The sequence below is a fragment of the Adiantum capillus-veneris genome, chromosome 24 (assembly GCF_014529385.1).
Source record: "Adiantum capillus-veneris isolate H3 chromosome 24, ASM1452938v2, whole genome shotgun sequence".
Lineage (NCBI taxonomy): Eukaryota > Viridiplantae > Streptophyta > Polypodiopsida > Polypodiales > Pteridaceae > Adiantum > Adiantum capillus-veneris.
Window position 1 is genome coordinate 93,550,443 of NC_140954.1, and position 72,089 is coordinate 93,622,531.

Consider the following 72,089-nt stretch of genomic DNA (forward strand, 5'->3'; position numbering starts at 1 on the left):
CAACATTTACTTGCTCTGCATGCTTGAAAATGACTTTGCCTTTTTGTCTAAGCGGCAAGTTTCCTCCTTATACAAATGCAAAATGGAAATACTAGTGAAATTTTTAAATTTGCAAAATATTTGAACTATTTTTCAATATATTTTATCGGGTTTTTTCTCCTTTGCTATCCTTTGCAACCGACTAATCTCGATTTTCAATCGGCTTAAGCCTAAGCTCAGACATCTTTCTCAAACACTGAGATATTGATAAACGATTCTCTCATTTGAGGATTTCCAAAAAAAAAATCACTTCACTAAATTGTTTAATTATTTTCTTTGCTTATTTGAAAGCATTAAAATATTCTTTTGTTTTGATTTTTAATGTGTCTTTTTATTTTACTTTCTTTTTGTTTTATTTTGTTTCAAAATACTAATGTGCAATGTGCATCATTTATCTTATTATTGGGGCCCTTTCATAATATGAGACTTACCTTAAATGTTATTTAAATTTTATTTGTTTTCTCTCACATAGCCTTATGTAGACCATAATGAACTTTCACATTGTTTTTTTGGGACTCCATAAGGCCATTGTAAAAGGGTTACATTTTGGGTGAAATTGTGGACCAATGGTTACAAAGCTTGTTGATTAGTGATACACTAGTATGTGACCCGCCCGTTGCTGCGGCCAAAGAAACATCGCTTCTATTCTTGTAGGGATATCTTCTCTTCCACATGAAACACTATCAATACTCTATTCCTACATGTATATTCTATTGCATTTCTAAAAGTAATGCATTACACAACCTCTTGAAGATTCTAACAAACATAAATATATGTAAGATTATACAAAGCATTCTTTGATACCAAGCTTGGGAGCTTCTCATAGACATTGTTTTTCATAAGATGCTAGTCCTTGTTCAAAAAACTTAGGAGTGCTCTACTTCTATTGTGGTAGAGAGAGAGAGAGAGAGAGAGAGAGAGAGAGAGAGAGAGAGAGAGATAGATAGTTCTATTATCGTCCTCGGAGGTCAAATATGACCTATGGGACCAAATGAACATGTCACGTGGTGTGAGTGGACGTCATAAGTGACTCTCGATGCTCAAAAATGGCTGAAATGAGCGTCGCAATAGAGAGTCCACATCATGGTTGGGAGAGGAAGGTATGTAGGGAGAGCTCATGGCTGAGTATATGGGAAAGAGAGGACCTAATGTGGTCAAAAGCTGAGCACTCAAGTAGTGTGTGGTACTCACTCTCTCGCACTTGACAAGGGCATAAGGTGCAAAGTCGATGACACTCCTCGCCAGTGCCCCAACGTCCTGTCTCGCAGCGTAGAGAATTGGAGCTAAGACGAATGGAGGCAATGGTGCGGATCGCACTCAACGGGATGGGCTCAAGGATGTAGGGATGGGTTCGGTTACCTCGTTCGGAGAAGAAGAGTGATTTGTAGTTTGGGGCAACGTGTGTGGTGTAATGGCTGAAGCGAGAACCTCCGGATTTCTCCCAAGCTGTGATACATTGGCGTTGTAAGAAGGCCTCATTAACTTGAGAGTCGATCGACGCATCATTGACCAAGTGACATACATCCCATCTTCCAAACCATTTCTTGATGTCAAGCATCCACCCCAAACTTAGTATTTTGCTCTTGCATGTCTTTTGAACCTTTTGACTTGCTTCATATGCGATTCTAGGAAGTCGATGCAAAGGGCTACGTTGTGTCTTATGCATGTACTCCACAACCCTTTGCATGCCCAAAACCTCAATGGGAAGCAAGCCAGACTCAAGAAGTAAGAGCATGTAGGGTGTTTGTGTCTTGACTTGGAGAAAGTTGGTGAGAAAACGCCTTTGGACATTCTCAAACTCTTTCCAAGTAGACTTCCCGATGCTTCCACCCCACACCTCCACTCCATAAAGAAGCACCAGTGTCACCAATGTGTCAAAGAGGTACTTTTTGAGAGCCCAACACTTGATCTCTCCAGCATTGCACATGTTCTCAAATGCATAATAAGCCCTCTTCCCGGCTTCCAAGCGCGCATTGCACAATCCTTCCATTTATGATTGGATGGAACCTCAAGGCCAAGGTACTCGAAGTGATCTACCACTTCAAGTTGCTCATTGTTGTATACAATGCATGGATTTTTGTCATTGAAGGTCTTTACAAGCATAACCTTGGTTTTGGATCCATTCACGATCAGCCCGCTATGTAGGCAAAAGCGTTCCAAGATACTCATAAGCATTTGTGCATCTTCTAAGGTATGTGCAAAGAGCACTACATCATCGGCATAAAGCAAAAGCATGATCATCGTATTTCCGATCTTAACCTCTTCTATGCCTTCCTCCTGCATAAAATCAAGAACCATGCATTCCAATTCATCAATGAGTAGCCCAAAGAGGGTTGGGGAAAGTGGGCATCCTTGTTTGACACCAATGGTGCTTGCAAAAGATTCTGAAATTCCATCTCCTATACGTAATTGACATATCACTTTTTGGTAGATGCGAAAGACTGCATGCATAAATTCTCTCGGCACTTGAAGGCTTTGCATACGTCTCCAAAGGTTTCCTCGCGGTACCATGTCAAAAGCTTTCTTGAAATCCAAAGCAACAATACAGCTTTTTTCCTTTCAATCGAGACGCTTCCATAAGAACTCGAAGAGTGATAAGGATATAAATAGTGCTATGATGCTTTCGAAAACCTGCTTGGCCAAGCGCATGTTTGCCATTATTTTCAGCCCATTCACTTATCTTCATCTCCATGATACATCCAAATAAGTTTGTCATCAAAGAACCAACCATTATAGTGCGATAGTTGTTCACATTGTTTACATCTCCTCCTTTGTGCAAAGGTTTGATCCAATTTGCACTCCAATAATGAGGCATGCCATATTGAAGTGCAAGGTTAAACATGTTGCATATCCAATATCATGTTTTCTTGCTTGTCCATTTAATCATTTCAGCCTTGACACCTTGAAGGTCACTTGCCTTGCGGGTAGCAAGTTTCTCAAGCGCGCGGCATACATCTTCAATGGTAAAGAAGGGAGACATATACGGAAGGGAGCTACAACACTCCATCTTATCAAAATTGGGTTTCTCATAGAGGTTCTTGCAATGCATATACATATCCTCAAGAGTCAAGTCACCAAAGCTCTCAACGCGCTTGCCCTTTTAGATTTTGCCAAAACTTGCCACATACATGTGCTTTCTCTTGCACTAAAAGAAGTTGTTTTTTGACTTCCCACCTTCTCCTCTTCTTTTGAACAAGTGCTTTGTATGTGTGTGAACATTCCAAGTAAACTTCCTTGTCTTTGATTGCATCCAATCTTAGCAAGTGTTTTCGGGGTTGACTACATTCCATGTCAAACCATTTCTTCTTGGTGCTACCCTTCTTAGACCTTTTGCAAGACATGTGTTTCACCAAAAAGCATTCCTTCGCACAAGATCAAATTTCTTCTTTGAAAACTTTTCACTTGCATTCTAATGTTGGACTCTCTTGATGCTCTATCATGCTTAACATTTGGTCCACCATATCAGCATATATAAGTGCTCGTTTGAAGTCTAGACGTAGGTACGAATGATTCACATCATGATTGGAGGCTACATGCTCGGGCCGTTTACCACACTTGAGGTCAATACATAACATCCTATGATCCGATTCCGGATTTCATTCACCAAGTGTAAAGCTTTGTATGCATTCTAGAGTGGCTTCCAAGAATAACATATAGTCAATCACGCTATCACCATTGTGCTTTCTACATGTAATGTCATTGGTGCCTTGCCATAGAGATACACCATTTGCAATAAGCATTCCGATACTATTGCACATATGTAGAAGTGACTTTCCATAGTGATCCACTTCTTTTGCATCATTAGAACTTCGATTATACATGTATGAGTCATCCATTCTTCTTGAGACATGCGGCATGTCGACTTGTTGTGTGTCGTGTTGTAACATATTTGTGCGAGCATTCATGTCTCCAAAAACAATGACTTCACCTTGATCCTTGTAAAAATGAGCAATGTCTTCCTCTAGTTCAACAAAGGGCTGATCTCTATCCATATTCAAGCGAGCATAAAAGTTGGAGTCATAGTGAGGAGTGTAGCAACCAGCCACAAAAATGACTTGACCATTTGGTGGGCTGATTTTCAGCCATAAGTAGTGTTTATACTTATCTTCTTTGAAAACGGAAACATCTTTCAAACCCTTTTTGGTCATACATGCTACTCTTCCTTGGCCTCTTCTTTGCTTTGCATTTTTGGCCCACATCAAAGAATGCACATCGTATTTGTCAAATCCAAGAATTCGTTGCGCATCATGCTCCCGGGAATGTCTCAACAAGAAGTATCACATTGGAGTCATTGGTAAGCTCATCAATGCCAATTCCCTCATTCCATGGATACCCGTTACAATTCCAAAAGCTTATTCGCAAGCGTGAGTTGGTCTCATAGAACATGTGTCCCTATTTTTTGGGTGGACTTGCATCCTACTCAAGTGGCTTTTCTTCTTGAGATGATACCTTAACCTTCTTGCTTCTTTCCTCATATGCGTTGCGAGAGAGAGAGAGAGAGAGAGAGAGAGAGAGAGAGAGAGAGAGAGAGAGAGAGAGTCTCCTCCTTCTAATGTATCTTGGTTTAGCAATGCTACCAATGTTGATTATATAGATTAGGTAAGTGTAGACGTCTGCCGCACGTGTCGGAGCTAGGGACTTGCCGAGCACCGTGTGCGAGCCACGAAGGCTGCCAGCACACAACTAGTAGTCCTAGCAAGCTCACAGAGAGCAGGGGTGTGTCACTCACCTCCCTGCGCTTGTCGTCGTGAAGGATTCCTCGTCGCGAAGAAGAGGGAGCCGCCGCCGTACTGCGCTCAACCGCCTCGCCACCGCAGGTGCCGTTGAAATGCTCGATCAAACACACACTCTCTCCCTCTCTTCCTCAAGCACAGACACACACACACACACACACACACACACACACACACACACACACACACACACACACACACACACACCTGTGAGCACACAATGGAGATGGGGATGGAGATAGGGCAAGAGCACTTCTTCTATTGCACACTGAAAGAATAGGTCAATTTTAGGTTTAGGTGGCTTTTATATGAGCTCGCCCCATTCACATTTGAGAGCCCATGCTTAGCCAACTAACCCTTGCGTGTTCCAGTTAGAGTGCGCCTCTCATCGGAGATCACTCTACCCTTTTCCTATTGGACCGACAAGCCCGGTGCCCGACTCTACTAAATAAATAATACGGCGTCCGTCATAGGCGATAGGGTGTCCGTGAGCCACGAGGGTTAACATGCCCCCCTTCGTGATGTAGATTCCGTCCTCGGAAGCTATTGAGTTGAAGATTGTTATGTCCATGTTGTAGAGCATCTGGATTTGAATCTGCAAGGCAAAGTCACTGTTTCAGCAACGGAATTATATGGCCATAAATCATGAGGGGAATGTAAAGTACATGTGGAAATGAGTAAATGCAAGATTTATGAAATGTTAGACTACCATTAAGGACAAATAAATCGCACTTTGAGTAAATTAATTAATCAAGAGTTTTGGGCTTATGGGTGAGTCTATCAATTAGTTAGCTATGACTAAGGTTAAAACAACTACTCTAGTACTAGCTAAGCTAAGAAGATTATCTAAATGCAAGATTCCCTAATTGTGCTTTTTAGCTTTGATTAGCCAACTAGCTCTCACAACTGCAAACAAAAGCTTGAAATGTTAACTGTAAGCTCGATGGAAGTCTTTTAAATGTGATTCATTTTTTTTATTTTTTTATTTTTTACTTTGGTTCACAATCATTTGACGTGTGTGCTTATTTTGTATGTCCGGGGCTTTTTGCTTCTCAAAGAAAAGCGCCCACACTGGGAACCTCTAGGGCTCTAGTACCATAGACAATACATGTGAGTGAAGTACCAAATCAAGCCAGGATTTCTCTTCCAGCATTAGCTTTTTCATTTGTGGTACTTATGTTTTTTGCTTCCATTTCCTTTGTATTCTCACTAGTGTTTTTGTTGTTTAAGTGAGCAAGCTTCTCTATGTCTTAAACATTCCTAAGGTCTCAAATACTCAGATAATTTTATCAGCTAGGCCTAGTGGTCAAGTAAATGAGTTAACCTAAAGTCACGGTCTCCTAATCTCAAGGCTCATCCATAAGATTAAACTCTAGTTCCATCAACTTAAGCAAAGACAAATTTATACATCTATAATGGCAGATAACAAACATAACTATTGCACTCAAACAAACCATGAAAAATCATTATTAGCAATTATACATATCCCCCAACATAAATCATGGAAAGTAGTACACCTGGAGGTATGGAGTTGCTCATTTCGTCGAAGCAGATGTTGTCAGCCATGTGGATGGAAATCCATATAATTCCTACCTAACACATCCAAAACACAAGCACTATATCTCTAGGAGGCATGTCAGTGTCAAAAAATTAAAACTCCTAGAAAACAAACTCAAAACACAATCTAGACCCCTAACCTACCTATCTGTCATCCCTTTTAGAATCAAGGAAAGAGGATATTATATAAACCGGGTGGCCACCCTAAGGCTAGGCCTCTATCCTCATCATCTAGATAAACGAAATCATTTTCCGTGAGGCCATAGTCTTCCTCGGTCTCTATTATTTCTTCTTCATCATCCTCTTCCACAAGCGTGTTAATCAAGAACCTCGCGATGCGTGGATACTCATCTTGTGCAAAAGAATAAGCATGTGCCATCGGAGAAACATTCGCTACTGGGTAGGAATCACTAGTTATCCATAGACGTATCACCCATTCTAACTCCTCAAAATTTCGCTCACGCGCAAGTCTCTCTACCAAATCCCATTTGCAAGAAAGTACAGGGTAGCAGATGTGAAACACTTGAGAAAAAGAAAAAGGGTACCTTTCATAAAAAATAGAAGCACATGCCTCTGGTGAACTAGCCATCTCTGAGAATACAGATAGATTTGGTTAGGTCTTTAAAACATGAGTTGTTTTTGTGTGCTTCTTGATGTGACATGGTGAATTTAGACTTATGTGTAGGATCTGATAGGGTGATCTCTCGTTGCTAGTCGCTCTTGCTCTTTTACTTTTTTTTTTGTATATAATCTTTTTTTTGTTTGTTTGCTAGAACTAGTGTAAGGCTTTATATGTACATTCCCTAGGATTGGAGATTGAGAGGTTAGGGAGGAAGGTTGAGAGGGAAGCAAGTGAATGATGGCTGTCAGCAAAATACTCCCCCCTTCCTTGGGTAGATCATACCTTTTGGAATGATGTCCTTACCTTTTGAAACCAATTGTTCCAAGTTGTTATGGGTGAAGGCTTTAACCAATAGTTTTCGATCGCCCTATGTGTTTCATCTAGTTGCAAGGGTGATAAGGTACTCTCCCATGACTTTATTTGCAACATTGTTGTAGGTGGTGAACCTACAACGGGAGGTGCAAACTCTTTCTTGCTTGTATGGATATGTACAATGGTAGGTGGAGGTTGTGTCAAGGCTTCTATTTGCGCATAGGAACTACATGAAGAGCAAGAAGCTTCATTTGATTTTCCTGTTCCTGAGCTAAGTGGAACAAATCATTCTTTCTTTGGTACCCAAACTAGCTCTAGAGCGGGTGTGTAACATTCCGTGATTTTTTCCTTTCCACGATTTTCAATTTGTTTTGGAGCCACAGGATTGGGTTTACATGGGCCAGGTGACAGGTAAGAGTACAATTTACGTTTGGGCACCCAGATTTGATCATTTCCTTCATAGTATCCTTGGGCTTCCAATAGTCGTTTAAGAATCCAACACAATGTTTCTTTACATTTCTTGGAGTGAGTGGGACGTTTCTTACGAGGCTTCCGTTTTTTAGCATCAGCCATGGTCACTAAAGAAGCTTTAGGGACCCACTTGTATGTTTTCTTTGTTATATTAGGATGGTTCTTGTGTGTCTCAAGCTTTCTTTCAACTACATCAGTTGAAGCTCTAGAGAGTTGGGCTATGGGGACGTATGGTTTAACCTCTTGGACATGCAATGTCTTGGGGTTTTATTTCCTTAGGCAATATCTCAGGGACTATGGCTTGAGTGGTAGGGATAAGAGTTGGTTTTTGCGTTGTGACACCCCCAGTTCCCCAATCAATAGTGCATTTGGTGGCTATCATCCGCGTGCGTCCTAGGTTTATATTACCCTCCGTAGTTCCAGTAGGCATGACCAAAAAGTCTTGAGCTACAACCCCATTGTCATAACTGACAGAAGTCTGCTAGATTCCAAAAACTGTAGTTTTTTTCTTGTTGACACCCTTGACTTGGATAATACTCTCAGATAGAGGTGGCTTCCCTAACTAACACCACACCCCATATGATAGCAGATTATATTTAGCACCCGTGTCCAATAAGGCGTTATATAGCACTTTTCCATAGGCACTATTTAACTCAATAGGGTATCGTAGAGGCGTGTCAGAGTCCAACCAATCATCCTCTGTTTCAACGTGGAATGCATGTGTAACTCCAAGGTTAGCCTCTTGCTGACGTCTTATGCGTTGTTGGCGCTCTTTCACCTCAGCTTGAGCTTGTATCTTTTTCAATTCTGTTTGAGCCTTGGATGTCTTTTTCGTATGGATGGCACATAGCTCCTCTTGGCTTAAAGGATCATAGTATCTTTTAAATTTGCTCCAATTGAGGAATCCAATGGTTTCAACTCCATCTAGAGTATCCACACAAATGATTCCTTGTGGGGTGATCTCACATACTCTATATGGTCCTTTTCCCGCATATTTCAACTTTTTCTTTTCATAACGCACTCCATACATAAGGAATTTATCACCAACATTGATAGCTTTGTTCTTTAGATGATGGTCAAACCATTTCTTCCTCCTATCTTTCTCCACAAGTGCATTTTGCACAGCTAATTTCCACTCTTCATCTAGCCTTTCAAGGATATATAATCGCTCAACTAAAGGGTTACCATCCCAACCTTCATGGAAAGCTACTCGAAGACTAGGAACGACAAACTCCTATGGCATAACCGCTTCTTGGCCATACACCATCTTAAACGGTGTGCAATTAATGGCAACTTTGTACGCAGTACGATAAGCCCATAAAGCTGAAGTTAACTTTAAATCCCAATCTGTGCGATGAGCTTCCACCGTTTGGTCAAGATAAAGATTAAGGTTTTATTGGTGCTCTCAGCTTGGCCATTTGCTTGCGGATAATAAGGTGTGGACTTATGGTGAGCTATCATGAAGTTAGTAGTGAGTTCTTTGATTACTCCATTTATAAAATGAGTACCATTGTCACTCACAATCTCAAAGGGACAACCAAATCTTGTAATAATGTTCTCAAAGAGAAACTTGGCAGTTGACCTCGCATCAGCCTTTCGTGTCGCCCTGGCTTCCGCCCACTTTGTTACATAGTCAGTGGCAACGATAATATATCGAGATTGAGTGCTACGAGTTGTCGGACTAATTGGGCCTACAAAGTCCAAACCCCATTTTTCAAATGGTTGAGTCACTTTAATAGGATGTAAGGGCATCCTATCCTTTCGTTGAGTGATCTTGTAACGTTGGCATTCATCACAGCCTTTTGCAAAAAGTGATGCATCCTTAATTAAGGTTGGCCACCAATAGCCTGATTGCAACACCTTCCTAGCTATTAGTCCCCCCGAGAAATGTCCTCCGGCTATACCCATGTGGGCTTCTTGCAGTATGTACAAATACTCATCCTCATGGGCACAACGTCTCAGAATATCGTCCTTCCCTAGCCTGTAGAGAGTTCGTGCAATGAGAGAGTAAGGTTCACATTCTTTTAACAGTTTTTGAGCTATGTCCTTACGAATCTCTTTGGGTGGAAAACCATTAATTAGAAAGTTCACAATCTTCTCACTCCATTCAGGTATGGTTTCGACTAGGAATAGAGAAGTATCGGGTAATTCATCATCGACTCCAGTAGGGGCTTTACCATTGGGTATGCGAGACAAATGATCCGCCATGACATGTCTTTTACCAGGTCTCACCACAATGGTAAAATCAAACTCAAGGAGAATTAGCAACCATCGTGTAATTCTTCCCATAGAACAAGGTTTATTTACGAGATACAACAAGGCTTGATGATCAACATAGAAAACAAACTTGTTGGCCAGAAGGTAGTAGCGAAATTTCTTCACTGCATAAATCATACCTAAACCTTCTTGCTCTGTAGTGGTGTAGTTTCTCTCGGCATCATTCAATTGATGACTTGCAAAGCTGATGAGGTAGTCCAATTTATGTTCTCCTGGTTGAGCTAGAACACACCCAATAGCAAAGTTTGATGCATCAATATGCACATGGAAAATTACATTCCAATCGGGAACTCGTAGAATAGGAGCGCTAGTCAAGGTCTTTTTCAATGACTCATAAGCATAGTCACACTCCGCAGTCCAGTGGAACTCAATAAGAAGATTGTACAAAGGACGAGCTATCTCAACCAAGTTAAAATAAACCGTCGGTAATAACCAACATGGCCCATGAATCTTTGAACTCACTTATAGTTTGTAGGTGGTGGCAATTCAGCAATGGCTTTAATTTTGCTCTCATCTGTGGAAATCCCATTTTTGGACACTATATGTCCTAAAATGACTCCATGTTTAACCCAAAATTGGCATTTGAAAGGATTTAAGGAGATGTGATACAATCTGCACTTCTCAAACACTTTTTGTAAGCATGATAGATGTTCTTTCCAAGAGGAATAAACACAAAGGTTTATTAATCTTTGAAAGGTAGCAGGGGAATTGGTTAAGCCAAAGGCCATAACACGGAATGCAAACACTCCAAATTTGGTTATAAAGGCTGTTTTAGCTTGGTCCTCTAGCGCAATTGTGATTTGATTGTAGCCAGAGTACCCATCCAAAAAGCTATAAGCTTCCTTCCCTGCAACTCTTTCAAGCATATGTTCCCAATATGGCAAGGGATAATGGTCCCTCCTAGTGGCGGCATTGACCTTCTTGAGATCTACGCACACTCTGAGTTTCCCATTCTTTTTTGGGACAAGCACTATTGGAGACACCCATTCTGAGTGCTCAATAGGGTATATGAATCCGCATTCCACAAGATTTTCAATCTCTTCTTGAACGATCTTTGCATATTTAGGATTCATTTGGTAGGGTCGTTGCTGAACTGGTTTAGCCATGCTATTCATGGGGATTGTGTGTTGCACCACGGAAGGTGGAACACCTTTCATATCATGATATGTCCAAGAAAATATATCCCTGAATTCCTTGAGAAGTTCTTTAAGTAAACACTCCTCAGTCGCGCTGTCAGATCTTGGGCAATGAAGACAAGTTTAGACTCTTCTCCTGGGTCTGCTAACTCTATTTCCTTAACTATCGCTGGACCATCATAGACTTCATTGCTGCCATCGATAGGTTTTCTTTGGGCCTTTGTATACACAACATTACATTCCTCTGTGGTATAGGATTTGAAATGTTCAGGTGCAGGGTGTAAGTCCGTGGGGTCCTGTTGTTCTGTGGACTGTGATTTAACTTTTGATTCTTTTGTTTGTTAAGCTAACTCTAGATTTTGTCGTCTCCTTACGGTACAGCTCAACCTTGGCTTCTCTGTAGCCTCTAGTTGTGCGATGTCAATGGGTTGTGGACTACACCACATAACGCTTTGAAGGTATTCACCCCAGTTATCTACCAACTTTCGATGAGCATCACTTGCCCCTATATAATTAAGCCATTCTGTGGTAGATTTCTGTTCATTTATTCTAGCACGCACATTTGCTCGATATCGTCGCCTCTTATATCTCTTACTCTTCTTGTTTAATTCTCGATTATGGTCGATTTCTAATGAAGACTTACTAGATGAATCACTACTTGTGTCTTCTGCTCCCTTGGATAGATTATCATCTAGGTTACCAGTGGGCCCTGAATGGTTTGTCCCCACATTTGCACTAAGATTTAACTCAGATTCTTCGTCCTCAGATTCAATTTCAACTGATGATTCTGACCCCAAATCATGTGGGCTATAGTCTTGTGAGGCGCTACTAGTTTCAATGCCAGTCAAACTTTCATCTTGTAGATCATCAGAAGCTATATGCCTTGCTTCTAGCATGTTTAAGGGTACAAGTGGTGGTATTTCATCCCCCTCAGGTGTTACCCAGGTCGTCCCCCTATTTCCCCAAGTGTCTATGGTTGCTGCTAGGTGGACCCAATCCACATTGTCCGACTTAGTCATCCCAGGTAGTACATCCATATAAGGAGAATCTTCCCCAACATGAGTGTCCGATTTACACGTGTAACAATAATGCAATGGGGCCGAGTGAACTGTGGTGTCAGATCTATGATCAATTATAAACCTGTTTCCTAGAGGATGTGCTCGATCCGTCACAAGATCCACTCGAATGACAGAATCTTGGAACTGCTAGTAGACATGGTTTTTAGAATAGTCATGCACCATTTTTGCTTCCCTCATGAAAGGACGTCCTAAGATCATCTCCGATGCCATAGTGTGTTTGGAGAAATCCATAACAATAAAGGTAATCCTTATTTTATGTCCAAAGACCTTGATCTTGAGATCTTCTAGCATCCCAATAGGTTTAACAACAGACCCATTGGCCATCTTCACTACTATGGTTGTGGTCGCAAGGTGAGGTCTTCCCATAGTTTCCCATCAATTTTTAGTCACAATGCCAACCCCAGTGCCACCATCAAGGATTCCCTTCACAGTTAATCCCTTAGTAGTGATTGGTATGGTCGCATTGGATTCATCACCCTCAAAGTATTGTCCCAACTTGTTAACAGGTATTTCTATAACAAGGTTCTCATCTAGGTTGGGTTGTGGATCTAAGTGTTCCTCCTCTATTGGAATCTCCCCAGCTCCATCCATGTAAGAAACTAGGCAACTAGGCTTTGGTAGATTCTCCTCCCAACCTCCCTTTATAGGGTGGGCTCCTAGCCCCTTGCCCTAGACGGATCCCCTGTCCACACTGCCTAGCCCGGCCCTTGGCCGTAGTCCTTGCCTAGCCTAGTTCTTAGGGTACAGGACCCGTGTCCTGACATTACTTCCCCCTTAAGGAAGAGTTTTCGTCCTCGAAAAAATAAGTAGTAACATCTTCTTAAGAATACTGGTGTTCTCTTTATTGACGTCCCATAAGTGAGCCAGTTTGTCTGTATGACCGATAATTGGTGCAGTGAGGAGGTTCAATGAAACCAAGATGAATATCTTGATTTTCAGCATTGTTGTCCGTTTGCAACCACTTGGTTCTAAAGGGTAACTCCATTTATAACTCACTTGAGTGCTGTAAAGGAGTAACCACAACTAAGAGTCACTTGGGTTTAAATGGTGACTCCATTTATAACTCACTTGAGTACTGTAAAGGAGTAACCACAACTAAGAGTTGTCCCAAGGCATAACTAGTTTTCAAATCTTCTGAAGGTACTGGAATAATGCAAGGAAACCTTGGCGTAACTTTCCATGCAGTTGTGAGCCAGATTTTCTACTCGCCTGAGTATCTTGAACAGTCTGTTACATGTTCATCCCTAATGAAGGTTACTTGCCAACATGCTCTGTCGGCACACCTGGTAAGTCCTTGACGTATAAAAGTATTGACACAATCTCCAACCCCACCACAAGAGGTGTTCAAAGTCGAAAATCGTACTTAAGCAAATTCTAGAATAGGGAGAAACTCATCTATTTAGAAATGCGTCTTGTCAACGTATGCTCTTAGCAGATCCTTTAGCCCAAGATTACTCTTTGGAATCTTTGTAATCTGCCAATCCCCTTGGATAACTGACAGTACTGAGGTGTGTTTTCCTCACGGTTTACAGACAGTCCTCCCAGATGACTGGTAAATGGGAAATCACAGTAGTGTTTAACATTGGTGAAGAATCAACAATGTCCGAAATAACCATCGTGGTTAACTTGAAAAAAATCCACAAATGCCCAAACCGAGCCATGACCTCTATTGGTGATTTATAGACTCAAAGGTGATCTCATAGTGATAGTGCACATAAAGTGCAAAATGTTTCATAAGCAACAACTTGAGGAATATGCATGCCATTCCAAATCAGCCTTTGCTAAACACTAGGGCCCATAACACCTACTGTGCATGCATTTAGCAAAAAGCAGATCTGAACCTGTATTTTCATGGTAATTCTTGCCAATACTTATGGAAAATGTGATGCACCTAGCACACATTAACAGGAATGTAAATAGTTCTGAAAAGAAACTAAATACTTTCATTTGCAATCTTTTGCAAGCTTTGCTTAAACGTTTGAATCATAATAGAAGGTGAAGCAGTGATCACTTCTAGATACAAACAATGAAACTTTTTCATTAACAGCTTATAGCCTTGCTATATGTATAAACAACCATCTGTAATGTTGTTTAGCAGTACTTGTATCTTAACAAGTCATTCTAAGTATCTGACAATTTCTGGCCACGAAATTTCTCCTGATACATGGTGCTAAAAATGGTCTAGAAAACAGATGTGACCAGCACTTAGGGACTTTGTCGTGACACATATTTGAAATAGGGGTGCCAGTGTCAGTCCCAGAGACTCATATTCGCCACATGTGGAATATGTCTCAACTAAGGATGTCTGAAAAAGAACATCCTACAAGTACAAGGTGTACTTGTGTGTGGAGGTAGCTCTAAACGCTTTACGACATGAGTGAGAGGGACCCTCATTCATTGCTCCACACTGGCCAAACCGAACTCCTTGAGTTCCTAGACCATGTTGTTCCCATGTGACAACATGTGCCAAATTGAACCTTACAAGTAGGTTCGTAACAGCATAAGGCTGCAAGATAGATTGGACACTTGGCCCAAAAGACGTTTTGCCGACATGCCCTTGGCATGGCTCTGTAACATTCAAGCGTACTGATACGTCGTGAAAAACCAAGCAAAGCATACTAAAAATGGAATAACACCAAATCAATAGATGCATACCTGGAGATTTGAACGTAATGTTCACTTACCCGTATGCAAACAGAGAGGAGCACGTCTCCTACCTGAAAAAACAACATCATTGTAGTGGGAACCATGGGTGTTGCCCTCGCAATCCAACCCCTTTGGTTAAAATCTACATAGTCAAACCCTTTGGTAAGACCCGTTGTAGAAACTGCTCAACTAGCAGGTAACATTAACCAATATAGTCAACCGTGTAGGTTGATTGGAATCAACTTGCAAACTGTGTTCATTTATTACCGTGTAGTAGATTGTGGAATTCTTTCCTTGAAAGTATAACTGGGAGAGATCAACTGTGATCCTCAATGCAGATCGAACTGTGATCCTTAATGCCTATGGGGTGATGTAGCACTCACCTGTCGGGTCTTACCCCAAAACAGTATGTCCATAGACACTCCGTAGTGCTATAGAGAGAGCAGGAGACCCACACAAGTGAACTACCGATCTCTTATGGACAGCCATGCTGTCACAAATGATTGCTGTGTCTATACTCCGTGGTAAAGAGCAGCTGGTGTGAGTTTAAGATTTATCAAAAACTCAACTTGAGTGTCGCACTGAAAACATGTAGGGGAAAAATTGACATTGTAAACATCCATAATGACAAGACTCGTGCTTGTCCATTAACGTCGATGTGTACTTCCATGGGTATATCTTAAAAACAATCATGCAAAGAATGCCAATAGTTGGGTCTTACCCGTATCCGAACATCGGCTCGTAGCCCTTATGCAAAATAGTGTTCAATCAACAAACCGATGAAGACTAATTTGAGTAGCATCCTAGCCACATGTTAGCTGAGAGTTAGAACACCTTGGCTCAGGCTTACTCACGAGCAAAACATGTATCAAAAGCTGCTTAGAAGATTTTCATGTTTCCCGTAGAGAGAGAGAGAGAGAGAGAGAGAGAGAGAGAGAGAGAGAGAGAGAGAGAGAGAGAGAGAGAGAGAGAGAGAGAAAGAGAAGAAGAGCATGTTGGGCTGAGGAACTTGCCTTAAGTGTTAGAGTGTGTGCCCAAAATGTGTGTTCTTAGACATCTTATGCTTGAATTGCAGCTTATCCTAAAAGCATTCCACAATCTGTCTGTGTAACTCTGTCATCAAGATAGGCAACAGAAAAACATAGAACTCATTCCGATCCCTTATCTTGCAGGGGTCGTGATTGTATGACAACAACTTAGCATTGACACTTTGCCCATGAATCAAGTCCAAGTTTTAGGTTCTTTTAGTGTTGTTGTGCGTTGACGACAACCCAAAAATCATGTCAAACAATCAAAAACTTATCTTGTCCTTGACAGAGTGTCTGGTGTTATAGCGGAAGCATAAACCAAATAGTGATGGAATTCATTGTACCTAGCTAGCATGCCGTGCATGTAGAGTGGTAAGACCTTGGTGAGAGTGACGGCCTCAAAGGTGAGAGCCCAAAACCATAAGTGCCTTGTACCGGTTAGACTGGTAAGGATTCGATGAGATGATATCCTGAATAATGTAGGTGCCCCAAACTTGGTTGCCAACTGCTCTTGTTGCCGAGGTAATCGCAGTACGAAGGAAAATCCATATGCTGATGTCCGTAGTACTTGTAAAGTATAGCTACTGCGTGTCGTAGCAGTGAAGCGTCGTGCTAAAGCTGCCTTGTTTTCCAAAAAGATACTCCCGTAGCCGTAGTTTGCACCGTAGCCGATGATTAGCCTTGATAATTAGATTGGTTGGCAAAGCTTTAAGCAATCCGTGATGTTGGATACTTGATCGAAAACTTACAATTTGTTGTCGACGAAGATTGATGTTCTAGTAAAGAAGTTATGGTCACCGTGTTTGAGTGCAAAATTTACAGCACCCTAGTAAATATTCCTGGCTCGAGTTGATCGACTGTCCGAATTTTCCTGGTTCGAACTGCTCGGCTTGCTCGAGATGCTCGACTTGAGTCACATATGCTCGCCGACAAACGAAAGCTTGTATGGTCTGTGGGAAAGACCGCCTGTAGCGGCCAAGGCTTTTAATCAATGGCCAAAGGGCCTCTGTAGTGTTGAAACAGCCCGAAAATTTGAAGCTCCTCAGCGCAGTAGCGATGTCGACGAGAAGGAGGGTGAAGACGGGCTCGGTTCCCCTTGCACAGGCCGGCTACGGCCGAGATGCAGTGGCGCAAGCCTCTGTCATCTGAGGGCTCCCCCTTCAAGCCTGTAAACTCGCCGAATCCTGCACCATGGCTTCGTGTCCGAAAAGGGAAGGTCCCCTCGTTTTGGCAAGAGCCCCGTCTAAAAATGGAAAAAGCTTCTAAAAAGTAGTGGTTCTCACCATAGGGGCATATTTTTAGAGGCCAAGGATGACCACGCCTAGAGAGAGAGAGTGGAAGAGAGTTGCCAGCTCTGATACCAGTGTAAGAAACTAGGCAACTAGGCTCTGGTAGATCCTCCTCCCAACCTCCCTTTATAGGGTGGGCTCCTAGCCCCTTTCCCTAGACGGATCCCCTGTCCACACTGCCTAGCCCAGCCCTTGGCCGTAGTCCTTGCCTAGCCTAGTTCTTAGGGTACAGGACCTGTGTCCTGACAATCCATCTGTGCAAATTGTGGTAGCCCAAACTTCAGTTCTCCATGGAGGAAGGCTGAAAGAGCTGAGACTAGCTCGGGGTCTTTATATAGTTTGGACATGATGGTGGTTCTAACTTCTGAAGACATGAAATCCATCAATTTGGCAATGTTTAACGGCACCTTTTAGCCTTGAGTCCCTTGATGTGGGGAAGATGGGATCTCCATTTCTTCGATAGGATCAGGTAGTCCCTCTGTAAACATTCTTTCCATCAAGAAGTGAGTACGCCCACTTTCCCATGACTTTAAGTCACTTTCTTCTTGGATGACACTAGGTATGTCCAAGGGTCTATGGACTTGGTGAGGTTGTTGTTGCGTAGGGAACACGGTGTCTATAATCTGGATCTTCCTAGGTGCTGGTTCTAGATCCCTTTGGGTATCTTCTACCAAACTCCTTAATTGCTTGACTCGCTCAATCTCCTATGTAGGGTTTGGGTAAGTTCCTATCTTCTTTTTGGATCCTGGCCATTGTGGCTCATGAAGATCTTCCTTGTTGGTTTCTATATTAGTGGTCGTTTTGGTCTCCATGGTTTCACCTGAATCAGAATCTTCTTCAACGTCGTTCATATATACGGGGTCATCACCAGTCCCTATGTTGGTCTTTGAACTGGGGTCTGACTTCGCTACTTTTTGCGATCTCTTTCTTCGTGTTTTATTCTTTTTCTGAGATTGGGCAATTGATGCCATGTCTCTTTCCTCAAGAATATAATTTTGTTTTTGGAGCATCGATCGTGTGAGTATGTTTACTAGTACCACTAGTGTACTTGGTGATGGCTCCTCGGTAACTTCAATCAAGTTTAATGGCGTGATCTTCGGTGCATTTGGATTATTTGGACATTGGGCAATCAAATGATCTATGCCACATTGATTACACATGAGTATCGGCATTGTAGACGTGCTCGCTTGATTGGTTTGCATTAGTGTGGCGTTCTTTTGTAGCCTAATAGGACACTCGGCTACACGATGTGGACCTCCACACTCATAGAATTGAAGAGGTGGTCTCTTAGCAGTGTAGTTGATATTTTGGCCTCTTGCCGCAAGTGCAGCTACTTGATATACAGGTTTGACTTGTCCCCAATAGTCCTCCATGTAGTATTGTGGACTTTCTTCAAGCACATCCATCCCATAGGCGATATTAGGATCTATAACTTCCTCATAGCCTTCCAAAAAAGAAATAGATAACTCACAACCCACTTGATTCACAAAAGTGATTCTCGGATGTGGTGGTTGCGGTCCTAGCACTGGAGGTGGTAAGGGTGTTATTTGAACAACATTTTGGGCCCTAGGGACCATATGTTGTGATGTTTGTTCAAGAGGTGGGGCCGGCATCAATGCAGGCACTCGAGGTGTGTCTGTCCATGCTAAGGTTGGTCTATTGGCCATCGCATGCTTAAATACTATGCAATCCTTAGCTTGATGACCATACCTCCCACATGCATTGCAATTCCCATTGAGTTTTACTCTAAAAGTAGGGCATTCACTGGTACTATGCGGTCCATAGCATACTGAGCACCATTGTTGCTCCCTTCTTGGATACATATGAGTGTTTTGCGGAGCACGATTGTCTCTAAGACTCTCTTGAATAGCCTTGGTGAGATCTGCTAAAGTCATCTCAGATATCTTTGGCTTCTTAGCAATAGGCTTTAGGGTCATTGGATGATGCCCTGATGCTTGAAAGCTAATAGATTTAGTCTCAACAGACACGCTTTCTCCTTGAATCATTAAATTATCCTCCAATTGGATCGCATTGGTGGTGACTGCTTCCCAAGTGGTGATACCTCTAATGACTAGACCATTGTAGATATCCTCATGTCGTAATCCCCTAATGAATCTATCAAGCAATTGGTTATTGTTGAAGCGCTCATTTGGATTACAACGAGAATTCAAATGCTTCAAGTGACTTATAAAGTCTTTCAGTGACTCTCCTTCCTCTCGTTGGGCTTTCTGGAGCTGAGAGGCTACATCCCAAAGCACTCCCTCTCGTATGTATTCTTTTAAGAACAGTCTCCTAAGAGTAGGGTAAATCGGTTTTTCTTCCACCCTTAGGGTTCTATACCAATCCCCAGCCTTTCCACTTAAGGTTAGGCTTTAAGCATTGCTCTTATGTAGGTCATTGTGTTCTCCTAGAGAATCGCATATTTGTTCAAACACTTCGATATGCTTTCTCACATCCCCGTCTCCACTAAATTTTTGTGTGAGCTTGGCTATTTGTACTACCTTACTTCTAGGCTCTCTATCAGGCGTGTTACGCATATTCTCAACAATAGATCAACCAATAGCTTGAGCAAATGTTGCCAAGTCACCTAAGTGAGCAGGCACCGTGGGTGAAGGCGCGCCAGAGACTACATGTGGAGTAGGTATTGGCATTGGGCTTGGCGCATAGGAAGCCCTTGGGTTCCATGTTGGGTACGATGTTGTGCCATGTGGTGGTCCATAGAGTCATATGAGTGGCCCTAGGCATAGCAGACGTCGGATGTGACATGCTAATGCTAGCCGGTATAGTCCCATGGAAATAAGAACTTGTGTATTGTGGTTGTGGAGCATAGGTAGTTGAAACAATGGGAGGGGTAGGGACTACATGAGTACGTGACCCATATGTGCATACAATTGGTACGCACTTGTAGGTACTATTGCAGGCATTGAGCTTCCATGTAGCGGTGCTTTACTAACAAACGAGGTCCATGGTGTGTTCCTTGGCATGCCCATCATTGAGGTAGGCATGGTATCCGTGGTGTCATCCAGGGAACGATGAGCTAGACTTGGAAAAGTAAAGCTATCACTTGTGGGCTTAGATTGCATTGAGACCCCCTGCGAAACAACATATGGGGGATCGATGGGACTCACTGGGGGAGTCTCCATTTGTGATAGAGTGGGTTGTTTCCCTTTGCCCGTGTTTAAAAATCGCATAGGACCCGTCGAAGGTATGTTCATTCCTCGATTTTGCCTCTCGGACTGGATAATCCTATGGATGACATTGTAGATCATGTGTTGTTGTTCCTCTAGACTAGTGGCACTAGATGTGGATTGTACAACTTCTAACCAACCCACATGGTATGTGTAGCCCATGTATAGGTCGGTCAAAGTCTCCGTGTGTAGGTCATATTCCCAATTTTCATTGAGAAATACCCCGTCCAAACTTGGTGTACTAGAGGGTTTCCGTGAGGTGGATGCAATGTTGCTTCCCATGTTTTGACTTTTAGTCCCCGCTACCTTAGAGGCGACTTTGGAAGGTGGTAGCTCGGTAGGGCCCTCATTAAATGAGGTAGGTAGAATGTCCACGTGGACACTCTGAGGGAGTGTGGGGTCTACAGGAGATGTGAATGGTGATTCTACTTCCTCACCCCCTTCGTTTACTTCACTAGCCATAGGTTCAGAGCGCATAGCTCTACTAAAAGTTTCCATCAAACGGCTAAAAACACTAGTTCCAGGTTGTTGGGCCCAGCTAGGTACGGTTTCATTTGTTCCCCCGGGGCTCTTCCATAATATCGTAGTCATAGGAAGAGTCGCTAACCTCTATATTTGGGTCTTGGGTTGCACTACCTTGGGTCCCCGCCGAGGGCGTAGACCCTAGCGTGGAAGGATAGTGAGTATCCCCGTAAATCGAAGCACTAGCTAGTTGTTCGGACTCTGGCACACGACCAGAGCGTAGATACATATGCTTTGGGCGCCCTACAACTGTCGGCAAGTACCCTCAAAGGTTACTTGCTTTGTTTTGTGGGTGTTTTGCACCCCGTTTTCTACTTGATTTTTTCTTTTTTTTTGATGTTTTTTGAGGTTCGAAAAACGGATTGGAACGTGTGATAGCTCAAAACTAGCGTATCACTTAGGAGATCTAGGCGCACTTTACAAAACATTGTGTGACTATCAGAAGCTCCCAAAGTCCCTAAAACTGTCAATTTATCCTAGTTTCTACTTGGGCACATGGCTTAAAATAGTTTCTACTTGGGCACATGGCTAGTTTCTACTTGGGCACATGGCTTAAAATAGAAAGTTGAAGGGTGACTTGTGGAGGGAAAGGTGAAGGCTTTGCCCCACATGCTTTCTCCTTTCACTTGAGCACTAGCCTATATATAGTGAATAGCATTTACCTTATATGTCATAAGCCCAAACCCAAGCCCAAGCCCAAGCCCAAGCTCATGATCGCGATCCCGATCTACCTTTTTGGACAAACTTAAAATATTCCCCCCCGCTAATAAATCAAATTTATTTTTTAGCCATTGCATTTTTTACGTTTTCTGTCATTTTTGTTTTTTATTTTCTGTTTTTCTATGCAAAAAACGAAATATTCTCTGTTTTTGCAGAAATCGAAATGGTCGAGCTGTGCAGAAAACAAAACGAACTAGCTGTGCAGAAAGCGAAATGAACAAATATTCTTTGTTTTTGTGTAGAAACCGAAATGAGCTAACTGTGCAGAAAACGAAATGAGCTAACCCACGACACAGCACAACCTTCCTACTTAAGCGTGGTGTCTCCACAGGGAAGCACAGAGTGCTTTCCGGAGCTTGGTGCAGGGCAACTCCCCGGCAACGACGCTAAAAATTGCGTGCGTCTGCCGCACGTGTCGGAGCTAAGGACTTGCCTAGCACCGTGTGTGAGCCACGAAGGCTGCCACTACACAACTAGTAGACCTAGCAAGCTCACAGAGAGTAGGGGTGTGTCACTCACCTCCCTGCGCTTCACCGTGAAGGATTCCTCGCCGTGAAGAAGAGGGAGCCGCCGCCATACTGCGCTCAACGGCCTCGCCACTGCAGGTGTTGTCGCAATGCTCGATCACACACACACTCTCTCCCTCTCTCCCTCAAACACACACACACACACACACACACACACACACACACACACACACACACACACACACACACACACACACACACACACACACACACACACAGGTATGTTGTTGAAGGGGATACACAGTTTTGGGTAAGGCCCGATGCAGAAGTGTTTCTGAATTTTTGTTTCAGATGGTTGGAAGTGTGGATATGGAGCTGCTGCGAGTTTGAGAAGCTCAAACGCATGCTAGCGACAGTGTTCCCTGACCACCACAAAAGATTCAATAGAGTGGTAAGTCAGGCGCAGTGCACAAGGGCCCCTTTTAAATTGGGCGCGACAGATAAACCGGTGTTCCACAAGAATCTTGAAAATTTTCCTAACCTACCACCTGACACACTTATCTTTGATGATTCTGGATGTAAGCTAATGTTTAATCCATTGGGGTCATTTCTTGTTTTTCCCAAGCTAGAAAAGCAGTCTAAAGAAGTGCGCGCCTGTTTTCTATCAGCCACTCTCATAAACTTGCTGGCACACTGGTTGTACTCTAAGGACAGAATTGAGTATACAAAGAGGACTATAATTTGTGCAGACGGACAACCTGACGACACCTATGTGCGTCGTTTTTATTGGAAATGGAGGATTGACTTTTTCAAGAAGAAAGGAACATATTTTTTATATAAAAAGAAAGCTTCATAAAGTCTGTGAAGTGGGCGACTTTTGTCGATGGATGTAAATGGAGAATTACTCAGCCAAAAGGCTCAATCAATGTAACAGAATTCATGTATAATACATTTACAAGCAAGTTGCACGGAAATACGTTGTATTCTATATTTGAATTATATTGCAAATAAAAGGAGAGAGTGAGAGAGAGTGTCTGATAACGGTATTATACTGGGCATGACTGGTATGATACTGAGGAGAGAGAGAGAGAGAGAGAGAGAGAGAGAGAGAGAGAGAGAGAGAGAGAGAGAGAGAGAGAGAGAGAGAGAGAGAGAAAGAGAGAGAGAGTCGGATACAAAGAAGTGACATGTATGATACCGGTATGATTCTTTCAAGTGACTGGTATGATACAGGTATGATACTGAGAAGTGACCGGTATGATATTGAGAAGTGACACGAGAGAGAGAGAGAGAGAGAGAGAGAGAGAGAGAGAGAGAGAGAGAGAGAGAGAGAGAGAGAGAGAGAGAGAGAGAGAGAGAGAGAGAGAGAGAGAGAGAGAAAGACAGAGGAACTTGTATAATACCGGTATCATACCAATCACTCCTCAGTATCATACTGGTATGATACTGAGAAATGACTGGTATGATGTTTAGAAATGAGAGAGAGAGAGAGAGAGAGAGAGAGAGAGAGAGAGGGAATGTATGATATGGGTATGATATTGGGAAATGATTGGTATGATACTGTATCATACCGGTATGATACTGGGAATTGACTGGTATGATACCGATATGATATTGAGAAATGACTGGTATGATACAGAAATGATACTGAGAAGTGACAAAGAGAGAGAGAGAGAGAGAGAGAGAGAGCGAGAGAGAGGGAGAGGGAGATAGTTCAGTTTACAATAATAGGCAGATATACACAAAATTATGCATTATGCATTTCTTAAGATGGTTACAGCTTAAAAGGCATACTATTGTAGATAGACTCACTGACATCAAGTGATATTGTATATAGTTTTGAGTTGCTGGGATGGGGTATCATGGGGATTTTGATTGCCCGAACAAGATGTGAATATATGAACACCTCTGGCTTTTTGTCCAAAAGCTCGTAGGTCTGCTCATTTATCATACGATAGTAAAACCCTTTGATAGCATAGGATCCTCGCCCAATGATATTGCCCCAGTCATCTTCAGCGTCTAAATGAAACTCTTGAATAGCTGCAGTGCATTTCACTATATAGAAATCCACTTTTTCTTGATTGTCATTTGGTGCGGGAACATCAAAATTATCACCAACAATAAGAGCTTGACTGAGGGTGTCATAGTGTCCTTCATATGCTGCATCCTCATTTATTTCGTCGTCATCGTCTTCCCCTTCTTCTGTAGGCTCCAAAATAAGGTATATCCAGAAAGGAACGTGTGACTTGCTCACACATCTCCTCCACTTTTCCTGTTTACATGCACTACAGAAACAAGACAGTGAACGTGTTCTCAAAGCAGTTGTATCATGCTCTGAATATGCAGAAACAGAGTGCATTGAGCGGGTATTTTTTACAGCCTTCACATCCCAATTTTTTCCCCTTTCGACATCTCCCAATTCAATCACCCAAAAAATCCTGCTTACATAACAGGCCTGGGATGCATAGGTGGCTGTATCACCATCTGACAAGGTCCGTCTCAATAATGCCACAACATCTGTAGCACAGTCTATCTTTGGGCAGTTTGGCTGCAATTGGTATTGAGTTAAAGACCTTTTTATCACTGCTCCCGCACCGTCGTGTTCTCCCTTACCATGTCTAGATCCAAAAAAGTTCCAAGACATTTTCCATCCCGTAAAAACACTGTATCTGCAATTTATTCAATGGATAGAAGAAGATTAATATACTCTTGGCACGATAAAATTACCAAAAAAAACACGTATTATAATATTACTGATGTTAGACAAGCATTTTATTACAACTTTAATGCCACTATTATAGGTCTCTATATTAAAACCACCTTCAGATAATGTTTGTTAGAACATGGTATACCTGGCAAGGAAATAGAATGGTCTTCTTGCTTTGAATTGTGAAGCTGCTCCATCAGACCATACCCAATGACGTTTTATATTTAGACCAAATTGCTTTAGCCATTCCACATGTTTCAGAAAACAGTGTTTGCTTGTCATCTGAAATGAAGAAGTGAATTGTCTTGTGGATGTCACCTGCATAATATAAAAATAAAAAATTATTGAAGGCTTAATACAAAAGAAATAATACTAATCTAGGGTGATGTCGTTACCTGCAATTCGGAAATATGTTATGTGCACAAAAATAGTTACTTGATTTGAATACCAATGCATTGACTGAATCTCATTTTGTTCTTTGAAACTGTAATTTTCAGCAAAGTCAACAACTGACACAACAACATCTTCTGGAAAGCTTTGTGCTTATATTGTTCTGCTTGCCATCTATACACAAAATTATGCATTATGTATTTCCTAAGATGGTCTTTGAACATGACTGAGAGATCCTGGCATGATATTTCCTTATGCGACAAGACTTTCCTTTTCTTCTTCAGACCGTCATGCGCAATTCCTACTTCTAGGTCCTCAAAACTCTTCACCACAATATTTTTAGCAATAAATGTAGCCTCTGCACCACAAAAGTCTAACTTATCCGGGCCACACCTTTTACATTGACCACTCAAGCAGGCAAGGGCATGGAAGGTGGACGTATCTGATTTAGGACACAATATAGAGTCCAATAAGGCTGTTACACTCTTGATAGGGTTTTTTGGTGCCTTGCATCCACCATTGTCTTTGCATATGTTGCATTGACAATGGCAAGCTTTTCCATGCAGACCGAATACAGAACTTCGCATGTGATTTATGGCATCCTTTAGGAAGGACATTTGAACATGTGAAATGCAACAGCAAGTATATCGGTCTCTCAATTTCCACACAAAATATGGCTTTATGTACTCAAACGCCCGCTGCCTTATTACAATTTCAGGGTATTGTTCTTTGAAGTTGAGAAAGAGCTCCACCTACAATGAAAGACATATATGGTTAAAGAACATTGAAGAAAACTGCAGGTTTTGAGGAAAACTGCTACATTACTATAAACCGGTATTTTTATTTCAAACCACTATGTTTTTTCACTTAATTGGTTAGGTAAACCAGTATATATGAACACATGTCCTTGGTACGTTCCAATGGTATATAAGTGTCAACCAGTGCAAATGTTCTTACTGCTGATGTAAACTAGTCTTTTCATTTAAAACCGGTATGTTATTTACCTAACCAGTACAAGTGAGCACTTAACCACGATGTATACCAGTGAGAAATTAGTGTTAAAAGAAATTAACACATGTCCTTGGTACATACCAGTGGTATATAAGTGTCAAATTGTTCAAATATTCTTACTGCTGATATAAACCAGTCTTTTCATTTAAAACCGCTATGTTATTTGCTAACTAGTACATGTAAGCACTTAACCACGATGTATACCAATGAGAAAAATGTGTTAAAAAAAATGAACACATGTCCTTGGTACGTTCCAGTGGTATATAAGTGTCAACCAGTTCAAATGTTCTGACTGCTAATGTAAACTAGTCTTTTCATTTAAAACCGGTATGTTATTTACCTAACTAGTACATGTGAGGACTTAATCACGATGTATACCAGTGAGAAATAAGTGTACAAAAAAATTTATTGGATATGTAAACCACTATTTTCCTTTCAAACAGATATGTTTTTTTACCTATTTGACATGACAAACAGTACATGTGAACACTTAACCACTATGTATACCAGTGAGAAATAGGTGTTAAAAGATTTTTACTGGTTATGTAAACCAATTTTTACCTAACCAGTTTATACATATCATACGCGTGTGAAAGTATGCGTCTGCAAACGTATGTTTCAACAAACATACGCGTATGATAAAAACTATGTTTCCATTTATATTCTCCTTCACATCCAATATTTATCTACTCTTAGTCTAGGACCAAATACAGATTCCCCTTATTTCCATTTATAACTTCCTTCATATCCGATTTCATATCTACTCTTATCAACCCATTTATAGAGAATATAGGTCATGAATGCAAATATTAGAAAACAAAAATGGATATAGTGAAGCAAGTTATTCCCTGAGATTGTTCAAGAAGATGCACAAGATGTTTGACATATGAATTTCTTCCAATACGCTTTCTGCACACATCCTTCTTATTGGGTGAAACACGAGTGTTAGACATCCAAAAAGAGAAGATCAACTCTTTCTCATCAGGTGTTATGAAGCCACGATCCATGGGCTGTCGAGCACACAAAGAGATTGGCAAATTGCCATCACCTGGTGCCCTCAACCGATTCTTTGCAGCTATGAAGTTCCTCTTGTGCAAATTTAGCAACTTAGATGCAGCTGAAACATTCACTTTTGAGGTAGATGTACACTCAACATTCATAAGCATTGTGGTGATGAACCTTTTAAGAAAGAGCTCCTGTCTGCTCTTGGGTAATTTGATTGCATCTATTGTGTTGCGTATGGCTTCAACGAAGGTTGTTTGTGCCCTGGGCATTTCAAGGTCTCCAAGAGAAGGATGATTGACAAACTTGCACAAAATATCTGAGCGTGATGCAACATCGAGGGCCTTTGTACGCCGATTGAAGAGCATAACAAGGTCATTGAAAAGTCTTTGACGCTTTGCATCATCAGCACCATTTTGATCATTATCTTCCTCACGTGCTACCTGCTCAAGCTTGTTCTTAGCATGATATTCCTTGACTGCATAAACAGCATACCTAGCACACAGTTCACAGTGAGGCTGAGAGCAGTCACATACAATGTGAGATTCTTACTCCATGCTAGAGAGGGAGAGATTGAGCGAGGTGATAGGCCTACAGAGAGCAAGAGCAGTATATGACAGCAATAGATGTGTGATAGGCCTACAAAGTAAAACAGCAATCTGTGCTCCTACACAGAGAGTTAGAGAGAGACAGGAAAACGAGAGAGCGGGAAGACAAAGAGCTGGCTGACGTGCATAGTTGAGAGCTACAGAGCCGTCTTCTATATTTGAAAAAGAGATGTGGAAATAGTAATGGTGTAAAGAGCTGGCTGACGTGCATAGTTAAGAGGTACAAAGCCGTCTTCTATATTTAACAAAAAGCTATGGAAATTCTATATTTAATTAAAAATCTGTTCAAAAGAATATATCGAATTGAACTAATAGAGATGGTTTTATGTACCGGTTATAAAACCTCTGTCCGGGACAAGGTTTTTGGTCCACCTATTCATGCATCCACCCATATATATATTTTTATATCACACAGGTCTTGAAGCTTCTTGTTCTTGTTATAGTACAATAACTATGACATTCAAAACTTTTATGCTCCCTTCGTGCCCCCCCACCCCCCCAAACTCTCTCTCTCTCTCGCTCTCTCTCTCACACACATACACACACACACACACACACACACACACACACACACACACACACACACACACACACGAATTAGATGGATAGCAGTTTGCATGGAGATCATGTGTGCATACACATATGGTATAGTAGTTGAAAAAGTGGCAGTGCGGTTGAACTGATGACCTCAAGTCAATGCATGAAAAAGATGAGTAAACTTACTTTTTCAATCTCTGTAAAGAAAAGTATAGATGGCTATGATTGGTCACACTCTCTCTCTCTCTCTCTTAGGTCTTGAACTTGAGACCATCGAATAGATCTTTGAGATCTTATTGGATCGCTCCTACATTTTAAATTCTTCTTTTTTCAAGACGTGTGTGTGTGTGTGTGTGTGTGTGTGAGAGAGAGAGAGAGAGAGAGAGAGAGAGTTAGAAGATGAAACAAAAATAACTTTATTCTCACCTATGGGATTAAAAAATTTATGATGATTATTGTTATTCTTCTTCTTCTTCTTCTCTCTCTCTCTCTCTCTCTCTCTCTCTCTCTCCCTCTCCCCTTTCCATAAACATTCAAGTGTTTGTGTAACTTTAGCGTCTTTTTTAGATTGTTCTTACACCTTTAAACATTTTATTCTCTCTTTCTCCTCTTCTCCCTTCTACTTGTTGTGTCATTCGTTTGACGCTAAAACATTTTTCTCTATGTGTGTGCGTGTGTGTGGAGTTGATTTATGATAGACACCTTTGCCTATCAAAATTTGAAAAATCTATTGATTTTTAAGCATTTTTCAGGGTTTAACTCTTTAAAATAAAAACGACAAAATATCCAGGAACTGATAAAAGGACGTTAACTAAGCAATCTCTCTCTCTATTTGGGGTGCCAATGAGAGGGTTGATTTTTGTTGGGCATTTTATTTATTTTCTATGGGTGAAAAATGTTAGCTATCCTTTTGAAAATACACTATTACTCTAAGAAAACCATATTATCTTGAAAATTTGACTTGGTGTATCACTAAATATAAATTTTGTGTATCACATGCATTCAAGAACTATTTTAAACTCCTTATCTTTGAATTTTTGACAAACAATTCAGTCTATAAAAAAAAAAATCAATTACATTTTATGGTATCTTTTTGTATGTGAAAACATGAGAAAAAAAAACCCTTCTGTTGTACTCACGTAATAGTCGCATAAATATTAAGTGACCCCCCCCCTCCTTGCTCGAGAAATTTGAAGGGCTTGAAGGGTGTCCTTGGTGAGACGGAGCCCTATGAGCTAGAAAGGAAAATCAATCTCTCTCTCTCTCTCTCTCTCTCTCTCTCTCTCTCTCGTGTGCACGTACATGTACACATACACGGACACACATGCAATGCGACTCTCTTTCTCTCTTTCTCTCTCTCTCTCTCTCTCTCTCTCTCTCTTTCTCTCATGTTCAATAACATGGATAACTACTCCTTCATTTGCATGTATTTTCTCAAAGTGAAACTACCCCAAGTCAACATCACGCAAGTTTTTTTTTTTAATCTCTTTAAACAAAAAAAATAAAATAAAATATATGTCAATATTGGTATTGAAAAGAAAAAACCAAATGTATCTCCTTTTTGCTATGTATATTTTAACCAATACATTTATTCTTTGTAGAGGAGAAAGCATTTGACTTTCTATGACTAAAACACTTTCTACTACTAAAGAAACATTATGACAAAAGCTGAAAAGCTTCTTACAATCTTACTCTCTCTTTTGTATTTTAGAGAGGTTTTCTCTTAAGTGAAGCAGTGAGTGACACATGGAGGGTCTCTCCTTCCTTGAAAAATTTAAGCTGCATTATAAAGAGTATAGATGGCAACAAAGTATCTTTTTTGTGTTTCTACATGAAGCTTTAGAGATGTGTTGCGTTATGGTACTTTCAATGTTTTCAATAATGATTGAGACTTACCTTAAATGTTATTTTGGTTTTAAAGTATTAAATGGATATTTTTATTTGATCTTAATTCTAGTAAGTTCTATATTACATACATACACATACACACACATATATATAAATTAGTTATATATATATATATATATATATATATATATATATATATATATATATATATATATATATATATATATATATATATATATATATATATATATATATATATATATATATACGAGCAAACCATGATAAAGAGAAGAAAAACCGGTGCAATGATGTCAAAATTTAGCTCAAAAATCCTACAAATTCAAAAAATTTACTACTATACTTAGTTTGCTTCTTTGTACGAGGAGGACACTCGATCGCTTAATAAATGAGACATTCTTGAATAGTGCTTCACCTTATATAATTCTAGTTAAACTCAACCTAAAGATTTTATTGCTTTCTTATTGTTTTAGAAAGCCCACTGTGATCCTTTCACTTGTTTGATCTTCCAGAAGGCTTTTTGGGTTTGGTTGAAAAGTCTAGTTTTATTTTTATTCCTCCATAGCTTTTGCCTTGCAATGATTTTATAAAATCCTTGGGAGAACAATGATGACATAATTACATTGAAATCAAAGTTATAGGGAGGAAGTGGGAAACGATCTTGTTGGAAAGATGTGGTGTGATAAAATATATGACCTTGAATGAAAGGGTAGACTACCACAATCTTGGGGACTTGAGCGAGAGGGAGAACCTCAGGATTAACTACCACAGAGAAGAAGGGTGGTTATTAGGCCCATCAAGATCTATGATGGAGATTCCATGAATCGGATTAAGGGTGGTTATTAGGCCCATCAAGATCTATGATGGAGATTCCATGAAGAAGTAATCTCGAGCACAAAAGTAGTCTCTGAGATGTGCTCCCACCTTCCTCTGTACCTACAAGACTTGAAACCACCACCTAGAGTTGTGCAAAATTGGATTACCTAAAAACAAGCGCTTTATGCAAAAAGTATGGCATATTAACATAGAGCTCACTTTCTAGAGCCAAGAACTACTGTCGACACAAACCACATAGCCAAGCACACAATGGAAGGTCTTTATTGTCAAATGATCTCACAAAAAGGAGTACTTTTGGTGTGTGAACACTCCCTATCTAACATGTCATGTCTAACCACATTTTTACTTGATGTATTTGGTGTACCCACTTTTGCAGTTTGTGAAAAATGGGATTGCCTAAAAACAAGCCGCCCGTTACTCACTGTGAGCAAATGATCCACAAGAATAAATATGCTGCTGGGAAAAAGTCTCTCTCTCTCTCTCTCTCTCTCTCTATATATATATATATATATATACATATATATATATATATATATATATATATATATATATATCTAACTAACTAACTATATATGGAGAGAGAGAGAGGGGGGGGGGTCGTTTTTGCTGACCATTATCCTGCGGGAAAAACGACGCCCCCTCTCTCTCTCCATATATAGTTAGTTAGTCAAATATATATATATATATATATATATATATATGTGTGTGTGTGTGTGTGTGTGTGTGTGTGTGTAGACTCCAACGACAAGGTCCTAAGAGAATGCTATCGAGAGTTAACAAAGTTGGCCGGATTGAGGATTTTACACCATGTTTCATAAGACTCACTTTGTAAGCAACGTGTGTATAGTACCCCCAAACGAATACGGGCCCTACCTTGGTCCTTGACACACACACACACACACACACACACACACACACACACACACACACACACACACACACACACACACACACACACACACACACACACACACACACACCCCAATGATCCCAACGGGTACGGTGCCATCCTCTCGCCTGAGGCCTCTACGGCCGCTCTTCTCACACATAGTCAAGCAGGGTCATGAGAGGCCCTCTCTCTCTCTCTCTCTCTCTCTCTCTCTCTCTCTCTCTCTCTCTCTCTCTCTCTCTCTCTCTCGCGTCACTGTTCACGCAGGCAACACCGACTAAAGTTGCTCGGAGCAAGCAGGTGCTGCTATGTGGGGGGGGGGGGGGGGGATCCCTCCCCATTTTATTATAGCATAGATTCCTTTTTGAAAATTGAGATCCCTTTTGGAGTGCTTAGCATGTAATTTGTCACAAATTACCTCACAAAAAAAGCAATTATGTTTAAAAATAATGAAGCAATTCATCTCCAAAGCCTAGATAACCAACTCAAATTCCAGTTTTAGCATCTTGTATTGATACAGAATCAGTCTTCTTATTAGAAGCTAGAAGTTTTTTATTGTTTAAGAAATTAAATCTCACAACCACGGGTATTTTGGAAAATTTGAAGGGCATTTTGGGAATTTATGACAAAATATTGGGGGTCCTTTGGTAATTTTTGAAATTGGAGGGGTATTTTGAAATTTCCACAAATAGAGGGTATGTTGGTAATTTTCCCATCATTTTATCTCTCTCTCTCTCTCTCTCTCTCTCTCTCTACACCCAACTGCTCCTATCCTTGTTCTCGTTGAGCCCCGCTTTGTTCCTGCTCCCATGCTGCGCCTCTATCTCTCTCTCTCCCTCTCTCTCTCTCTCTCTCTCTCTCTCTCTCTCTCTCTCTCCACACATGCTTGGGCATCAGTGCTAACCTGCTGCGTCTCTCTCTCTCTCTCTCTGTCTCTCTCTCTCTCTCTCTTCCCACACATGCTTGGGTACCACCGTTCCCTCTCCCTCTCTCTCTCTCTCTCTCTCTCTCTCTCTCTCTCTCTCTCTCTCTCTCTCTCTCTCTCTCTCTCTCTCTCTCTGTCACTGTTCACACAGGCCACACTGCCTAAAGTTGCCCGGAGCAAGCACCTCCCAAGTACCATCCAGCCAGGTTCGAATTGCTTACTCTCACGTGGCTATGCGAGTTTTAATTCAATTCTGTGGTTTTAGTCTCAGTCTATAGCAAGGCAAGGATGTGATGGAAATTTTGGGCAATAAAACAAAAGTTCTATTAGCATAGCCATGGCCCAATATCCTATGTTTGCTATGCTGAGCCAGAACCGAAAAAACTGGCTCCTAAAGCGTCTTTGGGTAGAAACTTAGCTAAGTGGTAGCAAAACTCTAAACCATCGGGTGATTGCCGTTGGCTAAAGTATGATTGAGCAGGTGGAATTATTCAACTCTTTAGAGATTTGCAAGAGTTGGGTCCTCATCTGCATCATCATCACCAGCAGCGTCATCTTCATCATCATTGCCCTCGTAATTGAAGGGATGCTGGCCTCAGATCAGCTTTTGCACTAAAAGGTGGGATGTTGACCTCACAACAACTTTCACATTGAAAGACGAGACGCTATTTGTTGCGAGGTCTGATGAGGGCATCCTTTGCACTGAAAGACAAGACCTCTGTGGTCATGCTCGAGTCGCACTGACCTCAGTTTTCCTCCTCAAGTCCTAAGATTGCTTCCCTGGAGTCGCCTCCCCCGCTCCACTACTCAGTGTTCGGGAAAAATGTGTCACAACTTAATATCATGCCGTTTTCAATTTCAAAAATGCCGGTTGAAGGCAAGGATAAAGGAGAAATTCCGTCCCAGAATAGAGAAAAATAGTGTGAAAATTTGAAAAAAAAGACCTTATTTTAAAAAAAATTCCTCTTTAGAAATTCAAGAAAAGGAATTTTATATGTTTGGGAAAATGGGTTTTTGCGAACATTGTTGCGATAGCAATGGTCATCGTCAATTCCTGTGCATGGGGAACACAATCTCTCTCTCTCTCTCTCTCTCTCTCTCTCTCTCTCTCTCTCTCTCTCTCTCTCTCTCTCTCTCTCTGTGACAATGTCATTGTCATCGATAGTGTATGGGAAAAGTGTGCCTCATTTAGCCTTGAGCTAGTTGAAAAATCAAAACAACCTATCGAAGGGAGTCAGTGTTAGGGAAAAATGTGTCTCAACTTAATATCGTGCCGTTTTCAATTTCAAAAATGACAGTTAAGGGCAAGCAAAAAAGGAGAAATTCCACCCCAAAATAGAGAAAATAGTGTAAAACCCCCAAAAAAAAATGTAATTTATAAAAATTTCCTCTTGGAAAATTCAAGGAAAGGTATCTCTAGAAAAATTCAAGGAAAGGAATTCTATGAGGAATACGCTGCTGCGTGGGTAGCAGACCCTCAGCACTAAGGGGCACGAGAGCTTTAAGGAAGCCCAGGCGGTGGGATCAAGGGCGCGGAAGTGGGGCGCGGTGATTGATGGCATCGGGGCACTACACGTGGCAAAAAAAAGTAAACTTGGACATGTTTTGGTAAACGGGGGCGCCGGGAAGTAAACTCGGACGGGAGGGTGACGTGGACAGGAAACGTGGCGCGAATGGGCTGAGGTGGAGTCCTAGGTGGCAAATGGTGGGCCAACATGGCATTACTTTCACGCGGGCATCCCGTTTTCAAATTTGCCCTCGCGGGAATGCAGGGTAATGAGAGATAATCGGAGGTGAGATGAGAGCAGGAGAAGGGGAGGTTGGTATCTGAGACAGTAATCAAATGAAGACTCTGTAGGAGATTGGAAGCTCAAAGGCAGCATGGATTTGAACCAGGTAGTGTGTGTGAGTGTGTGTGTGTATGTGTGTGTGTGTGTGTGTGTGTGTGTGTGTGTGAGAGAGAGAGAGAGAGAGAGAGAGAGAGAGAGAGAGAGAGAGAGAGAAAGATGTTGTGTATTAGATGCCTCCCATCGATGTAATCGAAGACTGGCCATTGAGTGGATATTTCAATGGTGAAACAACGACTGAAGGAGAATCGTCAGATGACTGGCCAATCAACGAGGATAATGGCATGGATTACTGGCCACAAAAAAAAGGAGCTAGTCCTAGCTCAGTCGCATGTTGGCATTCGCAATGCTCTTGGGTTGCCTTAGATCCGTCTTCATACACATCAAAAACATTTTTCTCCTTCGACGAGATGACATACTCCTTAATGGCCAAAGATTTGGGAGGGACAGAGACCATGTCACTAGCAATGCTTCAAGCGATCGATGTTCGGGGATTGTTTGATTTAAAGAAGTGGAATTGGATGAAAGACTCCTTGATGCTTTGTCCAGGTATAGGGCTGGAAATAGGCTGCCTGCACTTGAAATCTACTGGCCTAAAGGTTGCCTTTATGGAAGATTGGGCACATATTGTTCATGCATCCCATTGCCCTTTGACACATGACAATCATCTTGGAGTGGCTGCCACTCTCAAGGCCGTCCAGAAGGAATGGTGTACAGACAAGAGACAACATGGGTTGCCTCTTGATTACATAAAAGACTCAATCACTGCATGTGGATGCTAGAAGATTATTGATTGTGATGTAGCTGCGATGCCTATTAGTAGCAGAACCGCAAATTGCCCAACCTCTTCAATCGAGACAACAACATCTCAAGTCGAGCAACAGTTGACAAGAATCATGATAAAGCATCACACACGGCTGGTCCTAGTCAGATCTTCAAAGAGGCATAGAGCATATAAGTGGCTACAAGAATACATTTGCCATCGAGGTGGAAGCATAGATCGGAGAGGTGCGGATAAGCGGCGACAACGAAAGTCAAAGAGGTGTGGGTGCCTGTTTAGGCTGGTGGTTCAACACTGTCATGATGGTGATAGGGTGACTATCGCAATCCATGGCGATCACACCGGGCACATACCTGGCTCACGTGCTGACCTTTACCACTTGCCGGTGCATTCAACTATAGTTGAATGCTGTATGGATGATTTGTTTGATGCTGGGATGTGCTGCCATGTCGCCAAAATGTCGATCTCCAAGGAAAGGTTTCACATGGAAAATGCATCTGAGCTGGATCGTGTAATCTACATATTTTTTATGATACCAAAAGAGATGCAAATGCTGTTTCATCAAATGCGCACTCGTGGTACTTAGCTTGCCATTGGAATTTCTAGGAAGCCTTTTCTCTGTTGAGTTTTTGATAGCATTTGATCCAACATTTTTTTTTACTGTAGGTAACTCTGTAGGTACTGAATGGGGTGCGATGATTGCCGAGGCTCTATGTTTGCAAGAATTGAAGAAGGTAATACTACATTCTCAACTTCTTAAGCTGGATGGGTGAGCATGCATCCTCAAGTATACTTCTCGTATGGACAGGTAATCTTTGTGCAGCCTTACAGTCCCCAAAACCCTGATGAGAACAAGCGGCCATTCATCCTCCTCATTCAAGACAAGTGGATGCTACAAGTCGCTCTTTGTTTCTCTCGTCGGAACTCATGGGCCGTGGATAGCACTTTCAAGACAAACATTTATGGTCTACCGCTCTATGGTGCAGTCTTGCCAAACGAAAACGGCATAGGGATTCCGATATGGCTGATGTTATGCAGCAATGATGTAGGTACCAGCCAGGAAAAGGTGGCCCTAGAGCTCACGTTCAAGATGATCTTTGCACGGTTCGGTGACGTTCGGCCCGCATCCATTGTCATTGATAAGAGCCAGCAAGAGCTCGAAGCCATCCTCAAGGTTGTGGATCAAGATTCTTTTTGCTGGAGAGAAGACGAGGATGGAAGGCGGCAACAAGTCGCATGCAAAGTTTTGCTATGCTGGTTTCATGTCAAGAAGGCATGGGTTGAGAACCTATTGCCCCAGGTAGCTGGTCATTTCTTTGATGTGTTCTTTGTGTCAGCTCATGTCTACAAATTGACTGTCGTACTCACATGGCGTTGTTGTGCATAGGTCCCTAAGGACAAGCACGATGATGTGTACAATCGCATGTCGAATTTGATGCATGCAACAAGTGAGGATATATTTGATGCAAGGTGCGATGAGCTATTGCATGTGTAATAGGCACATGAAAATATTCGACGGTATGTATCCACTAGCTGGTGTGGTAGCACATGCATGTGGCGAAGCCGTTGGCCAAGATTCAGTCGTCTATTTCAGCATGGGAATGTGGATACTACAAAATTCGTTGAGCGATTATGGCAATATGTCAAGTATACCTTGCTAAATGCACAGATAAACAGGTCTCTGTTGGTCTTGTTGAATGCATTGGTGGGCGATTCAGTGCATGGGACATATATTGGGGTAACACTTCTCGAATTCTTCAAGCAAAAGCAGGAGATTGGTAAGAGCGGTTCTCTTTCGCTTGAGAGTATGCCTTTGCTGTTGCCAAATGTTGAGCTCATGTTGTTTCAATTTGACAACCGTTCAACTGATTCCGGGCGTTGTAGTCGTTTTGGATCAACCAAGCAACATACAACCAAGCTAGCAGGAGGCGAATCGATTCTTAAACGATTTGAAGTAGATCCAAGCACCCTCGAAGTGATAGAGGAAGGACACATGCGATTCAAAGTCCTTAGCACTACTTCGGCCTCAAACTGGTATCATGTGAGCATGCAATCCAACTACTGCGATTGTGCAGATTGGGGATCAGAATGTAAGCATCTATGTGGCCTTCGACTGATAATTGAGAGGCACTTTCCTCATCTTCACGAAGTTCTCCCCATCGTAGATAGAGTTCAAGCTTTGAGCCATGTGGACCTACAACCCATAGTTGGAGCAGGGGAAGATAATATAGCACTAGAGCATGACAATTTCGATGTATCTGAGACAGTTGTCAACAACATAGACAATGAGATTGGTAGCTGCATCTATGACATGAGAAGCATGTTGCAGAGTCTAGAAGAGCAGTTGGTGCAATGTGAATACATTGTCCTCATTGTTGCAGCAAAACTCTCATGCTCGATCCATTGGAGAGCATTTCATGCCATACATGCCATGCCCTCCTTCCGTTATTGCTCAGACATGCCCCAGGTGGAGCAGAGTCGAGCTTGCTTAATCATCATGTCACCCTCTTTGGTGAGAGCATACAAAAAGGGATGATTGTCTGTTGCAAAGCTAGCGAGGTTCCCACAAAAGAGAGAAGCTTCACAATCTGCTTGCTTGATGGGTCAGTACTCAAGGCAGTCGTTGCGTCCTAGCAGCGAATGGTTCTCTCTACATGAGAGACATGTAGTTTTTTTCTCCCTTCTGCAATCTGTTGGGCTGATTTGATGACCAGTTTGTGAGCGTTCGGCAGGCACTTGTGAGCCCATTTGCAACTATCTTTGGACTGATTTGGTGGGTTGTTTTGGGAGCAAGCTGTGAGTTGATTCCATCTGCAGACTTCCAACATGTTTGGCTGATGACTATTTACCTTGTTTAGGCTATTAGGCTGATATTTTTGGATGGCATCTTGCTTGATCGTGCGTGAACGTTACAGCTGGGTTTTGAAAAGTTATTCTGCCAATCTGTCATGAGATCATTTCAGCTACCAACTTGATGCATTTTTCCTGTAAATTGTGTATGATCTCTATGGACTACGACTGCTCTAAGTGGATGGCATTGAAACTGACCTTTTGTGAGAGTCACGGATGGGTTGTTGCTAAATGTATGTCTTGTTTTGCGAGCCAATTTTTCTTATCCGATTGTGTACGATCTCTGAGCACTAGGGCTGCCCTAATTGGATGGCATTGAGGGTGATCTGATTTCTCAGGTGATTTCACTTGCAAACATTTAGCGTTTTTGGTATCTGATTATTTACAGTTTTTGGTATCCGAAGCATCAATGGCATTTATGGCATCCAACAATTTATAGTTTCTGGGTTAGAGGGTTGATTTTCTTTTTGATTTTTTGATGTTTTTTGGATTCTTGCCATACATGCGAGTGAGTTGTTTTGCCGCTCATATATGAGGTGTGTGCCGCACCAGAGATCAAGACATTTACGGTCACCGACTATTTACGTTACTGGGGATGGAAGGCTGATGTTTTGTTTGACCATTCTTGGGCACTGCGGCTGGTTTCCCACTAGATTTGGTGAGCATTATGGCATGTTTGAAGCCGGTTCATGCTTAAGAGGCTGGAGAAAGTGAATGCTTACTGCAGTGACTTATGTTGGGCAGCATAGACCCTTGCAAAGAGTGGCTCCTTCGTATACTTTCACCGTATTTTGACCATTCAAGGTGCAAGGTTTGAGATGTTTTTCTGTTAGGCTTTGTGTCATTACCATGTAGTGAATAATGCCTTTGCATTTATATGATGCATTTTTCACTCACCAATGCCGAGATGAACTTTGTGCTGCATCATGGGCTTGTAGCACTAACATCTTGGCGACGAACTTCACTCCTTGGTTGCACTATTCGTATGTATAATCTGGCCATGCATTTGTTTGATTGTACAGGTGACAATTTAATCCATTGAACAAAATAAATACTGTGCCAATGCACACAAATACTATGTATCGTCCTTTAAGTTTGCAACCACAATGTGCCTACATGGTATGCCAACAAAGGGTTGTCAGTTTGTCATTTTTAATACAAGCACCTTTGCTTTTCCGAGGATACATAAATCTACCAAAGATAGAATTTGGAGGTTAAGAGTTGCTATTCTCTATGAGCAATCAGATTATTAAAACATTACAAAGAGAGAGGGAGAGTTTCAATCGCTGACATTCTGACAAGAAAGAGATTCCAACAAATGTACACAAAACTTAGCTACGACGAGCTTAAAATGTGTTCAACCTGCTTGCTAAATCTGAAGCAAAGGAAATCCATATGTGTAAACTCAACAGACGCCCCACTTGGACTACAATAAAGGCTATGACAATGTCACGCTCTCACCACTCATGGAGCTTCTCAACACCCACAACGCAATCCGAGCCAACAACCACCCTTAAAGAGATATAAAAATAGAATATATGCATGCTCCAAACACCTTAGCAATACTAACAGCCACCAATAACATCTCACCACAGCACCTAAGCCAGGTCATTCTAGCTGATTCAACTTAACCACATTCATGAATGGTACCAACACATACCACAACCCATAATGAGCAATTGTAAATTGACAAAATAACAGCACTACGACCGATCAATTGACAATGAGATTGAAACCTAAGGCTGATCATTACGTAGACTTAATTAAAACATCCAAAGGGTGTGCTACATTGCGCATAAATGCGTAGCTAGGTAAGCCATCCACAAAAAAAAACATTCACTTAGATCCGCTCAAAACGGAGGGTTCAAAATCCATAAAGTACACCGTTGTATAAGTATAGTGTCAATTGAGTTCATATGCTGGATATGCTCTCAAAACACCAGCCCCCGAGCGTGCTATTGCTCATGCGTCTCTAGACCTCCGCCAAACAACGTAAGCACCAATCATGCAGCTGCACCCTCAGAGTGCATACGTCGACGTCCTCGAACCAATCCTTTGTAAGCCAATGTCGCCCAGGCCGGTCTTCCAATCCACCTGCAATCAGTTCCCTGTTGAACAGTGCCGTATGTTAGTCCATGCAATGACCCTCCCTAACAACCCGTCGACACTATTGCACAATGTAGCATGATCTCACCTCATGATCCTCATGACATAAAATCCGCAATCGATCGCATTTGTCTGCTGAGGCACATCCACAACTTTGAGCTCAATCTCTTCCTTGGAATCAGCCAAAGCACGTTGAATATCGTTGTCATGTACAAATTCTACCAGGCTTCGAAGGCCACTAAGGCACAGCCATACAACAAACCAGGTTAGCTGAATTTAACCACATATGTTGGGCACAACAATCACATGATGAAAACCAACCTTTGCACTTGCTCTAGGCACTCGAAAGGGTTTGTCAAACCCTTGAGGGAATCAAAATGAATCAGATAGTGCTTCTTGCTAGGCAATCGGAGGAGCCTTGCTCCCCTATTCAGGTAGAGAGCAAAAAGAGTCCAGTGATGCCTTCAAGCACACATTGTTAGTGTTACGAATGAGAAGTAGTTCAGAATTCACCATACAAAGCATTATGTCACCCTAAAATACCTGCAAATGACTGGCCAAAAGCAAAAGACCAGCTCTGACATGTCAACACCGCTAAATTGCCGCTGAAGAAAATTGGACAGAATACGTCCCTCCATCGTAAACCAAAGCGAATCAACAAAGTATTCTTTCTTTAGGACGGTCGGAGGCAAGGTGTGCTCCATCCACCTGTGCAAAGATTTCAGTTTCCAAATTAAAACACATGCAATCCTATATGTGCGTATAGCCATTTACAATGATCAGGGCAAGAGAGAACTTACTGGCCAAACAAGTCAATAGTCCTACTACTGGCCTCGCCACACAATATGTCAGTTACTAATCGCTGATCTACATTAACTGATAACTTGAACCGGTCGGAGGTGAAAGTAATGCATGCAATAGAGCCAAGCCTAATATGCGATAACAATCAAGGCTTAGCGTGCAAGTTTTATAGAAGAAGAAGAGGCCCAAAAAACCAGCAAGCAAACAAACAGTAAGAACTGGCTCATGACTTGTACCCACATGGCAGCTGCGATGTTTTCTCGTGTCGTGACAACCCTACCTTCCCTTCTTCCATAACTCTTAACTGGCCATTTTGTATGGCAAAATTCAGAGACACATGTGTGGTTGCCACTGCACCAGGTGGGGATGAGACATCAACAACAACCCGGGTCTTCATTGACGAACAAATTTGTAGCTTTGGTCTATGTTGTTTCACAATTCCCTGCATGGTTAAAAGAAGATTTTATGCCAAATCATTCGAACAAATTTGACACCCTAAACCTGCCAAGAATAACAACCAAATAATGCATGCCACTACTGCAATTAGGAAGATGTCCCACTACCTCCTCGTGCACAAGATCAACGTTGAGCGTCATGGATGCAAACCGGCTAAATGTATCTGTATTTGCAGCAGGCACCTCCTTTGTGTCCACAATCTCAAGAGGTAGTGAGGGCAGTGTATCTCCAAGCCCAAGGGAAGTCGAGTCAGTGGAGTCCTCTTTCGCGTTGCTTGCTCCCCCCTCCTCCTCCCTGCATTCCTCTTTGTCTTCTTGCCCATCTTTATCCTCCTTGATGTCTTCATCCTCCATCCACTCATAATGTCCAGCCTCTTCATCTTCTCGGTCCGACTGAAAATCATCCACATCCTCCTCTCTTCCTCTAGCTCCTTGCCCTTGAAGTTGTCCATGGGCTGGCTGTCCTCAATGTCATCCATCATGAAATTTAACCAAGGAGGTAAAACCTTGAGCCGCCTCTGCATTCAATCACCAAATAAAACCACAAGTTAGTCCCCCATTGAACCCAGCATGTTCAAATGAATGTAGCCAAAAAACCAGCACCAAATAAAACCACAAGAAGCCTGTAAGAAACAAGAAATTTTACATAAAATGATTTCAATCAAGACGTCGAAATTAGCTTAAAATCCCTTCGAAAGCCACCGGTAAACTAGGACAACTACCAACAAACAATGCACTGCCTTGTAAACTAGGACAACTACCCCTAAACAATGCACTGCCTTGTAAACTAGGACGAAGAAAGCAAACATGCCTCAACCACAAGTAATTAATGCATTGCCTTGTAAACTCGGACCATGAAAGCAAACATGCCTTAACACAAGTAGTCATAGACTTCATCGGGCCTAAATTAGCCATTCAAACGGGATCTAGTGCAATGTGAATCTAAACTGCTCTCAGTAAACTAGGCCGCTTTTGGGCAAAAAATCCACCTTGAACTAGGATGCCACAACAAAGTGGACCATGCAAGCAAACATGCCACAACAAATGTAGTAATAAGCCATGCTGCAATAATATGTAAACTTGGTAGAGTCGCCATGAGTTTTTCAATAAACTAGGACAACTTCTAGCAAACAATGCACCTTAAGATAAGCTGGGACTAGGCAAGCAAACATGCCTCAACTCATTAATGGTAAATGGTTTGCAAGGATAATCTCCAAGGTCATTATGCCTAAATCATCCATTTAACGGGAGAAATCTCAATGTGGACCTAAACGCGTCTCAATAAACTAGGACCGCATTCGGGCAAACAATCCACCTTCAAGTGAACTATGACTAACAAAGCAAACATGCAACACCAAATGTAATAATAAATCATGATGCAATAATATGTTAACTCGAAGGAGTGGCCATGGTACTCACATTCTTTTCTTAGCCTTCGTCGATTCGCTGCTGGATGCGATCCATGCGCTCTTTTGAGGACCCAGGTAGGCTGCGATGCGCTCTTTGACAATCTTCTCAACAAACTCTACCTTTGAGACTCTTCTAAACTCAGGCCTGAGCTTATCCCACTTTTCAGTTGCTCAAAGACGATGAAGGCGCTCTGTTTTTTTCAGATTTAATGCAAACTTCCTATCTCTATCCTCGAAGCGCATCTTCGCTTGCTTGTGCCATTGTGCACTGTCTTTTGCATTTGGCGGTTTTGCTCTTGAGCCCAATTCAGCATTGGAACGCCTACCTCCCTTGCAAAGGGGAATGACCACATCAAGCCCATGCTTTGTCTTTAGATGCCTCTCCATCCGCAATCGAACCAACTCAAAGTGGAACTGCTGAGGGCAATGATCGCTCGCACGACATTGCCGTGCAAGCCTTCCATCAGGCAAGAAGACCTCAACATATGGCAAGGGTTCAACCATGGCTGAGGATGCACCAATGCCTCTATCTCCTTCTCCCTTCAAAGAATCCATATTGTTTTGCGCTCCGTCGCCCACCGTCTCGACACACGGCTGATCCCTCTTGCCTTCACCAACTTTTTCTTTATCAAGGTTCTTTTTGTTTGCCTTAGCTCTTCCAGCCTTCTTCTCATCCACTTCGTTTTCATTCTGATCAGGCTCTTCAAACATGCCTTCCAACTTCTTTCTTAGGTGCGGATTCGCTGATTTTGGTGTCTCCACTTGGGCCATATTTCCTGAGCATGGAGAAGGCTGATTCTCCGTTTGCTTTAACTCCTTCTCCCTTAGCCGAGGGCTACAACGAGGAACTTTAAAGGCGAAGCCTCCCCCGTGCCCCTCCCGAGATCTGACCCATGCTTCTTTCCAACTAGCTTCTTTGCCTGCACCTCTTGATGTGGCCTTCTTGGCGCCATAGTTTTTCCTGTGGTGATCACCATACAATGAACGTTTTATTGTAAGAAACACCAGCAGCCATTCATCATAGCATGGCAACATGCTTGCAAACACCATAATGGACAAGCAGGACGACTCATGTTGGCAAAAATATGCATGAAGCAGAAGGCATCGGGACACAACTCTCTCTCTCTCTCTCTCTCTCTCTCTCTCTCTCTCTCTCTCTCTCTCTCTCTCTCTCTCTCTCTTCCACACACACACACAAACCTGCTGCCCGGTTCTCTACAAAATTGTTGTTGTCCGTGGGCTCATAGAGAGAGAGAGAGAGTGTGTGTGTGTGTGTGATGCAACATGACAAGCAGCATACGATAAAAACATATTTTCTTGGAGGTGGTTTTGGGGCGGTGTCACACACACAAAAACAAACACACACACACACACACAACACACACACACATACCTGGTAATCCCGCCTACCGTCCCAATCTGTACCTGCGCCACAATCTCCACCTGGCTCCAATATTCGTCTGTGTAGATCGGTATAGAGGCCCCAGATGGCTCGTCTAGCGCAATGCAGGCCCTCCCCCAGGCCCTCTCGCATCAACTAGCAGCCCTAAATGCAGTCACTCACCCCCCATCCTCGGGCTTCCATCCGCATGCATGCGACGTACGAGGTATCATGAAGTGCAGGCCACCCACCTCAGCCCACCCCCACCACCATTTGCCACCTGGGACTCCACCTCAACCCATTCGTGCCACGTTTCTTGTCCACGTCACCCTCCCGTCCGAGTTTACCTCCCGGTGCCAACGTTTACCAAAACCCGTCCAAGTTTACTTTTTTTTGCCACGTGTAGCGCCCCGATGCCATCAATCACCGCGCCCCACTTTCGCGCCCTTGATCCCACCGCCTGGGCTTCCTTAAAGCTCCCGTGTCCCTTAGTGCTGAGGGTAGCCGACTGCATAGCTCTCTCTCTCTCTCTCTCTCACACACACACACACACACACACACACACACACACACACACACACACACACACACACACACACACACACACACACACACACACACACACGCTTGCATGCAAAAGCACACGGACAATGCGTTGCGTTTTCTCTCTCTCTCTCTCTCTCACACACACACACACACACACACACACACACACACACACACACACACACACACACACACACACACACACACACACACACACACACACACACACACACACACACACACACACACACACACACACACACACACAAGACGGGGTAGGGAATGGTCCCATTCCCTGTAATGCTTGTGACCCCTTGGCGACCGACAGAGGCAGGGAGCCATGGGGGAGCAAGCATTGCACGGAATGGTCACCACGGGACCATTCCCAGCCGTCAAGGTCGGGGGGCCATGCGTGGAAGAACCTGCAGCAAACACGTTAGCAATGGAAAACGTGCCAAGCTAAGTGGCGGTAGTGTTGTTTGACATGCAAGGACAGTCGCTAGACATTCCAGATTCCGAGAGCTGAGGTGGCAGGTTGTGAGCATCTGAGGCTGCAAAAGTTATGCCGGCTTAGGTGTCAGAAGCTCATGCTTTCCTTGCGTTGACATGCTTGCTCCTCATTGGATGCCTGGGAGTACCGGATTCCGGGTGCTGACCTGTCGTACATCTAACGATGCAAGTGTGGATTCTGCTGTAGAATGTGTAGCAGATTGACGGTTGGGAGGGGCTGCCCCACGACCCCCGACCTTGATGACACTGGTAGGGTTCTCTCTCTCAGCGCAGGGACTTGCAATCCACCTCAGTGAGCACACCTCCTGATCGCCGCCGGCCTTGCTTCATCATCATCGCCCTTGTCATCGGGTTCCACACTCTGTATGTGCTGAAGGTGAGGCTCGAGGAGGATCTGTTGGTGAAATTAGTAGTGGGCGAGGCGGATTGCGCGGCTGGCAACCGCAACATCCATGGCGACCTTGTCCTTGGAGTCAGATCTCGCAACTCGCTCATGAGTCTTGAGTCTTGTATTGAGATAATAGCATCCCCCCCCTCTCTTTCTCTCTCTCTAAGTGTCTATGTGCACTCGACTGTCCACGTTTCACTTTGCACAAGGCCAGGGCACACTGGCCTGGATTTTGAAAGCTGCCGGATGATGCTTGTGCCAACACGTGGCCGGGGGAGGGGCCAAAATCCCTTCCCCCGTTATATAGATATTGAGGAGATTAATTGATCTATTGGCAAGTTTTTTCCATGTGTATAATTTTTCCTTAAGGAAGGTACACAGTCCATAGATGAGTGGCACATTTGGAGTTAGGGTTGGATAGGGTTGTACACATCGTGTCAAGGCTAGTTGGAAGCAATAGAGGTAGCCCAAGGTAGAGACAAATCTATCGAAAAGGATGGGCAATTCAAGAGTTGGGCCACATGCTCATTAGGTGCAACTGACGAACAAGAGGGGCCAGGGGTCGCTTATGCAAGGTTTCTCTAGCTGGCTCATGGCATTGGGGGAAAGAATTTGTGCAGTATGGATCTTGGCAAGTGGGCGGTGACTTGCGAGATAGACCTTCCACAGTTAGATTTGCTCATTAGGAAGAGAATGGAGTCTAAGAAGGCCTCCTTATTTTCCATGAGATTATGGAGGTGATTAACATTTTGATGAATAGGTGCATGCCATGTGTGCAAGAATGGTAGGTGTGTAAGAGAGGCAGGTGTGTGCAAGAATGGCAGGTGTGTAAGAGAGGTGTAAGAGTGGTCAAAGAATGCACTTTCCACCCCAAAAAAGGGGGTGGACAACATTATGATTTTTGGCATGTAAGGGTGCATGTCATACTAGCCAAACACCGGGCATAGTCCATCTAACTTTAACCTTATTATTTAATATATAAAGCAATAAAGAGGAGTGGTGTATTATCCACTATAGCTCCACCCACACAGAACGTATAGTCTCCTGCACACACACTCTTGCACCTCCGTTCGCATGCATCCATCCGCTCCGCCTCACAAGTGGTATCAAAGCATGGCGGCTCTCTCGGGTCCGATGATGACATGTTTTTTTAGAGTTCACTAATGCTGAAGAGAAAGGTAGACAGTGGGAGTGACAAAGAAAGAAAGGGGAGAGGGGACCGTTTTATAGGCAAAAGGGGAGGGAGGTTGGTCAAAAGGAAGGGGGGAGGGGGGGGGGGGGGGCACCATGTGGGTACATGCGGATGCGCCCGTGTGGTCGCCCACAGTCCATGCAAGCACCCCTGTGGCCCCTCATGGGACCCCGTCTCCGCATGGACATGGGTCCCACGGGGGGCCACTAGAGGTGGGAGGAGGTAGCTCCCATGGGGGAGGGGGATGAGAGAGAGGGAGGGGGGGCCAGCTCCCACGGGGAAGGGGGTGGGATGTGAGAGAGAGAGAGAGAGAGAGAGAGAGAGAGAGAGAGAGAGAGAGAGAGAGAGAGAGAGAGAGAGAGAGAGAGAGAGAGAGAGAGAGAGAGAGAGAGAGAGAGCTGGCTCCCATGGGGCTTGGGTGATCACACTCACCAATTGATGAATTGGGTGACCATGGCATGCCATGTTTTACGATCCAAGGTTTGTTGTTTTAGGAACATATTTCTCAAGTTTGGCATATATATATATTGAAAAACTCACAATTGTGAGTGATTGTATTGTAAAGTCACCAATAGATATACAAATGAGCATCAAGCTTAAGCTGAGCCTTAAGGGACAGAGCAAGCACAGAACAGGATCAACGATTCTGTTGGCAGGTTTTGAAAAAACTAAATGGCTGGGTCTCTGTGAGAAATGGGCTTTGATGGACTTATGGGAGGTGGGTCCTTGGAACAACATGCCGGGCTTCACGTACACAAACCTATAGCATGTTCGCACAACTTTCTGCCTTGATAAGTGCTACTGCTCTCACCAGCTTGATTGGATCCCGTCGCTTCTTGAAATGAAGGTGGTACAAACAAAGAGCATGTCGGAGCATATTCCGTTACACTTTGAACTCAAGAAAGTCAACGAGGTGGGTCAGCCCCCCAAGGGCAGTAAGAAGCTACTTGTTACTAGGGCACACCTATTCAAGGACCCTCTATTTAAGAGTCTTGCCAAGAAAGCTTTGAGCAAACTCAACAAAGATGTTAATCTTGAAAAGCCTAAAGCTTGGGACATCTTTTCTTGAAGTATCCAAAAAGAGATCAAAAGCTCAGGCCCATGGATGAAAAAGGCTTGGGAAGAGCATTGATAGTAGCTTGAAGAAGAGGTTGCTAATCTGACTTCCAAAAAAGCTTCTGGACTAGCCTCCAAAGAAGAACACAAAAGGTGGCTAGTCAACCTGACTGAGTAGTAGCTCGAGGAGGTCAAGAGGGCGAGACTGATATCTCGAGAGACATTCCTCTAGCCAAAGGCCACTAATCAAGCACATCTTTTATGATCCCTGAAAATCAAGAAATTTGGCGGCTCCGTGCACGCGCTCACATATGAGAATGGGAACGCTACACAGGACCAAGACAAAATGGCTAGGTTGATGCTTGATCACCTTAGCCAAATCATTGGCCAACCAGAGACTCCAACCGGAGACTCTCTCTCAAGAGGTGGGTGAAGCCTGAGCGACCTTGCTTGAGAGTGTTGATAGGAAAGTCTCCCAAACTGAAACCAATTAGCTTGAGATGGCCTTCTTTGAAGATGAATGCTCACTTGCATTGCAAGCTCTTGGCAAGGAGAAATCCCTTGGTTGGGATGGCCTAACCATTGAGATCTTCAGGGAGTTCTGGGAGGACCTCAAGTTCCCGGTCATGTGTATGGATAACCAGGATTTGGTCAAGAGGCCCTTGGATTTCAATGTGAAAAGAGGCCTTATCAAGCTTATCCCAAAATAGGTTTGCTGTTTGCAGCTTAAGCACTCACATCCCATAACTATAATGTCAATGGCATACAAAATCATTGCCAAGGCAACCACTCTTAGAATGGCACCCCTCGTCATCTTCCCTCATCAGCACACGCTTATCAAATGAAGGTCAATTTATGACAACATATTGACAGCAATGGTCGGCATTGAGTACACAACCTTCACAAAAAAAGGAGTTCATTCTGATGTAGCTAGATCTAGACAAGTCTTATGATAGGATTGTATGGTCCTTCATTGAAGATGTCATGAAATTATTGGGCTTTGGGCCATGCCTCTGTCAGCTTATACACACTCTGAGTGTGGGTTCTTTAATGATAGAATTGTGCGCTATTTTGAAGCCAAAAGATTGATCAAGCAAGGGTGCCCCTTGACCCGACTTCTCTTTGCTATTGATCGCATCCTCTATTAACGATGTTGAAGCTGCTACTGAGCGGGGGGAAATACAAGGGCTAAATCTACTCGGTAACAACTAGCTCCTGGCCAAGATGTTTGCGAACGAGTCCCTCCTCTTCTTGAAAGCCTACCCTCAGGTGCTCAAGAAGGCCCTTGAGATTTTGCAGACATTTGTCGTGGCTTCTCGATCAAAGTGTAGTATTGAGAAGTCGGCGTTGATCTCACTGGTGACAGAAAACGACTCATTTGACCCATCGATATGGTCATGGAAGATTGTGTCTAAAGGTAGGGTCTTTAAGCATCTGGGTCCCCCTTAGGGGTGGGCATTACTCACAAGCAGAGATTCCAGTGGGTCTTTGAGAATATTCAGAGGAAAATGAGATGGTGGGATTTTGTGTTGCTCCCCATCCAGAGTCGCATCAAAGTGATTAATTCTTTTATGAATTCTTATATTGCCTTCACCAACAACCCGCTCCTCAAAATAGCCAAATGTAACTAGATGGAGTTTTTAGAACCAGTTAAAAGATTCTAATGGAGAAACAACACTAAAACCTTGACTCTGTGGAAATGGGCGAAGTGGGAAGGTATCGCTCAATTGGTGGTCCAAGGTGGCCTTGGAATTCTCAACCCTGTTGTTCATGTTGAGGCCCTGTGTGCCAAGTTTGTGGTCTCAATCGTTAATCAATACCAATCCTGGGCTATCATGACCAATGATATGATTAACAAGGTGAAACTTTTTTCTGAAGGTGGTCAATGGAAAGGGATAAAGATGCATGACAAACTTTTAGACCCTAGGTGGACTAGCTTACGACTAAGTTGTATCACAAGAGAGTTGGTGAAAAAATGCAATAGAGCAACAGGGACATTGGAATGGGGTAAAGCTACAATATACTTCAAGGACTGCATCTCATACTGGTCCCCCTGGTTGTTTAAAGCTGTTGGGGCTATCTTGAACCCTTATTGGAGTGAAATTGCAAGAAAGATGAGCAATAAAGGATTTCAATGTTTGAGCCACTTCTGGGTTAGTAGTAGCAAGTGTTGGAAGTCGTCTGACCAGGTGGTGGCCCAGTTTCAACTCAATGGCATTGAGCAACTGCTTGTCAACACGGTTGTTGAAGGCCTGGACTGTGTTCTCATGTCGATCTGTGAATCTACTTTTGAGTGGAAATGTTGGAAATGGCCCATGAGTAGCCGATTCTCTAAATCCCATACCAAGGGAATTTACCAAATTTTTATCCATAAGGGTGATTAGTTTGCTCCTTTAAATAAGCAGTGAAAGAAGCAATGGTTGGAGGCTAGATGGGTAGAGGTCAAGAAGAACATATGGAATCCTTAATAGCCTCAATTTATGAAGATATTTTTGTGGAAGGTACTTTGGGAGGCCTTGCCAACAGGCATCAAGAAAACGTGTGGTATCGGACCTGACAGATGTTCATGGTGCACATTGGCTAGCAAAGACCTCATCCACCTTTTCATGGAATTCCCGGCTATTAGGGCTATTAGAGGTATGGCAGGAAAGATGTGCAAATGGATAGAAAGGACGTGGAAGATAGGGAATGTCAAAAAGTATTTGTGACTTGGTGGATTATAGTTTCAAAGTTTTGCACTTCTAATCTGTACTCAAATCTTTAGATACTGCTTCTTCAATAATATCTAGAAGGCTAGGAATTGTCATGTCTTTGATAACGACCTCTTTGTGGCTAGCTTATCAGAGATTGTACAAGAAAGCAAGGAGATAATATATGGGGTAAGTAAAAGGTATAGCTCGGATGACTAGCTTAGGGCAACCCTCGCCATCCAATCATGCCCTGCGCAATAGATAGATACTAGGTCCTTGTAACTAAGCTCGGTTGTAAGTTTGGCATATCTTAATAAACAAACAACAATATGTATACTAATATGAATGTCTTATGTTATAGCATGCAAGATTTCCTCACTATTGCAATTTGTGAGATGAAAGAGGAAGACATGGAAGCATAAATTCTTTTTTGGCAGTGCATAATGAAGTTATGGAGGGTCATGGATGTGAGAGAGCATATTTTCACGGATTCATGATGGATGAACCTCAAGCCAACTGGAATGTAGTTCGCTCCATGTTCAATGGTGGGAAATACATTTTTCTACAACATCAAGAGAAATCTTGTCTTTTTCATTGAAAACAAAGCATGGTGGTGCACACAACAATGTACATTGTCTCTTCATCTCAACAAACTCACAGAGACATGTGCAAAAAGTGGCATTTAGCCCCCTCTAGGGAGGCAGCTACTGCAGCAGAGTCTCGTCTCCTTTGACAATGGTGGCACAATGGAAATTCCATGGATAAATAACTTCAAGAACCAACTTGGCCAAGAGTAAGCATGGAAGCAAGCTTGCAGGAAAAGGGTTAAAAAAAAATCTCATTGTATGACGCATGTAGTTTAGATACGACAAATGAAATACTAAAAAGCACGAAGGCAGTTTCTTACTCTCAAGCTAAACATATTGGAAAGGGTTCTTTACTATAGAGACTCAAGGAAAGAGTTTCCTCTAGTCTAGCAAAAGTGATAAGAGTAGTAAATGAGGCTACATATGGAACACCCACAGGCTTTCACCTCGCTTGAAGGAGACAAAGAAACCATTAGGCAAAAGCGAGGGCCATCAATTGTGATTGATGTTGAGGATGAATTAACACATAGACTAGAGTACAATGCAAAAAAACATGACCGCACAACACACGGAAGGCCAAGGAAGATCATTTTCATGGAAGATTTAGGGGTAGTACATGGGAGTGAGAATTCCAAAAGTTTTGTGTTTTGGAACGAAAGGTCGATGAAGCTATGCGCGCAATCAAAAGAACCCCTCTCGGCAGTTGTGTAACATGTAGTGGCACCCTTAGCAGTGGAAAAAGATGTGGAAAAAATATAGTGGCACGTAGTAAAGGGACTCTTGGACCATCCTTTGAGGGGTATAGAAAACATCCAAATGGGCTACTCAAATAGTGGTTTCGGTTTTGTCCCAGACATGTTATTCATCGCTATGTGGTGGATCATAACATAAAACCAAGGCTAGCTCCTCCTCCAACAATTTGGCCAATTGATCTAGGAACAAATCTCACCGATGAAGAAGTTGAGATATTGCTTGAAGGAGGATTTCAAGTGGAGACAGTTGGAAAAGATCAAGAGAGTGCAACAACAATGAAAACTCCTCCTAGGAGTGGAGGTGATTCCTCTTTTGCTTTCACAAAAGTAGGTAGCAAGTAGTGGTTCAATACTAAGAAATGGCATAAGAGTCAAATTTTAGACTTCCATTTTAGAGGAGGCAACTAAGATAATAGGTTTGGCTCTTTGTTTAAAGGCTAAGGTGATTGAAGAGAAATTTATTTTAGACAAAGCACATGAAGTGTTCAAGGTTGAGCATCACACAATAGATGTACATGTGGGGGTGTATGAGGTGCACATCAAGGATGATCTCTACTGCACATGCCCAGATTTCACCGACAGGGAGGCCAAGAAAACATCAATTTGGCTTGCAAGCACTTGTACTTCATTTTCTTGAGAGTGCTTTGATTGAACCAAAATTAAAGCATGTTCATGCATCAACTTGTGCTAAGAAAAGTAGATTTCTACATTCTCTTAGCCGTGAACGCACATATCCAAACTTAGAGTAAAGCCCCATGATTGTATAATTTTATGACAAATTTTTTGCAATGTATTGAAGCTGGCAAAGTTGATATGGATTGGGTAGGTATCGAACCTTTGGAAAAGACGTTTTGGATTATCTTGGTTTATAAATAATTTTGTCTCTCTTTTGGTTAGCATTAATGTTGATGTAAATTGATTTAGGTGTATACTCTGCTTGTGTGTGACATAGATAGAGATAGAGAGAGAGAGAGAGAGAGAGAGCTTGTGCATTAGGGTATGAGGCTGTTGAGGTGTCACATCAGTAAGAAATTAATAAATATTAAATCAAGTCTACTTGAAAAAAATCTTTGTGTGTGTGTGTGTGTGTGTGTGTGTGTGTGTGTGTGTGTGTGTGTGTGTGTGAGAGAGAGAGAGAGAGAGAGAGAGAGAGAGAGAGAGAGAGAGAGAGAGAGAGAGAGAGGTAGATGGAGGATCAAGAGATAGAATAAAGTTCAGGAGAGAGAGGAAAAGAACCTTTTTGGAATCTACTCATCGGATTCCAAAAAAGCGCTCATTGAAAAATGCTCGCCAAAAAATAATTTTCCCGCAATCGAACGTCTGTAGCATAGTTGTTTGGAAGTAACATACTATCAATACTCAGGGAGAAGCAACTCAAATCGGGCATGGAGACTTTTTGAGGTGTCAACCTCAAGAAGTGAACCTATGGAATGGAGCTATCTATGGCACTTAAAAATCTATCACTCTCTACTCATGCAGTTTGCCTATGTCATGTCTCACTGCTCTAGGTTGTCATGTCATTTCGGCACTCGAACGTACTCAAAATGCAACGAAACTTTAAGAGGAGGTCTAAGAGACCTAGAGGCACTATCCTACCACATTTGGTTGCAATCTAGCAAGGTACCAAATTGACAATCCATCATGGTCAAGGTCTTGAAAACTACAAATTTTTTTTCCAGACACACCCTATGGTATAGGAACACTCTCTTATGGTCGAAATGTGAAAAAAAAGACCATTTATGCACTCAAAACAACAGATTTAGCTCGCATACATGCTATCGCAAACAACATCAAAATTGAAAATTATTTAGTTAACTTAAAGAGCAAGAGACAAGGAACACAATGCACTTGTTGAAATCAAAATCTAATTATTAGAGCTTGGGAAAATGGATTACAAAGAGCTTGAGAGTAGCCGCTCTCAATCATTTGCTTAGAAGCTTTGGATCTTTAGATAATGATACAAAAGGGTGTGTTCAAACTAAAAAAATTGAGCTTTATATTTCAAGGCTCAAAACTTAGAATCAGAAAGTACAACTCAAATTTTACACAGATATGGCTTAATAATCATTCGGCTCTATAATGAATGTTTCTCTTATTTACAAAGCTTTGTTTGAAAAATATTAGGAGTGCAAAAATGATGGCTTTGTGAAGAGGTGATGGACTAGGAGGGTGCCTGTTTGGTCCATCTGCTAACATTTCCCCCTTCCTAGCCATTGCACGTCCTTGTGCAAGCTTGGTCTCCAGGGTTGTCGTTAGCTCTGTGTGCAGCTTTGTCTTCAATAGTCGAAAGCTCTCTTTTCCAATGTCTTGGTGAACATTCTAAACTTCTTGGATCTCGTTACCATTGCTTGGATTGCTAGGTCCTTGAATGGGTTGTTGAGGATCGCGCTTTGATAAGCTATGTGTGAAGCCTGTAGATCTTTTGTCATAGGGTTTAATATGGTGGAATCCATCTCAAGGAACCTAGTTATAGATGCCTCTTCGAAGGTTTGCATATAATGCAAAGGAAAAAACATGATCCTAGCATACATCCCCATGATATTGCGGTTAGGAAATTATGTCTCCAGTGTACCTTTGAGTAACCCTTGTTGCCAAGGGTGCTCTGATGCTTCAATATCTTTGAAGGCTATGATACAAGTGATGATAATCTTGGCAATTTTAACCAGCATCTAGCAAGGGAGATCGATAACATTCCACATCTGTGTGATTAGTGCGTGTAAAGTATGCACCATATACAATTTTGTTGGCTTGTAGTTGCTGTTTGGATTTGTCAACACTAGATAGTTCATCACTAATGGTTGCCTGCTTTTACATGTGTCGTAACTCTCCCTAGATTGCGTTGTAATGATAGGGAAAAAATTTGGGTCAATCATGAGGTTTTGTGGTGCACTTCGATAGGGTGTTTCATCCTATGGTCGCTTTTTGAACCACCTCTTGAGCCATAGAGGCCGATTCTCTAGAATTGCAAGCACCTAATCTACCAATATTGGCACATCTTTGCAATGTCCCTTCTTGTTGGGTTCAAGTGTCGGTAGGAGATTTATTTTTCACAATAGTGCCTCTTGCTTCACTAGCGGCAATGGAATCATGTCGTGGCTTGAAATTCTTGATCACCTCATTAGGGCTTGATTATTAATAGAGTTGCAAATTCTAAGACCTTAAGACCTTAAGCTTGTATAGCATATACTCCTTGTGTGATGGGTCTAGAGTCTTAGCTATTCACTTTTTCATCTCCTCCCTGGAATCTGTGAGTTCCTTTGTGTCTATATAAAATCATGGATCCCACCCTCAATAGATGTACTTGGTAGATCTATTGGGGGAAGGTATGCCCTTATTGTTTTTACTTCTAGTGCGGGTGCCTGTTGAGCTGGCACTACTATCTTTGCTTGCACGGCACTGATTGTCAGGTCTTCTCTTTGAAGCTTCTATATATTCTTTTTAGCTTGTGTGTCAAGATCATCTTGTGCCTCAGCTAGCATTTCTTTCAATGTTTGTATCTCTTTGTCTTTTTGAGCTTGTATGGCCATATGGCCGGCTATCATAATTTGTAGAAATAAAAAAATAGCATGGCTGACAATAACCAAGAGAATAGAATGAACATTGATAACTTTGATTTTGTAGATGAAGGTGCTAATGATGATGTCCCCCATGTTTGTCAATTATCTTGTTACTAGGTTGCAACAAGCTATGGGCAACCCTGATTTGCAAGCCGAAGTTACTTAACAATTTCGCACTCATCAGATTACCCTTTCGCTCCAAGAGGAGAGAGAGCTTAGGAGGCCCTTGGAAGAGACCCCCAAAAGAAGACTCTCCCCCATATGAGAGGAGGAATCCAAAGAGCTAGAAGAGAGAGGCAATGTCATAAAAATCTAATAGCTAACCAGCCCAAATGATTTTCTCATATTAAACTGGGGCCCAAATGAGAGATGATATGTCAAAGAGCAAGGTTAGCTAATGGGGCTTAAAGCAAGGTTAGATTCATTAAAGACCTCCAAAGATTAGTGTTAAAAGTACTTTGACCTTAGGTAAGCTAGGGTTAAGATTGAGGTGTGAACCCAACCCAAGCTTGAGGTGCTTGTCGTGCTTGATGACTAAAGGTGCTTGAGGTGCTTGTTCTGCTTGCCAACTGGGGAGCTTGAGATACTTGTGGGAACATTACCCAAGATTGAGGTGCTTTGTCATGATTTTGGACTAAGGTGCTTGAGGTTAAGGTGTTCCACAAAGTCAACAACTATCCCTACATGGAGGGGGCGAGCTCTACAAGAGGGGGGTAGAGAGAGAACACACACACCGTCACACAAGGTAAGCTTGGTACAAAGAAATCATTTAGGACACTTGTCAAGCTCCTCTTCATGTTTCCCTCATGGTGTGCCTAAAGCCTATTGGTTGGCCTCCCAAGGGGTCCAATGATAAATTAGTTAATTTAATTATTTTTTTAGCATTTATCAAGTCCTCTCTCTCAAAGGAGAAAGGGGGACACTTGTCCCAAGGCTACCCTTGTTGCTTGATATTCGCCTTGCATGTGATTGGCTAGGCCTAGAGAGGTCCAATGATCTTCAAGCATGAGCTACAAGGGGGGGATCAACCAAAGCAAGCTAGGGGGTTTCTTGACGGGTATGCTCTCCCACACACACTCACACACACTCTCATTGTGTGAAGTGCAAAGTGCAAGAGTTCCATCTCCTTCTCCAAGCTAGTAGAGAAGTTGAGAACCTACACCAACACTCTTGGCTATGGAATGAAAATCCAACCAAGAGCCATGCTTCAATGCTTAAGCTTGCCATCTTCTCCATCTTCATTTCTATGCTATTATCTATGCTAGCAAGAAGAGTGATGCTAAGTGAGGAACTATTTCTTTCTCCTATGGAATGTTTCTTCTTTCTCTTCCCTACCCTCATTCCCCGCTAGCTCTCTCCACCTTCAAAGGTGTTTGAGGCCTTGGGACTGAGGCTTGGGATAGTCAATTATTTTTGCAAAGTTTATGTTATGCTCATGATGCATGAAGTTTCCCATCTTCATTGCATCACCTAGGTCACAAGGAACACAAAGATTTTATTGTATCAAGTCTCTCTTGATGGGAGAATCTATAATACAAATGCCTATTGGACGGGGTACCGCTGGCTCCACATAAATCCAGTCCTCAATTGTTGTCATGTTCTCTAAACTCTCTCTCTTGCAAAGGTATTGTCCATGCCAAGTTAACTAAGTACTATGTTTATGTTGCTACCACCAATTAAGTTCACCCTCTATGCTCTCAAAGTAATCTCACAAAAGTGATTTCTCTAAATTTTTTTGATTCCTCTACCCTCAAAGTTCATAGGCCATTTCCATTACATGGTAGATGTAAGTATTCTTGGGGTATCTTCTGTAGCTCAGCTGAAGTACCCACAACTACCTGGTCTTTAAGTTGTTCAAGCTCTTGTCAGATCTTCTTCTAGATTTTCAAATTTTGGCCCTGTCTCCAATGGCCCTTGCTCTCTAGGAGGGAGGATCTTAATTTTTTCAATCTTTGAAAGTTGATCTCTCAACTCCTCCACCTCCTTAATGAGCGTCTTGATGGTTTCATCTTTACTATTCCCTTCTTCTGTCATTGCTTTGCTCTTGCTATGAAACACTTATTCTAATGTTATTCTTGTTGTCTGTGAGACTTCAAGAGCCTTCTATAAATCTGCAATCTGCTTCTTGTAAGCATTTGTCTATTTAGTGCCAGTTGAAGGTATAAGCATGGAGTGTTCTATGAATGCCCCCAGTTATCGATTTTGATTAGCTATTTGGCCTTTAAGAACTTCAATAGACACCCTCTGCTTCTGGGACGGACCTGCATCTCCTTGGCACTCTGATGAGCTTGCTGATATAGTTTTTCTTTTGTTTCAAAGCCAGCTTGTTGCTTTGTGATATAACTTCATGTACTTGCCTAGCCATCTTAATCAAAGTGGCAATCATCCGTGGCTGATGCCACCTAGGTTTGTTTTGGGTGTAGTCAATTTTTGGTGACTCCCCTTACTGTATTGAGTCTAATGACACCTATTTTCAAGTGTTTGAGCCCCTTTTTGACCCTGTGTTATGAGCACGTATAGAGCTAGAAGAGAGCAAGAGGAGGTGCTCACAATGTACAAGAACTTGGATTTGATGATAAGCTTAATATTGATTACAAGACTTAATACTTTATCAAGAGAGCTAGATACAAGACTTGAATTACATGACTTGAGTACAAGACAATGCTTGATTGCAACGACATGACTTGAACATAAGAACTAGAAGAGGGATTTCCTCATAGGAGCGTCACAACTAGTGCTGGTAAGACTGAGGGGCTTGTGGCCCAAGACCTCTATTTATACTAGTGCTTGAGGAGGTTACTTTCTAGGTTCTTCTTGAGGAGTTTAGAATCTTCTAGAACCTTCTTAATCCTTCTAGTTCTTCTAGAACCTTCTAGATCCTTCTTCAACTTTCTAGAGCTTTCCAAAAACTTCAGATTCTTTCGGAATCTTCTCCAAGATTCTAGAAACTTCTTGATCCTTCTAGTTCTTCTAGAACCTTCTAGATACTTCTTCAACTTTCTAGAGCTTTTCGAAAACTTCTAGATTCTTCTCCAAGCTTCTAGAAACTTCTAGAATCTCCTTGATACTTTTAGAACCTTCTAGAATCTTCTAGATCCTTCTAGATTCTTTTCGATCCTTCTAGTGATGATGTAGGCGATGACACAGGCAATGATGCAGGCAGTGATTGACTCTTCAAGCATCCATGACATTACCCCCTCCTCTAACTACGAGTTTCACAAGGAGCGGTAGTGTTCCTTGATTGGGTCTTCCATGGATGTTGTTGATGGAACTCTTGGAATTTGAGAGATGCATGCTGAAAGATTGTGTGTTGATTCCCAGGTTCATTCACTAACATCATAGCCTTTCCAATGCACCAAGTACTATAACCTGTTGTGAGAAACTCAAGAATTGGACTTTCTCGACCTCATATTGGTCATGTCCTTGAACCTCAACCGGAGGAGGTGGTTGTAGGGCTCTTCCTGGGATCTTAGATGTGTGACACGGTTCTAGGACTGAGACATGAAAGATCAGATGGATTTTCATGGATGAGGGCAACTGGAGTCGATAATTGATTGGATTGACTTGATGGATAATTTTAAACGGGCCAAGCCTTCTATAATCAAGCTTTTGACAAGGACGAGATGAACGCAAATCACATCGAAGGAGCCACATGTTATCCCCTTATTTGTATTTTGGATGTTGCATGCGATGTAGATTTGCACTTTCCTTATACTTGGATTGATCTTCTTTGATATGAATTGTAAGTTCTTTGTGAATTGTAGATAACTATTGTGTAAGATGAATAGCAGTTGGATTCTTGACTTGATGGTGCCAATGGATATCCTGTTTGGGATGTTGACCATAATTAGCAAGAAATGGAGTGTGACGGATGGAGGCATGAAAACTGTTATTATAGAGAATTTTTCCATCGGTAGGAGCTCGACCCAATTGTCCTAGTGATAATTGATAGTACAACGGAGATACTGTTCCAAAACTTGATTTACTCTCTCTGTTTGTCCATCATTCTGTGGGTGATTGGCTGAGGAGAGGTTGATTTGTACTCCAAGTAGCTTAAATAAGCTTTTCCAAAATCTAGAGATGAATTCTAGGCCTTGATAAAAAACTATGTCATCCAGTTATCCATGATAACGATAGATATGTTATAGAAAGAGTTTGGCCGTACCTTCACCACTGATGGTTTTAGTGGCTGGAATGAAGTGTGCCATTTTTGTAAACGGATCCACGACTACTAAGATGGAGTCAAATCCTTGTGACAAGGGTAGCTCTACAATGAAATCCATGGAGATGGATGACCATGGTTTTCTTGGAATGGGCAAGGGGTGGAGTAACCCATGAGGACAATGAAAAGGGGCCTTTCATCTATTTCAAGTGTCACAAGTTCCTACATACTCCTTGACAACCTTCCACATTTGAGGCCACCAAACTCGGGAGAGAAGCTCAATTGTCTTATTAACCCAAAATGCCCTACTAATGGAAGATCATGCCGTTGTTGAAGTACCTCCAAGCGTATTGGTCTTGGCGGAATATAGAGAAGACCCTTATAGTGAATTAGTCCATCAATTCTTGAAAGTCCTCATTAACCCCTTGTCCTTGTAGTTGTTGTCTAAATATTCTGAGCAAGTGGATCTTTGGCAATTTGCGTCTTCACCTTAGAAAGAAAAGTAGAATCTTCAGGAGCTTGGCTCATGATGTTTAGCTTAAGCTGCTCAGGTTTCAAAATCACTGACTCTTGTTGATCAAATGTTGCATTGCCTTCTCTAGGTGCAAGGTAGGATCTTCTTGATAAGGCATTTGGCTTACCTTGTTGACGGCTAGGCCTATAAGAGATAAGAAAATCACACCTTGATAGGATACCACTTCACCTGGCTTGGCGAGGATTCAAGATGCGGGATGCCATGAAGTATTCCAAATTCTTGTGATCTATATAGACAGTGACCTTATGAGGAGCTCCTTCAAGTAGGTGACGCCAAGTGTTGAAGGAGTCGATGATTGCTAAGAGCTCTTTGTCATCAATTTCATAATTGATTTCTGCAGCTGAGAACTTGCGGGAATGAAAAGTCATTAGATGTACTCGACCATCCTCTCTTACTTAGGATAGAATAGCACCAAGGGAAAAATCTCAAGCGTCTGTTTCTAGGATAAAAGGCTTTGTAGGATTTGCGTGAATTAGAATGGGTGCGGTTGTGAAAGCTTGCTTGAGAGTCTGAAAAGCTTTCGTAGCCTCTGAGTCCCAAACAAACTTATTATGGCATGTCAATCTTGTGAGTGCTGTAACCACCTTGGAGTACTCTTGTATAAAGATATGATAGAAATTACAAATCCGAGGAAACATTGAACATCGCTTACTGAGGTCGGTGTCTCCCAATCAAGGATGGTTTGAACCTTCTTTGGATCCTTGGAGATTCCCTTTTCAGAGATAACATAACCAAGAAATTCCACCTTAGATTGATGAAAAGAGCACTTCTTCAGCTTTGCATATAACCTTGATGCACGAAGATTTTCAAGCACTAATCGTACATGGTGCTCATGCTCTTCTTGATCCTTGGAAAATATCAAGATATCATCCAAGTGCATTACCACAAAATAATCCAAATAATCCCAAAAGATTTCGTTCATTAAATGTTGAAAAACTGATGGGGCATTTGTGAGACCAAATGGCATGATGGTATATTCAAAGTGGCCATACCCTTGATGGTGATCTTGTTCAGGCCCCTATAATTCACGCACATCCGGAGAGTTCTATCCTTCTTTTTTACAAAGAGTCTTCGAGCTCCTGCTGGGGACTTTGAATGCCGTATGAACACCTTAGCAAGATTCTCATCAATATTTTTTCATAATTCTATCATTTCATCTTGTGATAGCTTGTATATGGGTCGAAAGGGGGTTGCGTTCCCTCTTGAAGCTCTATAGCACAATCATAGGTTCGATGCTCTGGTAAGAGGTCTACATTCTTCTTCTCAAAAACATTGTTGCAATCTTGACATTGACGTGGCAATGCCTCCATGATTTTTTGTTGTCGATGTGTCGGTTGGTGTTGCAAATATTGGGAAAGTTGGATACTTTTTGGTTGCACGCATGAAGACCTTGGCTCCAAGATATATAGGCATATTATGCCTTCCCTTCTTCCTTTGGACTTTTTGTGGTTCAATTCTCTCAGCCCTCCAATTGATGTTAAGATTAAGCCACGGTAGTCCAATAACAATTGGACTGCTTGGGCTTTGTATAATATTTAATGCTATTCTTGAAACATGCTCCTTCAATGTTACTTCTATGGGGCGAGTGTCATACCTGACATCCCCTAAAGCAAGGGGATGACCATCAATGACTTCTACAATTACTGGATTAGACTTCTTCACAAGTGGTATGCCTTGTTCTTTTGCAAATTCTTTGTCCATGAAGCACACCGTTGCGCCTAAATCTAGTAATGCTTGACAATCCATGTGCCTACCCGGCATATGGATCTTGACTGGTAGCATAAAGCTTGAAGTGGAATCAATGGGAAGAAAGAGACCTTCTTTTTCTTGTCTTTTGTCCAACCAGTCCGTCTTGATTGAGGTTGGAAGTCCATGTTTTTTGAACACGTTGAGGCCATTGCACCATGAATCTTCATCCTTCTCTTCCTTGGACAGTGTTGAATAGTGTGCCCCTGCTCTTCACAATACATACATAAGCCATTAGTGCGTCACCTTTGCTTCTCCTAGGGTGAGAGAGGTTGAAACTGTGCTGAATCAATTTGCATGGGCTCAATGCTTGATTCATGGCCCTGTTGAGGTGTGTAGCCATTTTGTGCCACTTCCGTTTGGGATCGCAATGGTGCCCTGAGACGCCTCTCTTGTCGTCTTTCAAATAGTTGATTATCGCATTCTATGCTTGAGAGATGAACACGCTTAGTGTGTGAACCTTTGGCATAGTCAATAAAAGATCTTTTATGTCATCCTTTAATCCCCACTGAAATTGGCTAATGAAATATTTCTCATGCCAAGTTAAATCACAAGTGAGCACTTGAAATTCGGATGCATAGATGGATGCAGGTCTTGATCCTTGGCGAAGATTTCTAAGTTTGGTTTTAGCAACCCTTGCTCTATTAGTATCCCCAAAGGTTGCAGAGAACTCCCGCACAAAAGCTTCAAAGTCATGAAGGACAGGAGATTCTATTTCAAGTAAGGGAGAAAACCAAGAGAGAGCCGTACCCAAGAGGAGGGTCCCAATAAGGCCTACTTAAGAGGAATCATTTGGATAACGCTCTCATTGCATTTGAGTGAAGAGACACACTTGTTGGAGAAAACCTCTAAACTTTGATCTAGTCCCATAAAATTTTTCAGGCATGCTGACCTTCGGCTCCTTCTTATGTTTTTTAGAATAGCTAGATCTTGCAGCTTGTGCTTGATGTGTGCTTGTCTCTTGAAGCTTTTGAATTTGACGTTGAATATCTTGCAACACCGGTCCCAATATTAGGGGTTGCCTTGCTTGAAGTTGAGCGTTATTCTCACGAAGTTCTTGTAATTGAGCTTGGATGCTTTGTAATGCGTTGATGACACCTTCCATCGCCGGCCCCATGATGGCTTGAGAAGATTAAGAGATGGTAGTCTTGCCAAACTATTATGAGCACGTATAGAGCTAGAAGAGAGTAAGAGGAGGTGCTCACAATGTACAAGAACTTGGACTTGATGATAAGCTTAATATTGATTACAAGACTTAATGCTTTATTAAGAGAGATAGATACAAGACTTCATTACAAGACTTAATACTTTATTAAGAGAGCTAGATACAAGACTTCAATTACATGACTTAATACTTTATTAAGAGAGCTAGATACAAGACTTGAAGACTTGAGTACAAGACAAGGCTTGATTGCAACAACGAGACTTGAACATAAGAACTGAAATCCCCGTGAAGAAATGTTGTCTTCACATCCATTTGGACCAATTCCATGTCCTCAATGGCTACTAAACAAAGCACCATGGCATAGTGTAGTCATCTTGACTATTGGAGAAAAAATCTCATCGAATAAAATACCTTTCTTCTGCTTGAAGCCTTTAGCAACCAATCTAGCCTTATATTAGTCTGAGGACCTTCTATCGCGTACTTCTTCTTGTACAACCATTTGTAAGGCAATGCCTATTAACCCTCTGGTAACTTTGTCAATTCCCAAGTTTCATTGGTAAAATTGAGTTATACTCAGATTGCATAGCTCGCTCCCACTTCACGCTATCTTCCATTTGAATAGCTTCTTTGTGACAAGTGGCTCATCACAGTTAGTGCTAACACATAGTCTAATCCTGGCTCAAACCGCTCAAGGGCACAAGATACATGCATAGATCACCTCAATGTTTGATTGCTGTATTCCGCTCTCTATAGAGTACTACTAGTGGTGGTAGGAACATCACCAGTAGACTGAGTTTATTTTCCCAATTTGTGGAGGCTACATCCTCAAATATGATTTTTTGATATTCGGCCTCTTTAACATGCCATCTATGTATCTTAGACTCATTGAATATCACTTGTGAGCTGCAAATAACCTTTCTGGATTTTGGGTGCCAGAGATGATATCCCATCTCTCCATCTGCACCATAACCAATGAAGATGCACTTGTGTGACTTGGGATCTAACTTCTTGCAAAGTTCTTTGGGAATGTGTGAGAATGCTTCACACCCAAATACACGTAATCTATCATAAGCGGGCTTCTTGCCAGTCCACATCTCTTGTTGAATATTCAAATTTAACGGAGTACTAGGCGATCTATTTATGATGTGTTCAGATGTCATAACAGTCTCTCCCCAAAAGTTAGGAGGTAAAATCACCATAGAATACATGGTTGTGACTCTTTCTTGTTTTGTGCGATTCATATGCTTAGCAATGCCATTGTGAGTAAGTGTTTATGGCATAGTAAACTATCACCAAATCCCTCGTTTGCTACTAAAATTCTTGAACTTTGTGGAGTACCATTGTCAGTTCAAAAAGCTTTTAGTTTTCTACCAAAGTGGTTCTCAAACATGGCTAAGAATTTTTGGAATGTAGCAAACACCCACACCTTTGAGTAGAGTCATCTATAAATGTTAGGAAATAGTGCTCTCCCTAGAGATTTGTGTGGCATAGGCACATATAAATCACTATGAACCAAATCTAAAGGGCTTTCCAACTTTTGATGTAATGGCGAGGACGTTTTGCCTAGTTTGATTTCCACAGATACAATGCTCACATAAACTAAAATCATAATAGTTTAACAGAGGGAAGTAGCCCAAACATTGAAGGATTTTCATTCCTTTCTGGATCATATGGCCTTGCCAGCTATGCCACAACTCAGTAGAAGGAAACCTTTTATGACAACAAATTTTGCCTTATGCACCATCCAAGAACCATTGCCAAAAACAGTAGTGTAGCCTAGAGCATCAAGCTGAAAAATTGACATCAAACTCTTAGTCAGTTTAGGAACATGTCTAACTCCACAAATCATAAACTTAGTGACGTTGTTATGCACAATTTTACATCTCCCATACCACATATATCAAGTTGATAGGAATATCCAAGCCTGATTGAACCATGTATAGTAGAGAGAAGAACCATTCCCTATGGAGAGTAGCATGGAAACTAGCACCTAAATTGATGAACCAATTTTGTGTATAACACTCATTAAGAGCCAATAACGCATCAGGACTCAAAATAAAAGTGAAAACAAGCACACTTGACGGTTGATGCACGTCAAGGGAAACTTCTACAGGTGGAGATTTGACCACATTGATCTCCTCTATCTTTACAATGCTCTTTGGAGCACCAAACTTAACAATAGATTTACACTTTTTGTTGGGGTATAGGCGTCTGTGCCTTGCCCGGCCGCCCAGACTCTGGGCGCCCACTGACTTGTATATCTTATACATAGCATAAGTGTCTAGGGGGCTGATCACTCTTTGAGTCTCCCCACCCATATCTGTGTGTCGTGTGTCTCCTTCTCTCTCTCACTCTCCGTCTGTGGTGCTCCCCGATCCCCTTCAATTGGTATCAGAGCTATGGTGACCGCGGAGAGCACGACGGCTTTGAGAGCTTCGAGGCGATAGCTCGCTCGCTCTCGATGGTGGAGTTCGATCGCGGAGTTTCACGGAGAGTGATTTTAGCTTGAGGAGCATTGTCTTTGGAGCTTAGGAGCTTGGTGTGGTCAAGCTTGGTCGAGGAGGCGGTTGCGGCTTCCTTGGTGAGAGGAGCTTTTGAGCTCAGTGGAGCTCGTTAGAGAAGTGCTCGGCGGAGGAGATCTTGGCATTCGAGTGCTTGGATGCTGTTGTGGCAGAGCTCTTGCGTTGGAGCTTGCATTGAGAGGACATTGCATCATGCAGAGTGGAGCAGAAGCAGGTTCAAGACTGTGTGCAGCTCGTTTTTACCATTTTCGGGCTCTAAAACGCAGTTTTTTGCGTAGCTCCGTCATACAAAGTCAGATCTACATGATCCAGGAGTCTAGGTCAGGTTTTTGGAACGCTCCGGACGCGATGGTGATGTCTATTTTCTGAAATTATGCTTTGAATTACAGCAGGTACAGCAGCAGGTTTATTTGTGCACTTTCGGGTCCCAAAAACACTATTTTTGGTATATCTCACACACACGGAGTATTTTCTAGCAGCCAGGTAGAGAGCGAGAGAGCAAGCGAGTCTCTTTTGCTTGTGGGTTGCAGGGTGCTTTGCATGGAGTGTAGAGTAGTGAGCTCGTTGTGCACACAGTTGGGGCACGACTTGAGCAGTCACACACAGAGGTGACAAAGTCAGACATGCATGCTTTGCTAGTGACTGAGCAAAGCAGAGAGTCAGTTGTGCGAGATACTTCTATGCAGGATAGACAGGTAGAGCAGTCTTGCTCTAGTGAGTCACGAGAGGAGGACGTTGTGCAAGAGTCTATGCATACGGAGTTAGAGCATGAGAGCTCTAGTGAGTCACAGCAAATTGAGTGGTCATGTTTGCAGTGGATGATTGCAGAGGAGACTGAGATGTCAACGATTATGCAGTCATTCCTTTCTATGCTCGAAAGTGAGCATGGGGATATAGTTGTGCAGGATATGTCTTCCAGCAGACACCTAGAGCAGCTAGTTTGCTGTGAGGTTGCACGACAGGTTGATGCGTCTTTTACGGACAGTCAGGAGATGCATGTGGCTGACACGCCTTGTTAGTCAGAGATGCCTATTGCCAGGGATATATATGTTGATGCATGCTCCGTAGAGCTAGCAGGGCCCGCTAGCATTGCATCGTCATTCGTTGGTCTCATGTATGAGATGGTGATCTTGAGACTGGATATTGCAGCTGCAGTGGGAGCATTTGCAGTTGGGGTTGTCAGTCGTTTGTTGACTAATGATGGCATAGTGCACGAGGGAGATATGCAGGTATTGCGTACATACTTGCAGTACGTGTGCGGTAAGTCTGGTGGTGTATGGATTTACACGGGAGCAAGACAACCGGATGCACACGATCACAGCCAGCCAGTGGGCATCAGCTGAGAGCGGGTTTTCTCTCGCCTTTTGTAGTCTTTATACTAGGTTCTCTTGCTTAAAGGCACAGTCGCCTTTAAGTGGGAGGTTGTTGGGGTATAGGCGTCTGTGCCTTGCCCGGCCGCCCAGAGTCTGGGCACCCATTGACTTGTATACCTTATACATAGCATAAGTGTATAGGGGGCTGCTCACTCTTTGAGTCTCCCCACCCATATCTGTGTGTCGTGTGTCTCCTCTCTCTCACTCTCCGTCTGTGGTGCTCCCCGATCCCCTTCACTTTTCACGCTACAAAACACGACAACCTTTCTTTAAATGCCCTTTTTACATCAATGATAGCATTCTAAATTTCTCAAATCACGGCCTTGACTCTTGCTACGATTGTGGCGATCCTTACGCTCCTATGAATGACCACGACTACGACTATGTCCACCTCTTTGCCTATGGCTATTATGACCACTTTCCATATATGCATCTCCATTTCCACCATTATCAAGAGATTGATGTTTAATCTCTTTAGTGAGCAATGCACTAGGAATATCATCGAATGTCAATTTAGTACCTAGTGCGGAGTTACTAATTGCAGTATTGAAAATATTCCAAGAAGAAGGCAAAGAGAATAACAAGAAAATGGCCTTCATTTCATCATCAAAATTCAGCCCTTTCAATGTGATTGAGAAAATGTACTATAGAACTCATTCAAGTGTGCACTAACACTGCTACATTCCTTCATATGCAAATGCATAAGTTTCTTCATCAAGAAAATTTTGTTAGAAGAACTCTTACCATCCCAAGCTGTGCATAGAGAATCCTAAAGCTTTGGTGATGTAGTCTTGTCCATAATCGTGAAGAATATGGTCTTTCCAAGATGTAATCTAATCGTGGCCATAACAGGGGCATCAAGCTCTTCCCATTGATCATCAATGTAAGCATGCTCTCTACACTCTTTCAATGTCTCTGCCAAGCCCTTGTTGACTAAGACATCAAGCATACATTGATTCCAAATTGTGATATTTGTGCCATTGAATTTCTTTATGTAGTAGTCTTTCCTTTTTGAGCACTCCTAACAGCCATAGCTCAAGGAAAAATGACCAATGATTAGGGGAAAAATTGCTAGGAGAACTTTTGACAGTTTTTCCTAGAATGCGAGAAGAAACTAAAGACAAAATACGATAGAATCAATGGTTGTAAGAACTCAAATGTGCCAAGGACACATGTGGTCAACTTATGGGAAAAATCTGGTAGGGTCTCCTATGTACACGGAGCAAAGTCTCAAACCCAACAATACAAAATCAATGCATAAAGCAACAAAAGCAACCACTGGCATAAGATTGACGTAACAAACTTTCATGTGACCACCAACTCGGCGTCAACAAAAGCAAAAGTGTCCGTCCAGATACATGGCCTATTTAGAGGATACCAAAAGAGGGGTACTCCAACAACCTGTATCACTGACAGTGTCTCAACATTCAAGAACACCCCAGTTCAAGAAAACCTCACGCAACAACTCTCCAAAGGCTAGGCAGACTCAAGACTAGCCACAGTCTCAGAAAGGGCTCTTCCAATCCGAGTATCAAAAATGGTCAGGTAAACTGTCAAAAAACATGAAAAAATTGCTCCACAAGATATACAATAGGCAGTGACCGCAATCAATGTACATGAGAAATCATGCACAAACAAATGCCAAATTTTTTTTGCATGCAACAGACAATCTCTGTGGGATATCTATTCAATGGCACTGTGTGTGCTCAAAAAAGTATGCATCTGTCAACTCATAACTGTCCACTACAGAGAAAGTGTTTCCAAAATGAATGCCAAAATTGCTTGAAAGGCACTATACTTGTGCGTACCTAGAAACCTATAAACTTATAAAACTCAAATTGTAATGTCAATGCAAAACATTATTCCTTGATTGGAAGATCGGATCTCCAATGCTAACACCACCTATAATGTCGATGCCAAATCTATGCCTCGGAGCAGTGCATTCAAAAAATTGCGTCTCTCAACAGACTGCTAACACAGAGAGTAGCTACTCTTTGAGTCCCATTAATTGAGCAAAAAAGGTCTAGGTCATGATGGGAATCGTGGACCGGGCAAAATGTATGCATCAAGAAACCACAAAAGGCATACATCCAAAGTCTGTTTGTTTCTGAGAGTGATAAACCGATGTTGGAGATGTCGAAGAAAAGTTGATGTCAAAAGGTAGAGTCAATGCCAAAGCCGGATGTACACACATACTCTGTGTTCTAATGTCAAAGAACGAATGTCACATATCTGGAGTCGAAGAGAAGAAGCCGATGTCGAAGAACGGATGTTGTATATCCGGAGCCGGAGAGACGAAGTTGATGTCAAAGAAGCGGTAATGTCTCTGCTCTCTCTCTCTCTCTCTCTACACACAAACACACGGCTAAGAATCTTACTCTCTCTCTCTCTCTTTGTGTGTGTGTATTGCTACACTGTAGCATTGAGAAGATGGCCAACGATATGCTTTTGAACTTTGTTGCATTATCTTCAAAGTTGCCTTAGCATTCCAAGAAATTTAATGCTTTTTACCTTGCTCAAGAGCTCCAAGACAAAACCCCTTTCCTATAGAGTATCATGCTCCTCCAGAGAACTTTGTGTAGTTTCCACTGCACAAGGCTTTGAGCCTTAGCTCAAAACAATTCTCGTGTACACACCTTTGTGATTTCATTACCCTCTTCTTACCCCTTTGCTTAAACCTTTGTCCTTCCTTTCTATTATTTTTTCTTTCAAATTTTCACTCTAATTTCTCTCAAACCTTCTCCCCCCACCCTCAAAATTACTATTCTTTCTTCTCTGGCTCTCACTCTCCACCTTTCTCTTGGAAGCCAAAAGCACACCAATTACAAAGAAAATGATAACTCTAACAAGAAAACAGTCCAAAGGAGTAGACCACCAAGAAGAAGAAATATGATCCACATGACTCAAGAAGATATTCCTATGCACACCCCTCAAGAGAGCAGTCCCTCTATCACGACGACATCCATGGTTGGAGCGTCAGTGTTGATGGTAGTGTATGTACCTCCTTCGACTGGTGCAGTCACGCCAATGATCATAGAAGCAAAAACACGGGTAATGACCCTCTTACCGATCTCTTTAGATCTCTATTTGATAGCCACATCTCATCAAGCTAGATTGATGCGTATATTGTGCCATACAATCACATGTTGCCACATATTCCTCTTTGTCATCTTTTGTCCAATTTGTCCATTGATATGAAGGATGATTGTGTGGCAGAACTAATGATCCTTATAGTGGGAAAGAGGTTACCAACCCAAGATGGCTCGCTCCATTCTATTTGAAGATTTTCTCAGACAAGATTCTATACCATTCAATAAGCGTGTCACTTATGATGTCGACCAGATTTGGTGACCAAATTAGAGACATTCATGAGCTCTCTCACATGGACAAGAAAATGTTCAATGTATGGGATGGAAAGCATCAGCTCCATGCATGGAAAGATTGGGCATTGCGGGAGCGGTTGGATGCATTCTCTAACCAAAGGTTGAGTGCACGATTGTGAAGTGTGACCCTGCGGAGATGGTGGAATTTCTATTTGTACTCGGCATGATCAACAAGTAAGTTTCTTCACACTTTTATTGGTGTATTTAAGTTACTAATTTTTAATATAATTTACAATTTAAAAATAGGGTGACATGAGTCCATGCGCCTCACACCATTGCCCCCGACATATCTATGATGCAAAAATTAGCGCTTGCCAACCCATAGTCTTTATTGAAAAAATTCAATGAAGAAGATAGGACGAAAGCTCAGAGGACACTTTGTGGCATGGCAATGAACCGTTTAAAATGGCTTAGACTACCTATGTCTTTGTTAGAACAACTAGTATGGAAGGTAAATCTAAATTTATAAAACACATGTATTAGGTAAGTACATGGGGTTTTTCTTGGAAATCAATTTGTTTTGGTGATTTGTATTGCAAGAAGAGTTTGATGAAATGTATTGGATGAGAGCACAAAATTTACCAGCCAAGAGGAGTACCACATGTGCACAAAGATGATTACAAGGAAAGCTATGATTTGATTGTAAAAGAGACCGAGAACTTTCTTGTGTGTAAGAGACTAGAGATACCGGTCATAGCCAATTTCTGAGAATGACACATATTTTTTCCATAAATGCATTTATTTTGTGGGTTGGGAAGAGAAGGGTAGCAAAATGACCCCCTTCAGAGTCTTCGAGGTTACACGGGCACGCATTAATCTTGTAGAGTAAGTATTATCTCCTTAATTTATTAAAAATATTATCCAATGGTAAATTGCAAAAAATATCGCTTGAAAAATATATTGGCCAAGGGCAATGCGTCATTGGTGGAGGCATCTATTTTGACACAAGAGAAGCTATTCTTGCAATGATTGAGAATACATGTACATTGGTTGCAGCTTGACAGATGAGCGTAGTAGCATTAGAGTATGGGATCTTATCTAGTATTTCCACATTAATAATACTTAGAGTACATAAGTGTATTGAGCTTGGCAGAGAAGATGGAGGTTGAAAATTCCATGTTGAAGAAGCTACATGCACGTGCCGCATGTCTCTTAGTGAGGCAATGCAATCTTTTTGACAAAAGCACTTTGGCAAGGATTTTGTGCGGTAAAAGCTAACCATATGAGCCACATATAGCACAGAGCAGCAGTCGCATTTTGCATTCACTATCCGAGTCTTTCTATATAGCTATTGAACTATACACTTGTAATATTAAAATTGTGTGTTTTGAATGATGGAGTTATTCCTCTTGTAATTTTAGATGGTGGTTGGGCGCCCTTAAGATAGACCTTTGTAGCCCATACCTTGTTATTTGTAGAGGGTGGTTGAGCACCCTT

General features: G+C 42.2%; 2 pseudogenes; one reads left to right on the top strand and one right to left on the bottom strand.

Moving 5' to 3' along the window:
* The first annotated feature begins 35,115 nt into the window (after positions 1-35,115).
* LOC147426787 (uncharacterized) lies at positions 35,116-38,438 on the top strand (annotated as a pseudogene).
* A 1,870-nt stretch (positions 38,439-40,308) lies between these two features.
* LOC147426788 (uncharacterized) lies at positions 40,309-44,060 on the bottom strand (annotated as a pseudogene).
* Positions 44,061-72,089: the final 28,029 nt, after the last annotated feature.